Source organism: Amphiprion ocellaris, chromosome 23 (genome assembly GCF_022539595.1).
Source record: "Amphiprion ocellaris isolate individual 3 ecotype Okinawa chromosome 23, ASM2253959v1, whole genome shotgun sequence".
In the NCBI taxonomy this organism is placed as follows: domain Eukaryota; kingdom Metazoa; phylum Chordata; class Actinopteri; family Pomacentridae; genus Amphiprion; species Amphiprion ocellaris.
The window spans coordinates 24401201-24473289 of NC_072788.1; the positions used below are offsets into that span (position 1 = coordinate 24401201).

Consider the following 72089-nt stretch of genomic DNA (forward strand, 5'->3'; position numbering starts at 1 on the left):
TCAGCTCCATCAGGGCTGAAGCTGCTGGATGAAAAGGTTTGACTCATTTCACCTCCACAGTGGGAGTCTGGACCTACAGCAGCTGTGAAAATACAAGCATTTATCATCTCTTAACTCAGTTACAGTGAAAACAAACAGAAACGTCAAATATCGATTCAACACAGAGGGTTTTGAAGTCGTCCTCCATTATTTCTTTGGACTTTACTACATTCATTTACCCTCTACCTTTAGAAGGACCTGCTGCTGAGGAGCATCATGATGCTGCCACCACCGTGCTTCACATCATGATGCTGCCACCACCGTGCTTCACATCATGATGCTGCCACCACCGTGCTTCACATCATGATGCCGCCACCACCGTGCTTCACATCATGATGCCGCCACCACCGTGCTTCACATCATGATGCCGCCACCACCGTGCTTCACATCATGATGCCGCCACCACCGTGCTTCACATCATGATGCCGCCACCACCGTGCTTCACATCATGATGCCGCCACCACCATGCTTCACATCATGATGCTGCCACCACCATGCTTCACATCATGATGCTGCCACCACCGTGCTTCATCATGATGCTGCCACCACCGTGCTTCACATCATGATGCCGCCACCACCATGCTTCACATCATGATACCGCCACCACCATGCTTCACATCATGATGCTGCCACCACCATGCTTCACATCATGATGCCGCCACCACCGTGCTTCACATCATGATGCCACCACCACCATGCTTCACATCATGATGCTGCCACCACCATGCTTCACATCATGATGCTGCCACCACCATGCTTCACATCATGATGCCGCCACCACCATGCTTCACATCATGATGCCGCCACCACCATGCTTCACATCATGATGCTGCCACCACCATGCTTCACATCATGATGCTGCCACCACCGTGCTTCATCATGATGCCGCCACCACCGTGCTTCACATCATGATGCCGCCACCACCATGCTTCACATCATGATACCGCCACCACCATGCTTCACATCATGATGCTGCCACCACCATGCTTCACATCATGATGCTGCCACCACCATGCTTCATCATGATGCTGCCACCACCATGCTTCACATCATGATGCTGCCACCACCATGCTTCACATCATGATGCCGCCACCACCGTGCTTCACATCATGATGCCGCCACCACCATGCTTCACATCATGATGCTGCCACCACCATGCTTCACATCATGATGCCGCCACCACCATGCTTCACATCATGATGCTGCCACCACCGTGCTTCACATCATGATGCCGCCACCACCATGCTTCACATCATGATGCCGCCACCACCATGCTTCACATCATGATGCTGCCACCACCGTGCTTCACATCATTATGCTGCCACCACCATGCTTCACATCATGATGCTGCCACCACCATGCTTCACATCATGATGCTGCCACCACCGTGCTTCATCATGATGCTGCCACCACCATGCTTCACATCATAGTGGAGAAAATTATAATCATGAAACAAACACCACAAAGAGACACAAACTGACTAACAAGAGTCATAGTGTCACAAGATATAAAATGACGACAAACAGATACAAAACAGTTACAAAAAACAACAGAAACAACCACAATTAAAGCAAAGCCAGTTGTTTTGTCCAAGCTATCGGCTGCTGCCGGATGTTACAGTTCTGTATAAATACAATCACATGTTTAATTACTTTTCAGTGCCAGTTGAAATGCTGAGCTTGTTTGCGGCATCCTGCTGACAGCTCAATAAGAGATGCTTCCACCAGCACAAATAATCTCCTCCAGTGTCAGAAAAAATGAAGTTTTCATTTCAAAGTGCTGTTTGTATTCATTCTTCCTCCTCCTCTCGATTCTCAGCAGGTCGGAGTTGACTTTTCTCAGCCAAACTCGACACCCCGCTGCCTCGGCTGAGGAGGATGTCGAGTTTGGGTTTCTGTTTTTGTTGTCTGCTGCGTTCTGAAGAAAGCTCTACAACGACACAAGACTGGTGTGCAAAAATATTTATTAACTTGAGTCAGAGGTGTTTTTTTGAGATGAAAGGCAGTCTCTTATGATGTATAATAAGTAAAATAGGTAATTCAGTCAGTAAAATGTATTTATATAGCCCCTTTTACAGATACAATTGATCAGGAGTCAGTGAAGACAGGACAGGACTGGGGTGATGTGGATGAGGTTAGTTCCACCTTGGATACCTTGGATTTTTACGTAGCTATGTTGTGCAGATGGAAAAAACAAGAACTTGTTAGCTGGCCGACATGGCTGTAAAGAGACAGAGACTGGTCAAAAATCACATCCAAATTTCTAACATAAGGTTTGACAAAGTCTGTTAATGGGCCAATATGCTGCTTAATAGATAGTATCCATTAGTCAGGGGCCAGTATAAGAGCTTCTGTTTTGCTTGTGTCTAACTGAAGACAGCAGTAATGTGAGTGTTGTATCGAACCGTCGTGTGAAGAGGGAGCTGAGCCACAAGGAGAAGCTCTTAATTTACCGTCCATCTACATTCCAACCCTCACCTATGGTCATGAGCTCTGGGTAGTGACTGAAGGAACAAGATCATGGATACAAGTGGCTGAAATGAGGTTCCTCTGTAGGGTGTCTGGGCTCAGCTTTAGAGATAGGGTGAGAAGCTCAGACATCCGGAGGGAGCTCAGAGTAGAGCTGCTGATCCTTCACCTCTAAAGGAACCAGTTGAGGTGGTTTGGACATCTGATTTGGATGCCTCCGGGAGACTTCCTTTGGAGTTTTTCCGAACACGTTCACCTGGGAGGAAACCCCGGGGTAGACCCAGAACTCGCTGGAGGGATTATATATCTCATCTGGTCTGGGAACGCCTCAGGATCCCTCAGGAGGAGCTGGAAAGTGCTGCTGGAAGGAGGGACATCTGGAATGACCTGGATGGATGGATGGATGGATGGCTGAATGGATGGATGGCTGAATGGATGGATGGATGGATGGATGGATAATTGAAGGCAGTTGTCACTCATCCAGATTTTAATAGCCTCCAAACAGTCGTTTAAAATTGATAATTTGTTGCTTTCGTCAGGTCAAGACAAAACGAGACAGAAAATGACACGAAAACAGACTCAAAATGATGCAAAATGGCAAAAAACCACAACAAAACGAGAAAAATAACATCCAAAAACCAGAAAGGAGACAGAAAGAGTGAGGACACATTGAGCATGGTGAACATTTGAAGTGAAAGGTCACTCTGGAATGTTTTCATTTCATGTCACGTCTTCCTCCTCTGCTCTTTTTAACGTCTGTCAACATCCAGCGTTTAGCCTCCAGCCTCTGGATTCAAACCTCCAGCGCTCTGCATTAATGCACCTCATTTACACCACATTTCCTTTTGCTTCTTCTTCTTTTAAACGTCCGGGTCGGCGATGCGCTTTACCGTCAGTCTGTCATGATATCTGGAAACTGAAAAGCTGCTGATGGATGGGAGCTGCTCTGAAAGGTGCTTTTTAAAAAAAAAAAAAAATCCAATTTCTGGACGCAAGTATGCGAGCAGGAAAGAGCGCATGCAGCAGTTTGTTCCATTCTAACAGTGAATATCTGTAATTTATGCCTGAATGAAGCTCCTGTCTGCTCTCTAAACAGCTCCAACTGTTTCTGAATCTCTGAAGTCAGCAGCAGAGGAACCTTCCACTCTACAAGTCAACCAATGCAAGAAGAGGAATCAATATTCATGTCAGGAGGGTCCCAGCAGCTGGACTGTCTTTGAGATGCATAGAAACGCTGCTCCCAGAAGGTCTGACAGATGTTCTGCAGTCCAAGCTGCTCTTCAAATGCATTTATCTGGATGTTTATCTTCTATTTAGAACCACAGTTCCACACTCCAGAGGCCTCTTTCTACCATTTAGGAGATCCGGGAGTTTTAGGAGTTCCAGGTCCTCAAAGGTCCAGATTTATCACTTTTTAATGGACTTTTTCCATCATTTCAGAGCCTCAGAACTTCATCAGTCCAGCAGATAGAACCATGACATTTAGGAGGAGAAACACATCTGAGTTCTGGGAAAAATTACACCTAAAATTGGCAAAAAAAAAAAAGCTGGAAAATGACCACAAAAAGAGACCAAATCGGCCCAAAAAAAGGGCCAAAAATACCACATAGAAGCACAAAATCAGCAAAAAAGACACAAAATCACCACAAAAAGGCCAAAACTACAACAAAATGGCCTGAAATCCCCCCCAAAATAAGTGAATGTATCACAAAAAGACAAAATCTCCACTAAAAGAAGCAAAATCACCAAAAAAAGGGCCAAAATTGCCACAAAGAATCGCAAAATCGGCACAGAAATAGATGAATATACCACAAAAAGACGCAAAATCTCCAATTAAAAAAGTAAAATGACCACGAAGTACCATGTGGTTCTTCATCTCCAGTAACTTTATTAATGATCAGAGTTCTACCTTCAAACTTCCTACCATCATATGGGTTCTGTAAAGTGTCTTGAGACAAGCTGAATTAGAATTGGCACTATATAAATAAAACTGGATTGAATTGAATACTGTGAATATTTTCAGAGCTCCAGGTTCTTGAAGTCCACAGAGGCTGCTCCAGATTTATCACTTTTGAATGGACTTTTTCAGAACTTCATCAGTCCAGCAGACAGACACATGACATTTTGGAGGAGAAACATCTGAGTTGTGGTAAAAACTGACCCCAGACCAGGACAGATGCAGGGATTTATTGAGTCTTCTTACCAGCTAATCAGCAGAAACTCTTTTAGTGGTTATTTTGCATGTTTTTTGTACCAAATTTGAATTTTTGTCGGCATTTCACCTGTTTTGTGGTGATTTCGTGGTTATTTTGGCCATTTTTTAGTGTTTTTCCAGCTTTTTTAGCCATTTTAGTTGCATCTTCTGTATTGAAGTAAATGATGGAAAAAGTCCATTAAAAAGTGGTAAATCTGGAGCCACCTCTCTGTATTTTAACATTACAGTTTTCAGCAGCTGTAGCTCTCCGGCAGCGTGTTCAGGATGATAACTGAGGCTTCAGCAGCGTCAGAGATCCTGTGGTTTGTGATTGGTGTCGTCCTTCCTGGTGGCTGCAGCTGTTTGTGTTTGAGGCGGTGAAGAAGCTGGAAGTGTTTGATCAGAAGTGATGAACGTCAGCAGCAGGCAGGTCTGAGGAGGAAACGTTTTCCTGGGAGGCTCAGCGGTGAAGCAGGATGACAGCTGGATGTGTGCTGGAGCGCAGTGAAGCCGTCTGATTATTCCACTCTGAAAATACAAACACAACACCTGGAAACACCTGGAGGCACAAAACAAGGAGGTTTATCCTCTGTTTTCTGCTGGAACATCCACCACCAGCTCTGGACTGTTCATTCCTTACTGTACTTTCATTATGTCAAACTAAAGTGAAATATTTCATTTTTATCTCATTTATTGGTGCAATATTTAATTTTTATAAAAATTTCAAATGTAATATTTCATTTACATGTCATTTTTTCAGGTATAATTTTACTATTTCATGTCAATGTAATGTGCATTATTTAACTTTTATCAAATTTTTCCTCATCTCAGTTATGTTTTATAGATTTTTTTTGTTCTGTTTTAGTTTTTTATTGTGTTTTATTTTTTGTTTTTGCTTTCTTTGGTTCTGTCTTAGTTTATTTGGTCACATTTTATTTATTTTTTTTGGTTATGTTTTTGGGATTTTTTGGTTACATTTAATGTTTTTTTTTGGCTACGTTTTAGTTTTTTCTTACATTTTAGTTTTTGTTATATTTTCATTTTTTTGTTGGGTTTTAGTTTTTTGGTTTCATTTTGATTTCTTTAGTTATTTTCTAATTTTCTTTGGTGGTATTTTTCTTGGTTCTATTTTAGTTTACTTCTCCTCAGTTACATTTTAGGTTTTAATTTTCTTTGGTTGCGTTTTTTGTCTTTTATGTTTTAGGTTGTTTTTTGGTTTCATTTTTTTTTTTGCTTAACTTTCATGTTTGTTTATGACTTTTTTTTGTTCCACTTTAGTTCTTTGTGTTATGTTTTGGGTTTTTTTTTATTTATTTATTTTTTATTATATTTTAATTTTTTGGGTACCCTTCCAGTTTTTGTTAGGGTTTTGTTTTGACTGTATTTTTCTTAGATCTATTCTAGTTGTCCTCATTTACATTTTAGTGCAGGTTTTCTAGTTAGCATTTTGTTTTTCTTTAGTTACATTTAAGTCATTTTCCCATTTCATTTTAATCACATTTACTCTGATAACTTTTTAGTCACATATTTCAGTTACTTTTTAGTTTTCTTTGGTTACGTTTTCATTTTTTTTGGTTTCATTTCAGGGTTTTTTGGGGTATATGGTTTAGTTTTTCTTTTGATTCCATTTTAATTTTTTAGTTATATTTTAGTTTTATTTTAGTTTTATTTTATTATCCAGGAAACACCTGAAATCAAACCTCTTTTCCTTGTCTTTCTGCCTCTCCTCAGGGTTTTTAATCCCTGTATGATGACTGACAGGTTCATTACCGCCAGGCTTCAGTTAGGAGAAGAATCACAGCAACGAACACAGACCTCCAGAAATAGAACGTTTTTCTGACAAGCGTGGGAAATAAATTCCCCCGAAACCAACGGCTGAACAGTAAAAAGTGTGTTGGAGCTGTTATGTAAGCTTTCAGTCTCCGTCTGACGACAGTAATCTGGCTTCTGATTGGACGCTTCATCAGCAGAAAGACTCAAACTTCCTGCAAAAGTCGCAAACAGCAGATGAAACTCTGCTGCTCTCAAATTCCACATTTTTAACCGTACATTACCGCATTTACAGCCAGAAAATTCATCTGGATTCTTGTTTTTTCACATAAAGAAGCCAAATATTCTCAGATGTGAAGTTTTCTGCCTTTAAATGTTGTGAAAAATGTAAAATTATTGGTGTTTTAACTGTACGTTCTGCTCGTTTTGTTCATTTTTATTAGATCTTTTTAATGATTTTATTGTTTTGAACAGATTAAATATGTCAAATAAACAGGAAATATAAACTTTACCATATTTTAGACGCACTTTTTGCCCTTTTTATTGATCTTTGTCATACATTTTTAGTAATTTTGTTGCTTTGAACAGGTTAAACATGTCACTACTTGAAATTACAAACATAAAATGTCAAGTTTTTGGTGTTTTAACTGTACTTTCTCCTCTTTTTGTGGCTCTTAATTATTATTTTTAAAGATTTTTTAGGTTTTGAACAGGTTAAATATGTTACTAATGTAAATTTCCAAACAAGAATGCAAACTCTTGTATATTTTCAATGTAATTTTTGCCCTTTTTTTTGATCTTTGTTATTCATTCTTAAGAATTTGGAGATTTTGAACAGATTAAACATGTCACTAAATTAACTTTACACACAAAAGTGTACATTTTAGATCTTTTAGACGCACTTTTTGTAGATCTTTACAATTAATTTTGTAAAAAGATGAGGTTTCGAGCAGATGAAACATGTCACTAAAGGAAATTTACAAGCAGGAATGTAAACTTTTACGTATTTTAGACGTAATTTTTGTTACTTTTGCTGTAATTTATTATTCATTTTTAATATTTTAAGGTTCTGAACAGGTTTAATATGTCACTAATGTAAATTCATGAACAAAAATGTAAACTTTTGCATATTTTAGACACTTTTTGTTCTTCTTGTTAATCTTATTCATTTTTGAGAATTTAGAGAATTTTGAACAGATTAAATGTGTCATTCATTTAAATTAACAAGCAAAAAATATAAAGTTTTCAGTGTTTTAACTGTACTTTTTGCTCTTTTTGTTCATTTTTATTTTACCGTTTTAATAATTTTGTTGTTTTGAACAGTTAAATATGTCACTAATGTCAATTTACAAACAAAAATGTAAACTTTTACACATTTTAGATGCACGTTATTCTTTTTATTGATCTTTATCATTCATTTTTAAGAATTTCAAGGTTTTGAAAAGTGTGATTTTTTTAGGTCATTGGGTTAATTTGCATAATTCACACAACTGTAGAGTTTTAACTGAACATTTAATTTATTCTGGTTAATTTTATATCTCCTTTTTTTTGGTTGAATTTTTTCATTGGCGTCTCTTGTAATTGTGGAATATTTTGAATCAACATAATATTTTAAATAACAGCTATTATACATGGAACGTGTCCCACAACTCATTAGATTAACCTGTTGATGTCTTTTTCATTTTCATTTTTGTCATTGTGTGTCTTTTTTTGTCATTTTGTGTCTCGTTTTTGTCGTTGTGTCTCATTTTTGTCATTTGTGTGTCGTTTTTGTCTTTTATGTCTTGCGTTTGTGATTTTCTCTCGTTTTTGTCATTTTGTCTAATTTTTGTCGTTTTTGTCTTGTTTTTGTTGTTTTGTGTCTCGTTTTTGTTGTTGTGTCTTGTTTCTGTCTTTTATGTCGTCTGTCTGATTTTCTCAGGTTTTTGTCGTTTTGTGTCTCGTTTTTGTCATTTTCTGTCTCATTTTTGTCGTTTTGTCTGCTGTTGTCATTTTGTCTCATTTTTTTACTTTTGTGTCTCGTTTTTGTCATTTTCTGTCTCATTTTTGTCGTTTTGTTGCTCGTTTTTGTCATTTTCTGTCTCGTTTTTGTCGTTTTTTTGTCTGGTTTTGTCATTTTCTGTCTCATTTTTGTCATTTTCTGTCTCATTTTTGTCATTTTTGTCTCATTTTTGCCATTTTGTGTCTCATTTTGTGATTTTCTGTCTCGTCATTGTCTTTTTTTGTAGTGTTTGTGATTTTGTGTCTTGTTTTTGTCCTTTTGTGTCTCATTTTGTCATTTTCTGTGTCGTTTTTGACATTTTCTGTCTTGTTTTTGTCATTTTATGTCTCGTTTAAATGAGGTTAATTTACATACTTTACAATATTGTAGATTTTTATCATAGGTTAATTAGTTTGTTATATATAATGTGGTAAGATCCTGTGTTTAATATTTAAATGAGGTGAATTTGCATTAATTAATGCAATTGTAGGGATTCAATTTAGTGATTAAAATGTGTTTAATTAAAATGGAGGGTCTTGTATTAAGTGATGGGGTAAAATACATTGTATTGTAAGGTCTTAATTTGCTTTGACTCAATATTTATTATATTGTGAGGTCCTGACCTTGATATTTAAATTAGCCTACTTCATTTACATATTTTATAATATTGTATGGTCTTACTCTAAGTCATTGTATTAATCTTAATTTTTATTAATTTTTTCAGGTAAATTCATACAATGAATAAAACATTGGTTTAGTTTCTCCACTGGACGTTCCTGTCGATTATATGTGGTTGTTATGGAGGTTTACTGTAGTGTACATTATTAAAGTTTAATGTGACGTGTGCATAAATATCAGCTTTTCTCTGTTTATTCAGGCGTCATGGACACTGTAGGGGAATAAAGACGTCTCTGATCAGCAGCGACGTTTGCATGTCCATTATTATTAATTAAACAGCTTGTCCGACTTAAAGCAGGAGGCCAGCTCACCTAATGAGCCTTTTAACGAGCTCCTCAATAATCCATCGCTGGACAATGAACACGTCGACGTCCTGCACCGGCCAGACACAGAGGATGGAGGATCTCTGCACAGCACAGGGATGAATTATTGAGTAAATCAGATTAATGAGCTGATTTAATCCTGGTCCATCGTTAGCGACCCCCAAGGAGCAACTCGCTAAAGGAATGAAGAGATGATTCATCTGAAATAACACTGCAGCAGAATCAAGATGGAAGACCAGCCTATCTACGTCTGCATGAGGGCTCCACACGGAGAAGAACTGAACACATCAGCTGACCGGGACGACCACAGTGAACGTATAATCCTGACACTGAAGCACGGAGGTGGAAGTGTGATGGTATAGGGATGCATTAGTTAGGAGCTGATGACATTTATAGATGTTAGCAGCATGTGTTAGCGGTAGTCGGGAAGTATAGAAGGAGTCATAGCACCACTAATCAGGAAGTATAGGAGTCATAGTACCACTAATCAGGAGGTATAGGAGGAGTCATAGTACCACTAATCAGGAAGTATAGGAGTCATAGTACCACTAATCAGGAGGTATAGAAGGAGTCATAGCACCACTAATCAGGAAGTATAGGAGGAGTCATAGCAGCACTAATCAGGAAGTATAGGAGGAGTCATAGTACCACTAATCAGGAGGTATAGGAGGAGTCATAGTACCACTAATCAGGAAGTATAGGAGTCATAGTACCACTAATCAGGAGGTATAGAAGGAGTCATAGCACCACTAATCAGGAAGTATAGGAGGAGTCATAGCACCACTAACCAGGAAGTATAGAAGGAATCATAGTAGCACTAATCATGACTGCAGGTATAGAAGGAGTCATAGTAGCACTAATCATGACTGCAGCACAACCACAGTGAGTGAATAGTCCTGACAGTGAAGAACAGAGGTAGCATAAACCAGGTTTGATGAAGCATCTTGTTGCCGTTAATGGGCTCTGATCCATAGGGTGAGGGTTCTACAGGATGTTTTTTCTGTTGGATCATTCTATAGTCATTTTGTGGTCAGTTTGTGTCACATTTTGGTCGTTTTGGATCATTTGTGTCGCATTTTTCCATCCTTCCTGCTCTGACATCTCTTCATCCTCTCTCTCCTCCTCTCCTCTCCTTCGACCCTCCTCCTCTCATCCTCCTCGGTTTTTACGCGCGGTGCGTAAAACGCTTCACTTCGTGTCCGTGTCCAGAACGCACGGACGCACCGAGCAGCGACAGGACGAGCTTCACGGTGCAATAAACCGACCTGCTGCTGTGTCTCGGTCCGACCGGAGCCGAAACTACCGGCGGGTTCCGCTGCTGCGGAGCGGCAGCAGCGAGGATGTGAGGCGGAGAACCGAGCCGGAGGAGAGAGAGACAGCGGCGGGCAGAGGGAGGCTCGAAGGCACCATGATCCGGAGGATTTAAACCCGCAGCGTCTCCTCACCAACCGGATCGCTGTGATTTTCTACGTCTCATTTTTCCTCCATGGCAGCGGGGAGCCGCCAGTCCGTCCCCGGGGTTTGTGTTCGGGCTGCTGGGGACAGAGAGCGGACAGAGCCGGGGACCCAGAGAGTCCCGGAGGTCAGTGTGTCACACGCACACGCACACGCACTCACGCACATCTCTACACTCACACCGACACGCGCACCGACACGCGCACTGCTGGTGTCCGATGAGAAGCACTTATTTCAAGTTTAGTGGTTTATAAAATCTATTTTATTCTGTTATTTACTTTCATTCATAGTTTCCAGATCTTTTATTTAATTCTTTTTAATAATTACCTTTTGAATAAATATATATTATTGTATTTATCCTGATTTAGGCTTGCAATTTAAATTTTATGTATGTTTTCCAAAGAATATGAATAAATATTCTTTAATTTAATTGATCATTTCGAGCTCTTTTCTTTCTTCCTTTTTAATAATTTAATTAATAATTTTATTCCTATTTTTTATATCTCCTCTTTTATGCAAGGTATGAAAATCTAGTGTGTGTAAAAAAACATGAGAAAACTATTAAATAAAAAAAAACAGAAAAAACTTGAATGATAAATGAAAGATTTTTATTAAAGATCTATTCAAGCTCTTTGGTTATCCCTTTTTAAAAATACATTAATTTTTTATTTGCATTTTTTAAATTGTTTTATATTTTCATCATTAATTTTTAAGTTAATTAAATTAAATTAAATGTTATGTACTTTTCCCAAAATATATTATCCAGTATTATTCAGTTGTTTTTTTTAGATCTTTTATTTCTTCTTATTTTTTAATAAAATGTATTTCATTTTTAATTTATTTTTATCTATTTTATATCTGTTTATATAATATTTTCCCAAAAAAAAAATTCTATTCATTGAATAATAATAATAATAATAATAATAATAATAATAATAATAATAATAATAATAATAATAATAATAATAATAATTGAATTAATTATTATTTAATTTCTTATTCAGACTGCTAATTTACATTTTAGACACATTTTGAATAAAATTAATTTTTAAAAAATTAATACAAATATTTGCACAAAATTGCATCCCAGCCGACATACAAAGACTCAACAAGGCAGACAGTCAAATATTTCTGAAAAAAGAATTAATTGCTTTAAAAACAAAAGTGCTTTAGGACATAAAATGAAACTTTGTCAGTCTGGAAGAAAATTCTTTGTTGGAAAAATGAACCTGAGAGTAAAACCAGCAGTGATTTTACTGCTGTTACACATTTAATTATGGTTTGTTTGTTTTTTTTTTTACTGGTTTTCTTGTTGATTCTGCGAACGTTTTGTTCTTTTATGTATTAAATTATAGGAAAGATGCAGAAAAACTGGACTGAAGTTCAAACATTAAACTGTCATTTTGCAGCGAATTTGGGTCATTTTTCTGGTTATTTTATGTCACATGTGGTCATTTTTATCAATTTGTGGTCACATTTTGGTTGTTTTATGTAACATTTAGTTCATTTTGTGTCAAATTTAGATAAATTTGTGTCAAATTCTGGTAATTTAGCCTCATTTTGTGTTCATTTTGTGTCACTTTGTGATTGTTTTTGTCACATTTTGATCATTCTGTGTCAAATTTTGATAAATTTGTCTCACTTTGTAGAAGTTTTGTATCATGTTTTGGTCGTTTGTGCCAAAGCTAAGTATTTTGAGTCTTTTGTGAATGTTTTAGTCATTTTCCATCTGTTGTTGTTTTTCATGTTTCTTTTATGTTACATTTTTGTTGTTTTCTGCCTAATCTTGGTCTTTTTGTATGGTTTTGCTAGTTTTATTTACTGCACTTTTGATCATTTTCAAACATCTGTGGTTGTTTTGGTCATTTTGTGGTTGTTTCACGCCACAGTTGGGTCGTTTTCCAACACTCGGTGGTCATTTTGTTGTTTCTTATGTCACATTTTGGACGATTTGCAAAGTTTTGCTGGGGTTTTACAGTTTTGGTTGATGGTTTGTGCCATTTCCTGTCACATTTTGCTGATGTTGTGTGTCTCCACCCGGCTGGTATGCTCAGGTAGATGAATCAAATGCCTCCTGCTACTGCCTTATGCTCTTCAGGTGTTTTCTGGATGAATCTGGTTGAATCTCAGCAGCAGTTTGTGACTCTGAGGGAGCTTCTTTAACTCTTTTAGATCACTTTTTGTGATAAATGAGGACAGAAGTTGAGACCTGCAGGTGAGTTCAGCTCCAGATTATTTATATATACATTAAGATTTACGTATCAGATGTTTGGTGACACTTTGTGGATCAGTTTTGTCCAATTTTCTGCTGAAGAAGGTGAAATTTCCTCCACTAACTGCTGTTTTAGTGGCAGAACCATTTCTGAGCAGCTGCTGTTGTCATACAGAAGTTTATTTTAACAGCAAAACCTCCAGATTCAACCACAACTAGAAAATCTTTCACTGATATTGTAGCAATTTGAAGATTTTCTATTATTATAGATTAAAAGTGTTTAAAATGTGTTTGCATTGTTAGCTGAAGCTCTGATACAGACTGTACAGATGAAAATTGTCCAAAAATACAAGAATATGTCCAAATTTTGTAGAAAAAAAATGCAGACTGACTTAAAATTAGTTTAAAATGATGCAAAATGATTTAAACATTTTTGTGCTGTTAAGAAATTCCAGTTGAATGAGCCGTTTTATTTAGATTTTCTTTAATTTCTCCAGTAAAACGGTGTTATTTGTGGGATTTAAATGCTTCAGGAAGCTTTTCTGCAGTTATTTTACATTTTAAAGCAACACTTAGAGGAAAGTCAATGATTTCCTCCACAGATGACCCAGTTTCTGTTGTTATTCTGGACATTTGTCTGGTCCAGGATAGATTTTCGGTGTTTAAAACCTCAGTTTCCTGTTATTTTACTGATACAGATTCCAGCGATGAGACGTCTGTAATCATCAGTCCAACTCTAATCCTCCAGAAACACCTGGATATAGATTTATTCTGTCCAATCAGAAGGCGGTTTGTACCTGGACCGAAGGTGAACCAGCGACACCGTTAACGGAGATAATCTGCAGCTTTTAGGTTTCATTTCTCCAAAACATCATCTGTCACTCCAACGTTTCTTCATCCAGGATTTATGCAGTGGTGTGAGAAACAAAAAACACTAATTCCATGTTTGAAAAGACAAAGAAATTAAAAATCCAGTCATTGTGGTCAAAGTTTCAGTGTTTCTGGACTCATTTGAACTGATTTTAGACAAATGTTAAGTCTGTGGATATTTTTCAGTCATCATGGACACATTTTAAAACACCTTGGACAAACCTGAGCCATTTTCTGCACTTTCTAACTAAAATTTAATAAATTTGGACATGATTTTACTTACTTTGGTCAGTTTTCAAATTAATTTAGGCAGAAATTGGGTAACTTCGGTCATTTTGGACAATTTTCAGTCATTGTGGACAAATTTTAAATCACTTGATTCTTGTAATCCTCATTTATTACAAAGATTGACTCATTTTTTATATTCTCTAACAAAATTTGGACGAAAATTGACTAATTTTGGAACCAATTTGAACCATTTTCAAAAGTTTTCAACTTAACTTGGGCATCAATTGAGTTATTTTGTACAATGTTTAACACTTCTGATAATTTAGGACAATTGAGTCATTTTAAGGCACATTTTGTGCAAATCTGAGTCTTCTTTTAAAAACATTTTTCAACAAAATTGGACAATAAGTTTGAGTATTTCCAGACATTTTGTCCTCATTTTGGACACATTGACTCATTTTGATCATTTTCAAGTGACTTTGGACAAATTTAAATTGTTTTTTTGGGTATTTTTCAACTTCATTTTTGCAGAAATTGGGTGATTTTGGACAGATTTTGAGTTATTTTGAACATTCTGGTTTTCATTTTGCTCTTCAGTCGAAACTCTTGAGGGATTTTGTTCTTTGGACATTCTCCTGCTGGAATATTTCTCTTCTTCAATCCTCTTCTCAGTCATGGTTCATCTAGAAATGTTATCATGTTCTGATTAGTGGTTCTATGACTCCTTCTATACCTCCTGGTTACCGCTGACACTGTGGTTTGCTGATTTTTCGTTGATCTTCCTGGATTCTTTTCCATCTTTGTAAAGTCTCAGAGTCAGATTTTTCCATTCAGTTCGTTTCCATGTTGAGCCATGATGTATGCATGTAGATAGACGCAGTCCACTGGTCCAAAACTGAGAAGGTTCTGCTTCATTTTAGAACCATGTTCATGCAGTCTGGCTGACTGGAACCCACAGCTGGACTCAGGTTTAGTTTCAGGTTTGTTTGTTTTTGTTGACTTTCTAGTTTCTGGTCTGAATTCTCAGTGTTCTAAAATGTTTCTTGTTGATTCTTCATCAGAGGAACGGTTCTGTTGCTCCTGATGCTGAAAATAATAGATTGACTGATCGGCTAGTAAACCAGTTAAAACCCAGAATACAGACCTACAGAACAGAACGCCGTCCAGAGCCGGTCTGAGTGGTGTCCACTGAGAGGTTGAACATACAGCTGATAAATCTTCATAAATCATGTCGACATGCAGCAGACTCTCAGAGGAAGGTTTCCAACATCTCATTAACAACTCTGAGCACAGAGATCCAGGGTTAGTCCCAATAAACTGCTCGCTTTGAGTGTTTATCGTCTGCTAATTCTGGTCAAACGAGCCGAAACGCTTCCAACACCTCTGGGAGGATTATTCTGAATTATTCTCTGTTCAATAAGAAGAACGACGGAAAAGAGAAAAAAGACGAGAGCAAACAGGCAGAACGGAAGAGGGAGGGCTGTTTAACCAACGAGACAAAGAATATAAGTTCACAGAGCGGTGAAAAGTGGAGCAGCTTCCCCACCAAATCCCAGCAGCTCATTAAACTTTCAGAAAGCACAGCGCTGATGAAGAATTGATCATAAATGAGGCTTCAGGAACCATGAGGTGAAGCAGCAGCTCAGTTTACAAAACTCTCCGCAGCTCAGAAACTAATTAGCGTTTCTACTAATGTCTGAAGGTTTTGCTCAGAAGCGGCTCATGGATTTTAACATTTACGATCACCTTCTCGGTATCGGTGATTCCAAATGCCAAAATTGTTTAAATGTCAGGATGCACCTGCAGGTGAAATTAAAGTAATTATCTGTGACATTTTCATGTTGGTGAATAAATAACCTTTTAGGACCTCGTTTTTTCCTCCATCCTCATCTTAAAGTTTGTTTGTTTGTCATGCTAATGCGACAGAAAGTGGAATTTTACAGCCATTTGTTTGGACTAAAGAGGAACCCAACATTAGTGGATCAGCAGAGACAGAAAAGAACAGGAAAAAGGAAAGTTAAGTTGTTGATTTTAAAAAGAGATGAGGATATACACACATGTGTAAAATCATTTACATGCGAAGGACAATTTATAACATCAACCTCTTTGGGCAGAGAACAAGAAGAACCACCTTTACTCACTGCTGTTCACAAAACTTATAGAAGAAACTTTGCTGAAGAACATGAATGTTGGGAAGTCATTATTTGGGCAGATGATGAGTATGTGGAGCTCAGATGGAGTCCAGGACGTTTGGAGACGTCCACAGTGAACCCATGGTCCTGACAGTGAAGCACAGAGATAACTACGGGTTACTGTTCAATTCTGAAGCAACACAGTTATTGTAAGGTGGTACAGTTTTACTCATTTGACACTGAAGTGACGCCACACCAGCTTATATTCTGGAAACTACATTTGTTGTTGCGGTATTTGAACTTGTGTGATGTTTTTTTCTTACTTCAGAGCTGCATTCGTTAGATATTGAGTTAAAAAGCCGTGCGTTTTGACAAACAGAAGGAAGAGTAAGAGGCTTCACGGCATCTTGTTTGGCCCCAGAGGATGAACTCCTCCCCGAGTTTTAAATATTTCATCTTGCTTTGTCTCAATAATTAAAACACTGGAGGTGTGGGAGCTGCTGGGAAAAGGCTTCCGTGACGGCGAACACAACAGGAAAGTGTTTTATTTAGTTTCTGTTTTCCAGTTTTTCTCTTGTTGTCTGCCACAAACTGAAGAAACTTCTCGTGTTTCTCCACATCTTCGGGTTCTAGTTTTCCTGCCTTCGGCTCAGCAACACATGGGCCTCGTCTAGTTCTGGCCATGAAAATGTAATTTATGGGCTCCTGGTGTGCCGTCTGCAGGGCTCCCGCTCTGCTCTGTGATTAAATTTACAGCATCTCCAGCCCTCTGCAGCTCACCTCGCTCCCTAATGCACTTCACTTCGCATGTAGGTCACAAAAGATTGACCGAGATTATGATTTATCGACATTTAATACGCAGTGGATGCGGCATTCTGCGGTCCGTCTTGTGATTTAGTGAACCGAAGGGTCAGACATCTTCCATAAGGTGATCGACTGAATTCCCCGCAGATTGATGCAGCATTTACCCTTGAAAGCAACGTCTTTCCTCCGAGAACACCGAGTTCCACGTCTTTGAAAGTCTCCGTTGAACTCACAAGAAAGTGAAAGTGCTTCTTTTTAGAGCACCTTCATTTGTTGATTCTCTACAAAGGCGTTTGAGATTGAGCTAATTTACGGCTCAAACCGATGAAAGGTCGGTGTTTTCATTTGGAAAACGTCATGGACCGTCAAGAATATTAGCTTAGTCATTCTATGTCCCCAGAAGAAGAACTTTATCAGCTTCTTTGATCCTTTGACTTCTCCTAGAGCCACCATCATGGTTAAATTTACACCAGTGAAACCTTTACATCTTATTAATGAACTCGCACAAAGATGACTACAAATACTCTTGGTTTTCAGAGGACGAACCCTACAGACTTTGTTGTTCCTTACATTTCCTGTAGCACTAATTTCTACATTTTTTTTAATTTGAAGTGTTAACAACACTTACATTGTTGAGGAAGAACTTTAATAGCTCCTGATGGGTTGTCACAAACTTTACTACAGATGGTTTCCAGAGGATGAACCCTACGGACTTTGATAAGCTTTTCTGGATAAGAAGATGACTGGTTGGCAATAAACAACTTAAAGAATTCTTGTAGGTGTGTTGGAAAGCTAATCCTTGATTCTTTCTTACTAAACTTTGTTTTTCTAGATGGACATTTTGTCCAAACAGCAAGAAAAAAAAAACTGAACATTTTCGAGCCTTCAGAGAGATTTTCTGCTCTCAGATCTTTGCCATCTTTCATCCCTAATGTGAATCGAAGAGGACGTCTGGCCTCGGGTCCAGCTCATTAAATGCTCTTTTAATGAGCAAACCTCTGGAGTCTCCCAGTCTCACTCTTGTCTCCAGACAGGGATGACGAAAGGCCGATCGCAGGGCCTCAGTGATTCGCCTGGCCGTGGTTTTGACCTTGGACGTGACGTCGACCTGGATTTCCAACGGGCAGTAAAATGAAACGGTGTGACTTCTGTTCTGCCGGGCGACAGATCTGTTGTCGCCTCCATCTGACTCTTTTCTCCTTGTTCCATCAGATCAGGTCTGAGATCAGCTTGTTGTGACTTTAAGGCACGTTTTCATCCCATTGAAGGACAAAGCGAGTGCAGCACAGAAGACATTTCAGGTTATTTCAGCTTTTTTATCTCTACGTTGGATAATCTGTAAATATGGAGGCTCTGGTTACACTTTTACAGCCTCGACACACTTTCTACTGCTCTGCACAATGAATTTCTGGGGAATTATTGTTCATGAGGACAGTTTCGTTCATTTCGGACAAATTTTGCATAATTTTTTGACATTTTATTGCATCATTTTGGACAGTTATTGCATAATTCTGGACAAATTCTGTGTAATTTGGGAAAATTAATTCATTTTAGCCCAGTTCTGGTCATTTTGGACATTTTTTGAGTAATATTAGACGAACATTATGTCATTTTAGACAAGGTTTTGTATAATTTTTTGACATTTGTCCATCATTTCCGACAGTTTTTGAATAATTCTGGACACATTTTGTATAATTTTGGACCCAATTGTGACCGGTTTTGCATCATACTGGACAGTTTTTGAGTTTTTAGGACAAATTTTTTGTCATTTTTACAATTTTGTTATTTTAGAAAAAAATGCATCATTTCAGACAGTTTCTAAATCATTGTGGACACATTTTTTTGTAATTTTGGACAATTATTTTCATTTTAGTGAATATTTTTGTCCTTCTGGACAATTTTTTGTGTCATTTTGTAGTAGTTTATTTATTTTAAAGAAAATTTCTGACTAATTTTGCATTATTTTGGACAAGTTTTAAATAATATCGGACAATCTTGGATTATTCTGGGACACATTTTGTGCATTTTTGGACAATTATTTTCATTTTAGGATTTTTTTTTAGTCATTCTGGCCAATTTTTCTGTCTTTAGGACAGTTGTGTGACAAATTTTGGGTCATTTTAAACACTTTAGTTCTTTTAGAAAAGGTTTGCATCAGGTTGGACCGTTTCTAAATCATTCTGGACACATTTTGGACAATCATTCATTGTAGCCACGTTCTGCATCATTTTGAACAGTTTTAGAGTAAAACTGGACAATGTTTGTTTCATTCAGGACAGCTCAAGTTTAGTTTCGTATAACCGCAGAACTTTCCTCCAGGGAAAAAAAAAAGCATGTTATTCAAACTTTTAATTGATTTAAAAGAGTCATCATGTCAGCTGGTTACTGCAGAGCCTCAGGCCTTTTCCTCATTTTAAACTGAGATTCCACAACAAATCAAAGGCATCCGTCTGACAAACACGAAGAGTCTGACCAGGAAGTGACCTGTAAGTAATTAAAGTCACATTAAAATTCATCCTGAAACATCCCGGAAGCCAACAAAAGAGGATGAAATGCACTCGGTCAAGATCCTGGCAGCAGCGTTCTCTGCACTTTTATTATTCAGTCGTGTAAAAAGGCTGCTACGCTAATCCAGACGTGATGAGATAAGAGCATGTTAAACAGCTTGTGTATCATTAAGGCTCCACATTGATCATTTCTGCCAACGAGCCCCTGATGAAGCTGATAAAACACATGATTATGTAAGTTTTGTAATGATCTGCTGCAAGCTTAAGCTACACTGTCAGCAGATTTAATGTGTTTGGAAGCATTTTCTTCCTTCACAATTAGTTCAAAAATATGTGTTTCAAGTTTCCAAAGACGCCCGTAATCATTGCCAGTTTGGTTCTTTCATAGATTTATTATAGGTCTTCCAGAGGTGTAACAATCAGCTGGATCATAAATATACAAACAGAAATGTTCATATCTGGTTCAATTTATCCATTTCCACCTCAGTTCGGTTCTTCTGGTTTTCATCCACAAGCTTCTCCTCTAGACACTATAACTACCGTCAAGCATGGAGGTGGCGGTATCATTCTACTATCAACTTAACTAACTCAAGTCTGACACAGAAAAGAGACACAAAATGACCACAGAAATAGACAAAACGACCACAAAACACGCAAAATGCCAGAAAACAACAAAAAAGAGACACAAAACAACCATAAAAAGACATGAAGTGACCACAAAAACACAAAAAACAATCAGAAAAACACACAAAATGACAGAAAAGGACCAAAATGAGACAAAAATTACTACAAAGAGACACAAAACGACCAGAACACACACAAAATGACCAGAAAACATACAGAATGACACAGAATGATCAATAAGAGACACAAAACGACCACAAAAATACACAAAATGACTACAAAAATACAAAAGAATCACAAAACCACACGAAATGACAAAAAAACAACAAAAGAGGCACAAAATGCTCACAGAAACACAAAAAACTATCAGAAAAACACACAAAATAACAGAAAAGGACCAAAAAGAGAAACAAATTACCACAGAGAAAATGACCACAAAACACACAAAATTGCAGAAAACTATCAAAAAGAGACACAAAACAACCACAAAAACATAATAAACAATCACAAAAACACACAAAATGACAGAAAAGGACCACAAACAGACACAAAACCACTATAAAGACACACAAAAGATCACAACGACATGCAAAATGACAGAAAAGGACCAAAAACAGACACAAATCCACTACAAAGACACAAAAATATCAAAAATCACACAAAATGACAGGCAACGATCAATAACAGACACAAAACGACTAGAAAAACATATAAAATGATCACAAAAACACACAAAATGACCCCAAAATGACAGAAAAGAATGAAAAATAGACACAAAACCATCCCAGAACCAAACCTAACCCTAGCTGTGTAGTGTCTCATTTTGGTTGTTTTTGTCTCATTTCTGTTGTTTTGTGCCTGATTTTGGTCATTTTCTGCATCATTCTGATTGTTTTCTTTGCCTTGTTTTAATCATTTTGTGCCTCTTTTTGGTTGTTTTTTGTGTAAAGCTCCACAGCATGATACTGCCACCTCCATGCTTGATGCTAGGTTTGGTGTTCTTGGAGTTAAAAGCCTCATCTTCTCTCCTCCAAACAGATTTCTGCTCAGTTTTTGTTCCATCCTAATGCAGCTGCCTTCTTCTATAAATCAGCGGATGTGTTTGTCGTTGCTTCGGTAAAATGAAACCTCCACCTAGAATCCTCACACGTCTGGTAATTTGTGCCCGTTAATGAAATTAATGAAGATGTATGAGGCGTAAAACTCTGTCATCTGGGATTTATTAGCCGCTGTGAACATGTGTCGGGCCAATGAGTCAGTTAATTAGGCGGTCAGTTAATGACTGAATTAATGACTCTGTCGGCCGGTTAATTAGTCATCAAACGTCTCATCAGAGAGCCGAGCTTTCAAACACTCACCTCTTCACAGGAAACGGTAGTTACACTGATACAGGCCCTGCAGCAGGAACTTCAAACCTTCTACTGTTCAACGGCTTTTCATTGTAGTTTCCTTCAGAAACGCTCATATTTCTCAATAAATATTTCTCTTTATAATCCAACAAAGACGTTCTGCTGTATTCAAGTCAGACCACATGCTTGAACAGGTCATATTTTGCACAATTAAAACTAATTTTGGGGAAATTTTGCAAAATTGACAACAATTTTTAGTCTTTTTACGACACATTTTGTGCAAATCTGAGTTTTGTTTGTTTTTTGGGGTTTTTTTTTGTAAAATTTTTTAACAAAATTGGACAAAAGTTCTGAGTATTTTTGGACATTAACTCGTCATTTTGGAAGATTTGAGCCATTTAAAAATGTTCAACTTAATTTGGGCATAAATTGAGTTCTTTTGGAAAATGTTTTGGAAAATGAATAATTAAAAAAATTCAACTAAATTTGGTCAAAAATTGAGTAAGTTTGGACATTATTTTCAGCTAATTTAGGTATAAATTGTGTAACTTCAAGTTATCGCGGATACATTTTTAAAATCCTTCGGGTCTATCTGGTTTAATACAAAGGTTTTCTATTTTCTAATTAAATTTGGACATTTTTTGTTGTAATTGTGGAGATGTTTAGAGTTAATTTGGTCAATTTCAAGTAATTCTGGATTATTTGAACCATTTTGAAATATTTTGGACCATGTTTTATATTTTGGGACAATTCTGGTAATTTATTACAATTATGAGTCATTTTAAGAAACATTTGTACAAATCTGAGAAATTTAAAAAAAATCAACTAAATTTGGTCAACATTTTTGTAAGTTTGGACATTATTTTATCTATTTTGATCATTTTTCAAGTTAATTTAGGAGGAAATTGTATAACTTTGAGTCATTTTGGATAATTTTGAGTCATCGTGGACACATTTTAAAATATTTTGGATCTGTCAGATTTAGTACAAATGTTGACTAATTTTTTAGATTTTCTAACAAAATTTGGACAATTTCTTTGTAGTAATTTTGGAGATGTTTAGAGTTCATTTGGTCAGTTTCAAGTGATTCTGGATGATTTGAGCCATTTTGAAACATTTTCAACTTAATATGGGCTTAAATTGAGTTATTTTGAATCCTTTTTTGAAAAATTTTCAACAAAATTGGATGAAGATTTGAAGTATTTTGGACATTTTGTCATCATTTTGGATACATTGTGACCCATTTTGATCAATTTCACCTTATTTTGGACAAATTTAAGTTATTTTTTTGTATTTTTCAACTTCATTTTGGCAGAAATTGAGTGATTTTGGACAAATTTTGAGTTATTTTGAACATTCTGATTTTCATTTTGTTCTTCTGTAGAAACTCTTTGCTAGCAAGTTATTTTTGGACACATTTTGAGTTATTTGGAACAAATTTGGACTAATTTTGGACAATCTTTGAGTAACCATTGACAAGTTTTTGTAATTTCAACAATTTCTGAGTGCTTTTGGAGAATGTTTAGCTAATTATGGACCAATTTTGAGTAATTTTGGCCAAATTTTAAGTCATTTTGGACACATTTCAACTTACTTTCAAACAGATTTTGTGAACTTTTAAGCAATTTTTAATTTATTTTCATCTTTATTTTATGAATCCACTTTGTATTTTTAATATATTCTTTGTAAAGGATTAGTATTTGATTGTTCACGAAAGGAAAAACGCTCAGTGCTCAACTTCACAGTTGTTGGGAGGTGATAGGGTTATGACAAATTCTGCTGGATCATAAGTATTCACACAAAAATGCTAATATCTGGTAAAATTTGTCCATTTTCACCTCAGTTCGGTTCTTCTGGTTTCCGTCCACAAGCTTTTATTCTGTACACTATACCTACCTTCAAGCATGGAGGTGGCAGTATCATTATACGATCAATTTAAACGGGTCAAGTGTGAGGCCAAAAGGCAACAAATTTAGTGGAACAGCACAACTTCTGATGCCGTTCCACTAAATTTGTTGAACTCCTGACTTGTTTCTTCAGGTTCTTGATGGGTTTAAGTCAGGACTTTGGGGAGACCAGTCTAAGACTAATTAATGAAAGGAAAAATATTCAATGCTCAACTTCACAGTTATTGGGAGGTGATAGTTTAGAATCATTTCACATTTATGTAATATTCAGTCTTGTTGTTACTGCATCTTACATCATTACAATTTAATGTCTGTAGATCTGCTGTTTATTTTAGTTTGCTTCTTTTTTAAAGTCATTCAGTTCTAGTGGTCTGTATGTTTGTGGATACACCACAAACAGGGGCTGTTAATAGAGAATTTGGCTGCTTTTAGGTCTTAATTTTCCACCTACAGGCTGTAAAAACGTCAGCACTGACTTTGAAATCTACCGAGGAAAGTCCTCATTAATCAGAAACTGCAGGATGTTCTGGAGTACAAGAGGATTCCCTTCACATCCGCTTTGTTCTGGGAAACGTTGAAGCTCCGGAGATGAGCTTTATTAACCTCGGCTTCGCTTTGGGTCAATTTGTTTTACCCTCGAGGAACCCCGGCGTGATTGAAGTTAAAGAGTTTACCGCACTTTGTGGGCTCTGGAGTGCCCCCTTGATGTTTCTCTTTGATTCGACCCTTGTACAAATAAATAAAGAACAGAGCGATCCAGCGAGATTAGAGGCGTCCACCGAATGCCAATGAACTTCAATTAAATCAAAGTGTTGGACTCTGTCTGGGCATTCACTTTGTGGGAATTAGCAAATCCGTTGATTCTTTAAAAAAGCTGTTTTTTCTGGATTTTTTTTTTCAGAGATAACAGAATGTATGTAAAAGGCGATGTCTGTAAACAAAGTGTAGGGAGAAGATTAGCAGGAGAACCCACGCTAAGAGGATTTGTTCTGTTTCCGCCGTCGCAGCCAAGAAAACAATGGAAATATTAAAGGAAGAAGAAGCCGGGCCGCCACAGAAGCGAGAACATGTTGGATTCTATTAAAGCCACCTGCTTCAAACAACCACAAACGTCGGCATTAATGTGTTTGACAGAGAAACAGCCAAGCATTTGTTGAGATAAAAAGCATTTAGAAAACACATTTGTCCTTCTGCACACTGTAAGATTTAAAGATAAATGGATCAAACTGCAGAATACATAAACCAGTCCAAAAAATGTTCAGAACCAGTCAGAATACAGTCTGAAACCAGTCCAGAAGCACTTCTACAAAGCTCCAGAGCATGATACTGCCACCACCATGCTTGATGATAAGTTTGGTGTTTGTGGGGTTAAAAAAAGACCCGCCCAAGACAGTCCTGAACCAGTCCTAAAAAGGTCTAAAACCAGAACCAAAATCAAATAAAAGTCAGTCTAAAATAATGTTCAGAACCAGTCAGAATACAGTCTGAAACCAGTCCTAGAAAAAGTCAGCAACCAGTACAAAATCAGGACCTAAACCAAACCTAATCTACTCCTAGAAAAAGTCCAAGATCCACTCAAGATAGTCTGAAACCAGTCCTCATCCAGGACCAGATCCAGAGTAAAATAAATCCTGAACCAACTTTAAAACCCATTGAAAACCAAAAGAATCAAGACTGAAATCAAACATAAACCAGTCCCAAGAAAGTCCAGAACCAGTCCAACATAGAGTCTGAAACCAGTCCAGAATCTCTTCTAGAAAGCCCCAGAGCATGATACTGCCACCACCATGCTGGATGGTAGGTTTGATGTTCTTGGGGTTAAAGGCCTCATCTTCTCAAACAAATTTCTGCTCAGGTTTTGTTCCCTTCAGAAGGCCTTTTCTTTGGGCTCAACTGAAGTTCCAATATGCAGGATTGTTTTTTTTGTGTGACAAAGATGAATGTGTTTCAATGATGCCATTATTGAAATAAAAAGGTGTTCTAGGAATAAATGGAAACTCGAGACAATCAAACATGGCGGTGGCAGTATTATGCTCCATAGAACACAAAACTCTAAAAAGAGACACAAAACAACCAAAAAGCTGACGGAAAACAACAACAAAACCATACAAAACAACCACAAAAACACAAAACAACCACAAAAGCACAAAACAATCACAGAAATGCACAAAATTACCCCAAAATGACAGAAAAGGACAGAAAAGAGATGCAAAATTACAAAGAGACACAGAATTACCACAAAAACACACAAAACAACCACAAAACACACAAAATGATCACAAAAACACACAAAATAACAGAGAACCATGATAAAGACACAAAATGACCAAAAACACACAGAAACTGACAACAAAAACATACAAAATGACCACAAAAACATATAAAATGACCCCAAAATGACCAAAAAGGACCAAAAAGGGACACAAAAGCACCACAAAAACACACAAAATGACCCCAAAGTGACAGAAAAAGCCCAAACGGAGGTACAAAACAACCACAAAAAGCTGACTACACAGCTTGACATCAGAACTCTGTCATGTGTCGAACACATTCTGGACTATTTCAGGAGTGTGTGTTGCTTTGAGGCTCTAATTGGACAGTTTGTGGTTATTTTTAGGGCAGCAGCTGTTTTAAAGACGGAGGTCTGACGCTGCAACACTTGTCTCATTAGAGCTTCACGTCTTTGATGCTACATCCTTCAGCGTCGGCTCTTTTTGAAGTCACACTCTGGATCTGACCTCCATGTCGAGCAGAAACAACTGAATGTGAACAAAAGCAGAGGAACATAAATAACTGAATATCGTGTAAAACTGATTTTATTCAGCTTGTTGCTGCCGGCTGCTGCGTTCCGTCTGACTTTAGGAGCTGAAAGATTTTAGTTTTAATCGTATTTTGCCATTTTCATGTCAGTTTCTACACATGTTCCTGAAAAAAAACACAAAACAACACACAAACACATGCAACGTTACTACAAAGAGACACAAAAGCATAAAAGAAGTGCAACACAACATTACAGAAGTCTACTGCAAAGAAGAGACAGTAAACGAGCACAAAAAGACAGAACGACTAAAAAGTGACACAACGCATCTAAATGATCAACATGAGACAGAAACAACCACAAAGACACTCAGCATGACTATAAAAAGACAAAACGATGACAAAGTGGCACAAGATGACCACCAATAGACACAAAACAACCACAAGGAGACACAAAATCAGCACAAAAAAACACAAAATGACTACAAAAAGACAAAAAGCCACCAAAAAGAGACATGAAATGATTTGAAAAAAGACACAAAACAACTAAAAAGAGAGGGAATATGACAACAAAAGACACAAAACGACAACAAAGAGACACAACACCACTAAACAGACACAAAACAACAGCAACGACACACAAAACAGGATACAAAACAACACAAAACAACTAAAAAGAGAGGGAATATGACAACAAAAAGACACAAAACAACAACAGAGACAAAACACCACTAAAAAGACACAAAACAACCACAATGATGCACAAAACAGGATGCAAAACAACACAAAACAACTAAAAAGAGACAGAAAATTACAAAAATACACAAAACTAATAAAAGGAGACAGAAAATGATAGCAAAGAGACACTAAACAATTAAAAATGCACACAAAACAACCAAAAACAGACAGAAAATGACCACAAGAAAACACAAAATGAACACGACATGCAAAATGACTATGAAAAGATACAACTACAAAATGACACAAATCAACAAAAAGACAAAACAACCACAAATAACTGTGTTGTCATAGTTTTGCGTCATCATTGGTCTGAGTTGATTTACGATCCGTCCACCAACAACAAATGAAACTCCTCCAGTCATCCGTCTCTCCACAGTTGTGTTACTTTTGTGTTGATGGGCAGACTGAGGTGTGAACTCCCTCAGACCTTTGTGAGTCTGCCTGGCTGCATTGTGCGACGCTGTCGGCCAGGATCAGTGCTGAGCTGAACGCCCCGAGGCAGCGCACTGGACTGTGACCGCATGTCGTTGTGTGTCTGTGCTTGCATTGATTGTGTTTGTGTGTCTGTGGTTGTGTTGTTTGTGCGTCTGTATTTGTGTTGTTTGCGTGTCTCCCCGCGGCGCTTGACCCACATCACACAGCTGTGAAAGACAGAAGGTCACAGCTGGATGTGACACAGCTGGTGATGCTTCCTCCCACCTGTGAACTACACAACACGACAACACGACAACGCAACAACACAACAACACAACGTCTGCTTGACTCTATTAAAGGTGACAAGCAAGTGGCAAGAAGGAGTACAAAGACACACAAAGCAACTCAAAGTATACAAAAAACAACCACAAAGACACACAAAACAACCTCAAAGAAACACAAAACGACCACAGACACACAAGACAACTGCAAAGACACACAAAACAACCACAAAGAGACACAAAACGACCACAAATACATAAAAAGACAACAACCACAATGACACACAAAAGAACTACAAAATGACACAAAGCTACTATAAAGACACACAAGACAACCACAAGACACACAAAACAACCACAGACACAAAACAACCACAAATACACAAAAAGACACACAACAGCCACGACACACAAAACGACCACAAAAAGACACGACAACCACAAAGACACACAAAACAACCACAAAGACACACAAAACAACCACAAAGACACACAAAACAACTGCAAAGACACACAAAATGACTGCAAAAAGACACAAAACATGCACAGAGACACACAAAACAAGCACAGAGACACACAAACCAACCACAAAAAGACACACGACAGACACTCAAACCATCCACAAAAACACACAAAACGGCCATAGAAAACCACAAAACAACCACGAGATGCAAAACTACCACAAAGAAACATAAAACAACCACAAAAAGACACAAAACAACCACAGAGACACAAAATGACCACAAAAACACAAAAAAACCCACAAAGACACATAAAGCTACCACAAAAGACACAAAACAAGCACAAAAAGACACAAACAACCAGAATCTCTTGTATTTCTACAGACTCTGTTTTGATCAGACTGCCTCTTCCAGAGCTGCAAATAACAACAGTTTGGTCTCTGAAATGTCAGAAAACATGGAAAAAATGCCACATTATCGTCATGCAGGAGGAAATAAACCAGGAAATATTTGTGTTTAAGCAGCTGCAGTGTCTGGATTTAGTGTGAATATTGACAAAGCTCCGATAAATGGCCAGAAATGTGACGTTTTGAGGTCTAACTTTGCAGCTTCTTTGCTCAGAAAGTCCAGGAATAATTTGCTGGAACTTTGCCGGATCTCAGACCTTTACTTCGCCCACGTCTCTGAATCAGCAGCAGCCTCACACTGATTGTTTATTTTTAGCGTCTTTATGAATATTGGCAGAAACAATGGCTAAAACTGCAGCTTCCACTCTACTACAGCTGCTTCATTCTTCTTTTGTATTATTTAGCTGGATTTTATTTGATTTTTACACAAGTAAATTCAGGGTTTTGAAAACACTTTATGTAATTAATCCACAGCCAGAGATCTTTTTCAGAAATAATACTTTATTACCTGAACAGAGGACGGTTTTCTGGTGAAATGTGACATCCAGTGTTTTACTTTCTAATCTGGCCTCGTTGTTTTGTAGGTTAAAGGATTAACGGTTACTTAGGAGGTGGATTTCTGACCCGGTTTAGTGTAAAAAATAACCAGAAAGAGCCTCATATCCTGTTTCTAGGAGGTTTAATGAAAACTTATGAAAGACTAAAAAGAAAAAAAACAACAAAACATTATGAGAGGAATGTTTTGAAGACCATTTTTATACATTTCCCCTGATGAATCGCTACGGGTGATTGGTAGGAACGGCCTGATCTGAACTCGAGTGGTGTTTTGTTATTGGACTTCTGTGCTAGTCATAGACTGACCATAACACACACCATGTTCAAGCATTAGGTTGCTCATAAGTGTACTTGGTACCAGAACATCTTAGATCAAAGGTCCATGATCGACTTCATAGTCGTATCATCAGACCTGTGGCTGTATGTCTTGGACACTCGGGTGAAGAGAGGAGCAGAGCTGTCAGCTGATCACCACCTGGTGGTGAGTTGGATCTGATGGTGGGGAAGACTGCTGGACAGACCTGGTAAACCCAAACGTGTAGTGAGGGTGAACTGGGAACGTCTGGTGGAGGTTCCTGTCCATGGGATTTTCAACTCCCACCTGCAGAAGAGTTTCTCCTGCATCCCGCCTCCTTTGCAGAAACCTGCTGGTGGACACCGGCGGTGAGGGAAGCCGTCAGGCTGAAGAAAGAGGCCTTTTGGGCTTGACTTGCTCTGGGGTCTCCTGAAGGATCTGACGAGTGTCGGTCGGCCAAAAGGGCTCTAGTCGCAGAAGCAAAAACTCAGGTGTGGGAGGAGTTTGGAGGGGCTATGGAGAAGGACTTTTGGTTGGCCTTGAGGAAGTTCTGTCAAACCGTTCAACGCCTCAGGAAGGAAAGGCTCTGGCTTCTGAATGTGTGAACATGTATAGATCTTTAATTCCATTGATTTCCAATATTTACTTGTGTTTGTGTTTCTTTGTCATCTTACAGGCCGTGCGACTGTAAATGTGAGTTTGTAGAATGGCGCTGCCGGCTGGACACGTTTGATCAAACATGGAGGCCTTCAGCGCAGTCAACGCCACACAGGAAGTGGTTCACCTCCCGCCGCCTGACAATGACTATGACCCGAACGCCAGTGTCATCCGTCCGGTTCTACCCACGCCGGTGTTCGAGGGAGTGAATTTTCCAGAGGACCCCATTAAGCTACTGAGTGTTCAGGTACGAGCCTTGTTTCCATTACTTTTAGAGCATTTCAGGGTGGATCAATGGGAACCGACATGGATGGATTCTGTTATGTAACCTAACACAAGATCTATGTTTGCTGCTCTTTCCACCCATTATTAAGACTCAAATCAATCTGATTGGTTCTACTTTTACTTCATTACTCCCTTGAAACTGAAACACATCCATTTCTGCATTTTGTTTCATGCTAATTAACACAGTAAACTAACATAAAACGACAGCAATAAATACTTACCGGGTCCATAAAATGAAAAAAATGCCACTATTAGCACGTAATGTAGGCAGTTTTAACTAGAAGTACCTTCTACTGAAGAAATAATCCTCATTTCTGCTGGTTCTGGGTTCTTGCTTCTTACAAATCCCAATTTAAACTTTGGGTAGAATTGCTAACAATGCAGACTTTTCATAGATAATTCATAGTTGCGAGCTAGACTCCTCCTTTGTTTACTTTTGTTTGTTTGTTTGTTTTTAGGTGGTGCTGATCCTGGCCTACAGCACCATCATCGTGCTGGGGGTTCTGGGTAATTCTCTGGTCATCTACGTCATCTACCGCTTCAGGACGCTTCGCACCGTCACCAACTTCTTCATCGCCAACCTGGCCGTCGGTACGTTGACTCTGGTGGAGGTGTTTGTTCCTTGGCCTCGTTGTGGTCTGAGTTCTGTTCTGTACATGAATTTCTGTGATGTTAGAGCCTGAAAAGCTGGTGAAATATCGACTAAAAACTGTATTTTAGTAGAAACATGAATCCATCCATAAAGATGTGTGTGTGTGTCTATATATATATATATATATATATTTATATATATATGGAACTTTATAAAATGATGCGTTTTTTTGAAGTTTTTTTTAGACCATCTTTGTCTGATTTTGTACAAACCTGAAAATGGCTTCATGGCTGAGAATTTCTCTAAATTCACCAAAAAGTGTTGTGTAGACCTTATTTTTTGGCCACAGTGCACATATTTCTGAGAAACCTCAGCCTGGCAGTGACTTCAGTTCACATCAAGGGTTTCCAGTGCTGCTGCTGTGGTTTTATCCCTTTAATGGTTAATTAATGACAACATTTGCAGAGAACAAAACCCCCATCATTATAAAAGACCAAGCTGTGTGTTTTTAATGAGCTGCAGAACGTGTCGACCCCAAACATTTACCAGGATTTGGATAATAAGTGCAACAGAAGCCGACGTTTAACTGTCATCAGCTGCGACACATGGCAGGCGATCTCACCTCGGCTTTATTTATTGCTGCTGAATGAAAGTGTGAACAGATTCCTCCGTCTGTGCAGCGACGCTGATGATTCAGATGTTCAGAGACGCTGCAAGTGTTCAGAGCAACAGACTGGTCCAGAATCTGGTCTCTAGGAGGCAAAGACGGGCAGAAAACAATCAAACTAGCAGGATTCTCCCGTTTTAATTCCACAAAAAACACAACTGTGCCTCAATAAATGGTACAAAACACATTTCAATTCATTAAGCAGTGAAACAAATAGAGATGCAAATGAGCTCTTTTTGGGTGTTTCTTGCTGCTGTTTTATTTTCCCCTCACACAAAAGATGCAAAAATAACACAAAAACCTCAGAAAAGGACCCAACAGTCACACATAATGAAACAAAAAGACACATAAATGACAGAAAAGTCAAAAATAACAAACAAAAATCAAAATAATGAAAACAAATTACTCAAAAATGTCAGGAAAAAGTCTAAAAATTACACAAATACTCCACTAAAGTAATGCATTATGACACAAAAAGATGCAGAAAAGATGGTAAAGTCACAAATCACTGACCACAATCAATAAAGGTGCAAGAAATGACACAAAAGATAAAAAAAAATGACACAAAAATGTCAAAAAAGGTTTAAAAAATGAACAAATATTGTACAAAAGATGCAAAAATAGCACATATTGACACAATAAGATGCAGAAATGAGACCAAAGTCAAAAATGACTGAAAGGAATCACATAAAACATGAAAAAATGACACAAAATATGAAAACAATAATGCAGAAATGTCAGAAAACAATCTCAAAATTACACAAATAACAGACGGAAGATGCAAACAAACCCTAAAAATGACAGAAAAAGGTTTTAAAAAGTTACACAAAAATGACACACAGATGCAGAAATGACAGTAAAGTAACAAATGACTGGAAACAATCACAAAAAATGCAAAGAATGACACAAAAATGTCAGAAAACTATTTCATACTACACAAAAAGATGCAGATGCTTTTAGCTGGTTTCTGATGAGCAGTTTTCTATTTATTCTATTTATTCTCAGCCTGTCCTGGTTTGCTGCTCAACATCTTTCCGTTGTTTCAGACATAAAGCGTTTTCTGAGGATCACAGAAGCAGAAATTTGAGGTTTTTGTTGTTCTGTCGAGGCCTGAAAGCTTTTTTTCTCAGACGGAGGATCAGCCGAGCGAATCTGAGGAGCGACTGGTGGGATTGATGTGATGTGAAATGTTCAGGAAGGTAGAAGGACGACCAGCAGAACGTCGTCCGTTCAACTCCCTGAATCCAAACGGATCCAGCAGCAGCTCCGAGATCAGCAGAGACAAACAAAACCACAGCAAAACACACAGAAATAACATGCAGAGGCCAGAAAAGACAGAAAGGATGGAAAAAATGATGGAAAGACATCAAAATGACACATGATGACAAAAAAAGGCATTAAATGACACAAAAATGTCAGGAAAAGGTTGAAGAATAAAACAAAAACACAAAAATTACACAAAAGATGTATAAACAACACGCTACAACAATAAAAGATGCACTAAATGACACTAAAATGCAAAAATAATGCAAAAAATACACAAGAAGATTTTTTAAAAAACTACAAATGAAAGAAAAGTCAAAAATGACAGACACCAATCACAAGATGAAAAACTGACAGAAAAAGATGCAGAAACGACACAAAACTGACAGAGTACGGTCTAAAAAACCCAGAAAAACCCAGAAAACACACAAAAACAACACAAAAATGACAGAAAAGAGTATTGACGGAAAAACTTAAAACACAAAAAGATGCAAAACCGACAGAAAAATGCCAGAAAAAAGGTCTAAAAATGAAACAAAAACACCAAAATTACACAAAAGATGCAAAAAATACCCAAAAAATTGAAAAAAATAATAGAAAAACAAAAATGACACAAAATTATGATAAAATGACACAAAAGATGCAAAAAAATGACACAAAACAGTGAAATTAAATTAATCATAGGTGCAAAAACTGATACAAAAATTACACAAAAATGCAAAAAATAACACAAAAATTACACTGAAAGAGTTAAAAAAAAAATAGTAAATAAAATGACGGCACACATAAAAATGACACAAAAAGATACAAAAACCGACAAGAATGTCAGAAAAAAGTTTTAAAAATAAAACAAAAACACAAAAATTACCCAAAAGATGCAAAAAATAGTACATGATGACAAAAAGATGCATTAAATGACATAAAATGACACAAAACAATGAAGAAATGAGACACACAAACGTCACAGAAACACAAAAATGTCCAAAAAATATGAAAAAAACAGAGCACTCAAAAGAAATGTCTTAAAAGTCAACATGAAAAAACATAAAAATGAAAAAAAACATGAAAAAGTTACACAAGAAGACTTAAAGTTGACACAAAGATACAATGACGGTGAGAAAAGATGAAAAAACAACACAAAAACCTACTAAAATTAAAAATCACATTGAAAAAAGTCACAAAAGATGACAAACTGAATCATTTTGTGTCTCATATTGTTAATTTTCCATCACTTTTCTTCTCTTTATGCTGGTTTTGTTCCCTTGTGGTGGTTTTGTGTTTAAACTTGTTTATCTTTTTGTCTCTGTCTGGCTGTTTTTGTTCATTTTGTGTCACATTTGAGACATTCTATGTCTGATTTTCATCATTTAGTCTCTTTGTCTTTCATTTTTGTCCATATTTACATCTCATATTATCAGTTTTGTGTCTTCTGGGGGTCATTTTGCTTTTTTTGTTACAATTCTGGCCATTTTGTGTCAGATTTAGGACATTTTATTTCAGATTTTAGTCATTTGAATCTTTTTCCTCATTTTATCTGCTTGTGGTTGTTTCTTGTCTCTTTTGATCATTTTTTTTTGCCTCATACTGTTGATTTTCTTTCCCTTTGCTTCTCTTTATTCTTGTTTTTGTTCACTTCTGCTGGTTTTGTGTTCATTTTGTGTCTCTTCCTGGTTGTTTTTGGTCACATTTGGGACATTTAGTTTGATTTTGATGGTTTTTCTTGAAGATCTCTGGCAGGTTTTTGGTATTTCGAGGGTGTAGTTTTGATGAAAACATGTGATCTCATCCTTTTAAGGTTTCGAACTCCTTTTACAAATAAAAGGGAAGCAGTGAAATGAAACCAGACCTTCTCAGACCTGGTTGTGGATCCATCAGCGTCTGTAATGATTCTCCTCCAGCCTCCTCCCTCGATGCCTCGACTCTTCTCATGTGTTCGTCTCAAATTCTCTCTTTGGTTTTTCCATTTCTGCCTCATTTCATGCGGCTGATTCATATTTCTGTCTTTTCCCGTTGACTTTTTTTTGGCCTGAAGCTCCTCAGGAGGCAGGAAGCCAAAGTCTGGAGGCAACATGAGGCTGCTTGAGACACCGAGCAGCTTTTATTTCTGACGTGACGTGGCTCCGTGCCCCGACTGTAGGCTGAATCATCATGAAGCGACGGTTCGATGACCGCCGGGATGTTCAGGATGTCTGATGGAGGATTCCATCAAAACTAAAGCAGAACTGCAGGAATAAAGACGACAGGTCTTCCTTTTATGAATGTTCGTTAGGAAAAACAGTCGTGTGTTTTGGTTCTTTTATAGATTTATTCCAGGAAGATCAACTAAAAAATCAGTTAACCACAGAATCAGCAGTAATCAGGAGGTATAGAAGGAGTCATAGTAGCACTAATCAGGAGGTCTAGAAGGAGTCATAGTAGCACTAATCAGGAGGTATAGAAGGAGTCATAGTACCACTAATCAGGAGGTATAGAAGGAGTCATAGTACCACTAATCAGGAGGTATAGAAGGAGTCATAGTAGCACTAATCAAGAGGTCTAGAAGGAGTCATAGTACCACTAATCAGGAGGTATAGAAGGAGTCATAGTACCACTAATCAGGAGGTATAGAAGGAGTCATAGTAGCACTAATCAGGAGGTATAGAAGGAGTCATAGTAGCACTAATCAGGAGGTATAGAAGGAGTCATAGTACCACTAATCAGGAGGTATAGAAGGAGTCATAGTACCACTAATCAGGAGGTATAGAAGGAGTCATAGTACCACTAATCAGGAGGTATAGAAGGAGTCATAGTAGCACTAATCAGAACATCAACCTCTGTGGACGGAGGACAAGAACTAAACCTGGTTGCTGCTCAGAACTAAACTTCCAGATGAAAGTTTGCTGAAGAACATGAGAAGAAGCCTGATGGATGTTGGAGAACATTGTTTGGTCAGATGAAGATGAATTTACTTCTTTGGTGTGAACCTGACCAGGACTACCACAGTCTGCTCTTATTGGATACTCATTTGACCTATATTTTACCTATATTGCACATTTTGAGCTGTATTTGAACCATATTCCACAGATTATACATATTTATCATAGATTTTATCTATATTTTGTCTATATTGCATTAATTCCATCAATATTTCATAGATTTTAACTATATTTTTAACTATAATGTACAGATTTTACCTGTGTTTTTACCTTTATTGCAGATATTTTATGTATATGTATATTGCTCTTATTGTGCAGATTTTACATACATTTCACAATTTTTATCTATATTTTTTCCTATATTGCACATATTTTACCAATATTCTGTCTATATTGCATACATTCCAGCTATATTGTACAGATTTTATCAAGGTTTTTACCCTTATTGAATACTGATTTCACCAATATTTCGCATTTTATATCTATGTTTTTATCTATTTTGCACATATTTGATCTATATCGCACAGGTTTCATGTATATTTTTACCCTTGTTGCATAAACTGTATTTTTTTCACAGGGTTTCTATACATATTTTACCCATATTGCACATTTTTGAGCTATAATTTATCTATATTTCAGATTTTATGTGTATTTGCACAGATTGTAACTTTATTCTACATATTTGATCTGATTTTACCATTTATTGCACTAATTTTACCTATATAGCACAGATCTAATCTATATTTTATCTATATTGCACCGATTTTTATCTATATTTTTCAACTATAGTGCACAGATTTTACATATATTTTTGCTCTTATAGTACAGATTTTACATACATTTTACAGTTTTCATCTATTTTCCCCCTATATTGCACATATTTTACCAATATATTGTCTATATTGCATAAACTCTACCTACATTTCACAGATTTTGTCGATATTTTTTATCTATATTGCAAAAATGTATGTATAGTGCACACATTTTGCATATAATTTGACATTTTTTGCACAGATTTTACCAATATATCACAGATCTTACCTATATTTTATCAATTTTTCACATATTTTCTATATATTTTTACTCTTGTTGCACTTATTTTGTCTGTATTTCACATATTTTATGTATATTTCACATATGTTGTCTATTTTTTTTATCTATATTTCACATATTTAATGTTTTTTAACCTTATTGCACTGATTTTATCCATATTTCATGTTTTATATCTATATTTTGTCTATTTTGCACAGATTTGATCTGTATTTCACATTTTATATACATATTTTTCTATATTTCAAATATTTTATCTATATTTTTATCTATATTTCACCTTTTTTATGTATATTTTTATTTATATTGCACGTTTTATCTATATTTCACATTTAATATTTAGATTTGTATATATTTTGCACATATTCTACCTATATTTCATACATTTTCTGAATATTTCTACCTATATTAGACACGTTCTTCCTATTTTGCACAGATTCTTGTACTTGTAGAAGGATTTCTGTGTTTTGAAGAGTATAAATTGTGTCTAGATTGTATATTTTTGCATCTTTTGTCTATAAGTTGTGTATTAATTGTGTATGTTTTGTGTATAAATTGTGCGTTTAGTGTATTTAATGTGTTTTTCTGTGTCTAAATTGTATTTTTTGTGTGTTTTCTGTGTGTTTTCCAGCCGACCTGCTGGTCAACACGCTGTGCCTCCCCTTCACGCTGGTCTACACTCTGCAGGGCGAGTGGAAGTTTGGACGGACGCTGTGCTTCCTGCTTCCGTACGCTCAGGGCCTCGCCGTGCACGTTTCCACGGTGACGCTCAACGTCATTGCATTGGACCGCCACAGGTGGGCGGAGCTTGTTCTCCACCAATAGCAGCCATTTCAGATTTTTGGATTTAAATACTGTAAAAATGAAATAAAATCAAATACAAATCCTGGAAAATTAGTAAAATACTAATAATTATTCAGCATTTTTATTTCTTAACATTCACATTTTCTTTTTGAAATACCGGCAAATATCTGTAAAATTACATCTTTCTCATTAAAAATAGTAAAAACAGTCTCACAATATTACAAAACAATACATAGGATTTTTTTGTGAACTTCGTCTTTTTTCATCCTTTATTTTCAGTTTCTGGAGCCCAGCTGGATTACGACGCATTAAAAGTTCACTGTGACAAATCAGCTCCAAAAACAAAACAAAAAGTTGAACATCAGCGGTATGATGTGACCTGTTTACATGATTTCAACTCATGCTGGCGGATTATAAAGACCTGCAGGCTACTGTTCATCCCAAAAATAACAGAGTCAAACTTGAAGCGTCTTTAATTTACATATTCAGCTTCTGTTGTCATTATTTCTGTCTTTCGTCTCCGTCCGTCCGGGGACGTCGAATATTTCTGGCAGATGGTTCCTGACAAATTAAAAACATTTAAATATATTTAAAGATCTGAACATCTGCCTTCTTTGTTGTGTTGTGGAATAAACAGCAGGACATTAAAAAAAACGCACTTTCTATTTTTGTCACACAAACTCAAGACCAGGAAAGAACTAAAGCTTCTGTCTGCCTGTGAAGTTATAGATTTATTAAAGGTCTTCTGGAAACAAGACAAGATCTTCCAGGTCATAAATATACACACAGTAACATGAATCATTACTTTTGTTGATGTAGAAAGTTGTGTTCATCAAGTTTTCTTAGTTTTGTGGCTTCTTAACTTCTCCTGAGTGATTCCAGTCGACTACAGCTGCTGACTCTTCTGAGCCAGTTTAAATAGAACCCATTAGATCCACTCATATATCGCTTGTGGACAGAAACCAGAAGAACTGAACTGAGGTGAAAATGGACAAATTTAACCAAATATTAACATTGCTGTATGTATATCTTTGACCCAACAGAGTCAGCAGCTGTACTCGATTGCAATCACTCATGAGAAGTTAAGAGGCCACTAAGAAAATCTGATTAATACAACTTTCTACGTCATCAAAACTGGTAATTCAAGTTGCTGTATGTATGTAAACTGGATCAGAGGAGTCAGCAGCTGTAGTCGATTGTAGTCACTTGGAAGAAGTTAAGAGGTCATGAAACTAAGAAAACTTGATAATCACAACTTTCTACTTTGACAAAACTGATCATTCGAGTTGCGGTTTGTACATTTGTGATCCAACAGATGACCTTTAATAAATTGATCTGGACATATTTTAAAGGTAGCAGAACTCAAACTGTACAAAGATTCTCTTACCTACAATGTCCACTGCAGTAAATATGCAAAAATACATTTAGGAATCGCAGAAAAAAAATGCTCTTTATACCCTCAGAAGCTACATCCAAGGTTGCATCACAAACAGAACAGATAATTCAAGTCTTTTAATGAAGAAATTTAGCTCAACACAGTACTTCACCAGACTGAAATGAAGCAATTAAAGGCCGCAAAACCTCACAAGCGACGACTTTCCTGTCAGATTCTTGGACTGATGTGGTGATACGACGCTCTGGATGTAATGTGGCATTAATGAGTCAACACATTTAGCATGATGAGCTGCTTCATTAAGGAATCATTATTCTGGATGCTGAAAAACTGCAGCAGTTATGACAGCAGACAGAATTAAATCTGTCAAGAATGAAAATGACTCGCTGTGTAAAATGATGAAAACCGTCAATCAGGATGTTTAAGTGTTTGTGTCGTTGCTTCTTCGAGTTGAATTAATGTGTTTTTTCTGTGAACTGCAGATGGAGCTTTAATGTAGGATCCAGGAGTTTATTTCAAACACACCGACCAGAACCGTCCAGATACTTTCTTGTGAACATTCAGTCCGGCTTCCTCTCAGGTTTCTGCATCAGCGGCGACTGTCAGAGCTAAAAGCTTCTTTTTCATTTCGTCTGAACAACAGCAAACAGGCAGAAAACCACAGAGACCCATTTGGCTCGACCAGATCCACTCTGAAGCAGCTTCTGATTTCATAAAAACAAGCTAGAGAGGAAGTCAGAGCTGTTCCCAGGGATGTTTGTGAATCTAGACAGCCTATTGATGTTCAGGACATTTGAAAGGAAGGAAACAATGTGAAGAAAATGGTTGTTTCCACAGAAAACAAATTAGAGAGGAAATTAAAACAAACTGGATCAATGAAACACAAAAAAATACATAAATATGACAAATAAGAGCCACAAAACAACAAAAAAACAAGACAAGACAGGTGCAAAATGACCCAAATGACACACAAAATGATAAAAACAAGGCAAAAAAATTTAACAAAACAGCAAAAAACAAGACAAACTGACAGAAAATGACCCAAACTAAACACAAAATGATGAAACAGAGAAAAAAAGCGAGACAAAGCAACACAAATGACACATTAAAATGACAAGAAAGAGACAAAAAACAACAAAAAACTGAACAGTTGCATGACAATACAAGACAGACAGCAAAAAACAGACACAAAACAACCCAAATGAGACACAAAATGATGAAAACAACGCAACAAAATCAACAAACTAGCAAAAAACAAGGCAAATTGACAGAAATGAGACAGAAAACAACAATAAACCGGCGCAAAACAACTCAAATTAGACACAAAATGATAAAAATAAGACTAAACATCACAAATGTGACACAAAGCAAGAGGAGGCCAAAAACAGACTGAGAAGAAAGTCTCAGAATATGTCAGAATGATAGAAACCTGGAAATTTGCTCAAAATGATTGAAAACAATGTCTAAAACGTCTTCAAAATTGGTCAAAATAGCTAAAATGTCTGTAATTGTTTTTTTTTTAAACAAATGTCTTAAATGATTTTAACTTGTTTGAAAAACTGTCCTAAATGTCTCAGAATTTATCAGAATGACTGAAACCTGGAAATGTGTACAAAATGACTGAGAAAATTGTCTAAAATGGCTCAGATTTTTCCAGTGTAATTAAAAAAAATATCCTGAATGCCTGAAAATTTGTCAAAAGTGACTTAAACTTGTCAAAATAATTGAAAGAAATTGTCCAAAATGATTAAAAATTTGTTAGAATGACTGAAACCTGGAAACTTGCCCAAATTAGTGATAAAATTGTCTAAGAATGGCTCAAATTTCTCCAATGTAACTGAAAAATTGTCGAAAATGACTGAATTTCTTAAAACATGGCGGAAACCCAGAAAGGTGTCCAAAATGATTGAAAAAAATGTCCAACATGACTCAAAACTTAAAACTTTAAAATAAAACTAAATTAAATTGTGATATTTCATCAAAACCACTTCATTGTCTCATTGAAAAAACTCTGCAATAACTGAACTTTTTTCACCAGATTATATATAAAAAAGGAAAGAATTCTAAGCTCCAATGTGCCACTATGAATCAGTTGTCATGTGATCAAAGGAAACAAGCGTGAAAGCAAATCAAAAACATACGTAGTTAAATATACACCTCAAGAAACTTTGGAAAAAGTTGGATATGCTGGTTCTAAAGCAAAAATAATACCTAGAAAACTGCTGCTTGGGGTTTAAAAGACGCTTCGTCAGTGATCCACTACAAGGTGTGTTGGTCTTGTACATACATGCGGCTGACGTCAGGCGTGTTGTGTTGTCATGTGTTTCAGGTGCATCGTGTATCACCTGGACACCCGGATGCGTAAAGACGTTTGTTTCGGGGTGATCGCGTGGACCTGGGTGTTGAGCGCCGTCCTCGCCAGCCCTCTGGCCATCTTCAGAGAGTACGGTTCCTTCACATTGGAGCCCGGATACACCATACAAGTATTTATATTTACTATTATTAACGTGAAAAAATATTTGCCCCCCCCCAACAGAAATCTTCTGTTTTTGCATATTTGTCACATCAAAATGTTCCAGATAATCAAACTAATATTTATATTTATTGAATATTATACAGATACAACTCCGAACCCATGATGATTTATTGAAGGTTTGTTGAAAACCTACTGTGGTGCTTTTGTATGGCAGCCTAAAGTTTCTAATGACTCTTGTAACTTGTAATTTAATCTTTGTCATAAAAAAACAAGTGTTTTAGTTCTTTCATTGATTTATTAAATGTCTTCTGGAAATATGACACGATCTGTTGAATTTTTTTTCCTGTATCGTGTGTGACATTCGTTAGTACCTTAGTATAACTGCCAGCACTACTTTTTACTGTTGTTGTTCTAACCTCATTTTAGCTCATTTATTTCAGTAACTGCAGTGATAGACTTAGATTTGATTGCTTTTTACTTTCACGCAATGCAATTATTATGTTTTGTTATTGTTTTTTTCTGATTAATTTCTGGCACAAGAATTTCTGTTGGGGTTAATAAAATCAACATGAAATTATCCTGAAAATGTCTAAGCTAACTGCCCCTTTCCGTTTGGTTGCAGGTGTGCACGGAGAAGTGGCCCGGTAAAAGCACCGACGGCACTGTCTACAGCATCTCCATGTTGATCCTGCAGTACTTCCTGCCGCTGTCCATCATCTCCTTCGCCTACGCCCGGATCTGGTCCAAACTTCGTGGCCACGTCAGCCCAGCGGAGAGCGGTGGCGGCAGCAGCAGCGCCGGCTCCGAGCGCCACCGCCGCCGGCGCAAAACCACCAAGATGCTGGTGACCATGGTGGTGGTGTTCGCCGTGAGCTGGCTGCCGTTCCACGCCTTCCAGCTGGCCACCGACATCGACAGCACGGTGCTGGACATGCGCGACTTCCGCCTGCTCTACACCATCTTCCACGTGATCGCCATGTGCTCCACCTTCGCCAACCCGCTGCTGTACGGCTGGATGAACCGCAACTACCGCGCAGCCTTCCTCGCCGTCTTCAAGTGCGGCAGTGGGGAGCGGGGGAGGGGCAGCCGGCTGGACAGCATCCACCCGGTTGGCGGTGTTAGGGCAGGAGGAGGAGGATGTGGTGGAGGAGGAGGAGGAGGAGGGAGGGCGAAGAAGATCGTCTTGGAAACGCAGGATGTGTTGTCCGCACACCTGAACGCCACCGACGTTTGAGGAATGTGAGGCCGATGTGACAAAGATGGAGGAGCTGAAGCGTCTTTGTCGGGAAATCTTTTGTCCCAAAGACGACAAAAGAGTCAGGAAGAAGAATTTCATCACGGTGACAGAAAATAGGAAGTGAGAGGGAGCCGGCGTTGGAGATGAAAGAGTTTTTTGGGAGCCAACTTGGGGATTAGAAGAAGAAGAAGAGCTGCTGAATGACTCAAAGTCCGACCTCATCGAGGCGAAGGAGGACGTTTTATCAGCATGAAGGATTCGATCTGGTCGATTCAATTTTCCGAGACGCTTGATGGCGATGGAAAAAAAAAACTGGATGAGAAACCTCCCAATCTTGTCAAAATAGGGCTTTTACTCTGTCTTCATTTCATACGTGAAGCATTTAGCTCATACATTTAACCCAGAGTGGCTTATAAAGGATTGCTGGTTGTGTTGTCGGAGGCCGCTGTTAAAGGAATGAAGGAGTAGCCAAAAAATATATACGTACATGGAAATATATATATATAAGAAAAACGGGATTGTCGGAGGGTGCATGATGTAAGCTTTGTGAAATCTCAGACGGAATGAAAATGTGTGTTTAACATTGATTATGTTGAGAACAGAAAAAACAAGACATTAAGACGGGGAAGTGGGTGAAAGTGAGACGATTCAGATTCCTTTTGTCGGTAGATGAAGGACGGAACGGAGAGCGAAGGGATGAAAGACGAGGGCAGGAGGAAACTGCGACGAAGGGGTCGGTGGGAGGACGGAAAAGAGGGAAATGTGGGATAATGAGGCGGCATGTGAAAGCAAAAGAACTGCAACAGAGGGAAGATCCTCAACCAACACATGAATGTTGATCAGGATTTTTTATTTAATTCATTTTGACCCCTCTTTTTTTTAACACAAAGTCTCGCCGTGACTTCAGTTCTGCTCGTCTTCGTTATTTTAAACTCCTTGTGCTGAAGAAGTGCTTTGTTTCATGTGTCGCCCTTTGATTCAAGCGTCATTACTGAAGCTAACCGGCGGTAAAATGGCATTAAAGCGTCATCGGTTGCTGCAATTCATAAAGCTTATTACGGGGACAGGAAATTCCAATCTGATTCTGAAAGTGAAAACCTTTTATTCACCATTAAATATTTGGTGAACGAAGGGAATCCTGAATTCAACACCTTGTAAGACTTTTTTCAGATCTTAAAACCACTGAAAGCTCTAAACGGTTGCACGTCTTTGTCTAATTTTACTCCGATTTTGAAACTGTTTGCATCTTGTGAAGGTTTTGTGACGGAAGGCAAAGCTCTCAATCAGTTGACATTTCAGCCCAAACCCATAGTCTGGAGATCTTGGTCATTACTAAAACAGCGAGCTTCCAAAATGTTCAGTTCAAGGAGCTCAGACATCCAAAAAGTCACTGCTCCTTCGCCTCGTAAAAATCCAACTCGAGGTGGTTCGGGCATCTGATTTGTGTCTCCAGTGGTGTTTAGTTTATTCATTTATTTTCTGAAGGGACAATTAAACATAATGGCATCAGAGCTAGCTAGCTGCTAAATTGCATCTGTTGTCCCTGCAATCACACAATAAACACACTTCATAAAACAATGCAGCACTAAAGAGTAAAAACAATAAATAAAAGATCTGAATTAGTGCAAACTTCTGCCAGATCTTGAAGCTAGTTTCAAACATTGCAAAGGGAATGGAATTTGATCGAAACATCAACTGGGTTGGAGGGTTATATATCTCATCTGACCAGAAACGCCTCAAGCACTGCTGAGTGGAGGGACGCCTGGAAAACAGATGTTATAAAGGAGAGAGTTAGCATTAAAAGAAGCTAAAATAGAAATCTATGGGAGAATTCAGTGATGGAAAAATTGGTGATTGTGTGTGATAAACATCAAGTATAAAAAACACTTTTCAAACTTTATTTTGAGGCAAATGTTCATAGCTGTTATGACTCTTTCTGCATTCATTTAAACAGGAGTCTGGTCACTAAAGTAACTACCAAGTGGCGAGATTTGCCTTCAAGGACTTTGTTTCCGTCAACTTTACATTTATTGTTTTGTCCAACACTTGTCCAAGAAGCATCAGTTCCCTGTTTGAGTTTATAAACCGTAAAAGCTCGCTAAATGTTTCACTCAACAACACGACTGCCTTAAAGCTGCATTCTCTCCAACAGCCAGCAGGGAGCGACTCCTCTAGGAGAATTCTTCTTCTTTTTGTTTGATCTGTAAGTTCAGTTTTTCTAATAAGTTTGTGGTCTCAGTTGCTTGTTTCAAGTCTGCTTCAACGCAACTTAGTGTCATTTTAGTAAATTACGGCTCCATTTAAAGAAAAATAAATGATACAGTGAAACTGCGATGTTAGCAAATTACAAACTCCACAAAACCAATGTCAAGGAAGCTGCTTTATTTTATTTTTTTAGTTTTTTGCAGGTTCTGGTCAAAAAAATGGTTAATTTTAATTGAATTTTGGTACTTTTCATTCGAATGGATGCAAAGAGCGAGACTGAGTAATGCGTTGAATTAAATCTGTGTGGCATATTTCATAATCCTGAATCAAAAGAGGACAATAAAATAATATAGAGCAGTTGTGAAACAAGTGAAATCAAAGCAGAGCATTATTTGGGTTTGGACTATTGTACCCAATATATGGAGGTTCCTAAAACTTAAAGAGTGATAATAAAACATAATGTCTTTAAAACTAAGCGGCACTGAGACGATGTTTGCTGTACCTTCACCTTTTTTAGTTTTCCTGGACAAATGTTTAAAACGGCATCTGATCCATCAGTGTTCAGGTATGTTTGTTTATAAAAAAAAGAAAACACGCAACCATTTTTAAAGTTTTGTTTGAAAGACATTTGACATCCAAAAGTGTCAAAGACTTCCCTGGAAAGAGTTTCTAAGGGGGTGGACTGGCAGATGGTTTGAGATTATTCAAATTCAGGTAAATAAATTAGTTTTGCTCTTTTGTTTGGCAGTGGCATAATTATAGTTATGACTGAACTAATACAACAGTGACGAGGAAATGGGAAGCATCAGGGTGGACAGTTGGGGTCTGTGGTTAATGCTGCCAAATGAATTCAGGATTTTAAGCTTATATTTGGTTGAGTTGGTTGAATTCTTTCTGTTTTTGCAGCTTCTGGCTGTAATTTTAGCAGGTCTTTGTAGGTGTTGAGGTGGCGTTTTGGCTTCGGATGGCTAATCAGTTGAAATAAACCAGAATTATCCTATTAGAAAGTGTTCACAGACTTGGTTGCTGGACTTGAAATGGACATTTTAAAAGAAAAGGTGCTGCAGAAGGAGCCGCTTACGTTTTCACAACAGTTTCGTGGTGTTGCGCTGGCTTCTCTCTAACTCCACACCGACTGATTGACTTTTTGAGGCGTCTTTTGGAGCTCTGGTCATCACACTGATGTAGCCGTGACAACGTGAGTCTGCAGCCCGAAGGCATAAAACACATTTGAGGAGTTAAATGGGCGGCAATGATTGAGTGCTTTTATGCAAATGCCAGCGAGCTCCGAGCGGGTTGCTGCCAACGCTTCATCCCACTCTGCAGATCCAGTGAGCTGCCAATAAAATGAAAAAAAGCCTGTTTACTGCTTGTAAAGTCCAGTGTTGGTGCAGTTTTGGCGATAGAGATCAGCGCAGAACACATAGCTGTCGGCGTTAGATTGGCTGTGGATATTTCACAATCTGGCAAGCCAAAAGCTGCTCATTAATGGCTTATCTGTTCTAACTAGTGCCTTAAGGGCTTCTCCTCTGCTTTTTTCTTGAGTTTCTGAATTTCAATTGGGCTCCAAGTTCAGATATTTCCATGCAACTGGTTCCAATCTGGGTTCCTTTTGTATTAATTCATAGTGAATCATCAAATTCTCCAAAATGAACCACTGAAACAACCCAGAATGTCATTATGAAGGAATCTGAAATGAGTCTTTATTGAAATATCACATCCATTGCCATTGAATAAATTTCTAACCTTTATCAAATCCAATGTTCTTCTCACACGAGGACCTTTTTTGAAAGCTCGGATGTTGCAAGAGTTTGTGATGACTTTTCATGTGTTCCAACTGGTAGCACGTCCTGATCTTTTCACTCTGCCTCTATATTTCCTACATTACCTGCTCGATATCATGCTAAACGGTTAGCCTTGGTGGCTTCTAGACTGAAGGAAGCGTTTGAGGATTCATGTAGCTCATTATTTAGTCAGAAGTAAGTCAAAACATGTTTTATATTTTAGATTCTTTGCTTTGATTCCTGCTTTGCACACTCTTGGCATTCTCTGGATGAGCTTCATGAGGTAGTCACCTGAAATTGTTTTCCAACAGTCTTGAAGGAGTTCCAGAGATGCTGAGCACTTGTTGGCCCAAACAAATCTCCTCTGCTTGTTGCTTTTTTCTTAGTAGTGGTTTCGTAGCAGCTACTTGACCATAAAGACCGGATTGGCCTGATGGTCCCAACCCCATCAAGAAGACAAGAAATGCCACAAATTAGCGCTGACAAGGCACACCTGTGAAGTGAAAACCATTTCAGGAGACTACCTCATGAAGCTCACTGAGAGAATGCCAAGAGTGTTCAAAGCTGTCATCAAAGCAAAGGGTAGCTATTTTGAAGAATCTAAAATATAAACATGTTCAGAGTAATTTCACAATTGTTTGTTTGCTACATAATTCCATATATCTTGCTTCATAGCTTTGATGTATTCAATGAGAATCTACAATGTAAAAAGTAGTAAAAATGAAGACAAAGCATTGAATGAGAAGGTCTGTCCAAACTTTTGACAGCCACTAGTTGGTTTCATAAGTGCTACACCAACAGCTCCACTTTCCATTGCGAGACTATTGGGTTTTCCATTTTTTACAAAAAAAACATTCTTAACTTCTGCCCAGCAAATTAATTCTTCAGTCGCCAAAAGTTGTTTCATTATGAGTTTCGACTTTATTTGCCTAATTGTAATTACAACTCTCAGTTCCCCCCCAGGCAGGAGCTGCATAATAGTAATATTAATCTGTTCCTTCACACAATGTCCTGAATGAACAACAGAGATATGAGCAAGAAAAAATGAATAAAACTATGTTGTAAGAGGGGATCAGGCACCCTGCAGATAAAATCCTTCTTTTTCAGGGCTTAGATTCAGTGTCCCTCATGTCTTTCATTCTTCAAATCCCTCAATAAGTGGATTCTCGCTCTGTTTGAGCTGCATCAATCACCGTCTCTTTCAATCCCACAATCCCTCTGTTCCCACCCACTGGACCCGTTTAGCCTCGTTTCAGCTCCTCGTCTGCCTCCTCTGTCCTCGTTGTCTACGAATGCATGCCTACAAAAAATAAATATATGAGGTTTTTTTTAAAAAAGCAAGAAATGGATGACGAGAAGAAAAAACTCACGAGAAACGCCTGCTTTATTTTGCTCTGAATAAGTGCTGAGTCACAAAATAGCACCGACACAAACTATGCCTCTGAAACCACGTTTTCACAGATCTGTTGAGGGATTTCATTTCAAAAGAGCCGAGATATTTTTGTAAGAAAAAAAAGGAACATAAAATTCCACCACAGTGTGCTTTAGTTCAGTGACAGGAGTTAAAATCAGTTCACTTGATTTCATTTCGATGTTTTTGTAGCCGAGTTTTGAACAGCGTTACATTCAGATGGAGGTTCAGGAAGACGCTTGTTCTGGATCCCCAAAGCAAAGTTGAACTATGTCATCGTCCAGCCTTAAGAGTAAATTTGGGAATAGAAAACAACATATATTTTGAAGACCACAGTTCTGGACTACTTTGAGGCTTGGATGGACATGAAATAGTCCTGGTTGATTCATGAGTACAAAGGGCACGGATATTTAAGAAATAATGAAGCCAGCTACAACTTCCTAAGTTCATGTCAAGTCAGAAGTTTTAACACAAGACTCACTACTTTCACTAGTTTTCAACTCACAAGCAGCGTCTGCATCAACACTGCATGATCACCTAAGAGTTTAAGATCCACAAATAGAGACCTCACGTCAGCCAAAGTCCTTCGTTGAATAAAAATGACAAATAAATTGAATGTATAATGCTTTGAGGTGGAAGAAAGAGAAGGAGTTTTCTATTATTCTGAGTTATGAGGAAGAAATGCGTCGTTTCTTTATGTAGTGATGATTCAACCAGGAGAGTTTCGTCCTGATTCAAGCTGTAAAAGTGATCCAACTCCTTGGGATTTTCAACCAACAGTGAACTGGTTCAAATGCGCTTTTCAACCTAAAATACGTTAGTCTGGATTTGGTTTGCTGAAAACATTAGATCACTGTGAGAACCAGGCTGAAGAGGAATGACACTCATTAAAACAAAAAAAACCAAACTGATGAAGAAGTGCATTGTCTGATCTGCAACTTTTTGAGTCAATATGGAAAATATGACTTTCAGCAGAAGCTCAAGTAGCTTCACTTTAAAAGGCACACTGTAGAACTTGTTGAAGAGTTGATATAAAAAATAGTTCTGTGGGCCACAAGTGTAACTGTAACTGAGCCGGTTCTTTGTTGGTCAAAAAAATCTCACAAAACAGTGGCATCATAAAAATTAACAGGGCTTTTACTCACAGAATAACCATAAACAAAGGAACAAGCTGATTTATTTGCTAGCATGATTGCTAACCTGCTAGTTAGCTATAGGGTCAGGGTTTAAACTAGCACTCGGGGACCAAACAAGGTGATGTCAAACTATTTATGAACTGCCGCTTTAAATGCTCCAGGTGTCTGTTTTAATGATTTAAATCCATCTTTTTCTCTGATGTTCTTTTGGAAAAAGAATTATCTCCTCGCAGATCATGTTGTGACGTATTCTGACGAGGGTTGTGATAGGAGGCCACAGATGCTGCTCGACCTTTCTCAAAGATGAATGTAAACCGCTTTGTAACGTGGCTGTGATGTTGTATATTGTATAATTGTGTGTAGATATAACTGTAACCAAGCACAAACTGTTGGGCTTTACCTGTGTCCAACTACAGATGTACTATTCTCAAGCACAAACGAGCCTCTGGCCTCTTTCTTACTGCATGAATGTTCATGGATGTGTGTACAGTACAGACTGCATAACCGAAAACTGAAACCTGTGATTATAAAGTAGATGTTTTTTTAGTTATACAGCAACCAGCAACAAAACAGACTGTTGTATAAGATAAGAAGAATTTAAAAATCCGAGAAACTACTCAATATGATCTATATTAGACATGTACACTACAGTTCAAAAGTTTGGGGTCACTTAGAAATGTCCTTATTTTTGAAAGAAAAGCATTTTTTTTCAATGAAGATACCATTAAATGAATGATAAATCCAGTGTAGACATTGTTAATGTGGTAAATGACTATTTTAGCTGGAAACAGCTGATTTTTAATGGAATATCTCCATAGAGGTACAGAGGAACATTTCCAGCAACCATCACTCCTGTGTTCTAATGCTACATTGTGTTAGCTAATGGTGATGAAAGGCTCATTGATGATTAGAAAACCCTTATGCAGTTATGTTAGCACATGGATAAAAGTGTGAGTTTTCATGGAAAACATGAAATTGTCTGGGTGACCCTAAACTTTTGAACAATAGTGTACATTCAGGAAGACAAACGGCAACAGAAATGCAAACAAATGTCAATAAATCCATTAAATTGAAAAATAAACTTAAATTGATAAAAATAAGAATTAGAATTAACATTTTTATTAACTGAATTAAATAGAAAATGAATAAAACAGTTTCTGTCTCATCACCAAATGTAAGATCAGAGAAGAAACTCTTACAACTCTTAAACTTATGAAGAAATATTTAAACATAATGTTAAATGTTAACCCAGGTCACATTGTTAAGGTGTTTGAATGTTCAAGAAATAAATAAGTTCAAGGACCTTTCCGACTTTGTATGCATCTTGCACACAGACTGAGCTCTCAAGTTTGGTTTGTCTTCCAACTGAAGCACAAGATAAATACAGATTTAACAGCTTATTTATCTCTAAGTCCCCAAGACGCCAGACTTAACGTACGTTTTGTTTCATTACCATCTTATCATTTGAATATCTCGAAAACAAAACATTTATCCTGTTTAGTAGTTTCAACACAGATGTTCTACTGTCTCTCTTTGTTCAGTTAAACATGCCCCCGTGGTTTTAATTGACTCATTTTTACAATTACTTTGCATAATTTTGACACCAAACAACATCAGTGATACATCAAAACTACAGTTCTCTTGAATTTGATGTCGCCTTGTTGTGTTTTTGTAGATAAATGTATTCAAAATGTGTTCAGTGATGCATTAAACTCTCATTTATCATCAACACAAGGTCATAATTTAAAGTTTTGGGTGCATCCTATTCTGTCTTTGGCATCACTGAGCAGTTAAAAATCATAATTTAACATAAGCCAATGCCATGTGACTCAACACAAATCTAGTTTTCTAAGACTAGAATGAACCAAAGCCCAGAGTCATGCTATTTAGTTTGAATCATAACATTAAAATTTCAATTCCCGTATGTGAGAATACAATCAGCAGTAAAAATATAACCATACAATTTTTAGAATTTTCTGTTTGAGGACACATTTTTTCAAATTAAAATTAAAATATACCCCAGCCACACAGATTTTCAGAAATCACAAATATATCGTTTTCTGCGTTTGTGCATTTTTAGTGCAATAGATATGGTAGAAATTGTCTTTATTAGATAATATGGAAAAACACATTTAGACTTAACGTACAGATCATAGTCGAATTCCATAACAAACTAGTTTGTCATCAAAAACATTGGCTTCTGTTATGTGATTACGCTTAAAAAAACAAACACCAGAAAAATGCACAGACAGATGACATATAAATGAGACAAAAAGACAAAAGTGCATTTTCTATTATTTTTTTTACCTCTGAAAGCCACAAATGAGAATTACAAAACAACAGTGGAGGTGTATTCTGGAGTCAGTTTCTGCAAAGATATTCACGTTTGTAGCATCTTATTTCTTTACTTTTTTTCCATCAGTCAGTTTGTCCTCTTGGTCAGCAGTAACAGCAGCTAAATATCTAGCTTCTACTGCTGAGAAAAAGATCACATTAGCATGGATTAGCAACCCTGTTACTGTGATTAGAGTAGGGTTAGCAAACAACACAGAAAACATGGAATAAAAATGGTACCACTGATGTGGAAGCTGAGCCAATCAAGCCTTTGATAGTTTATTACCTATTATTGATGGATATGAAGCAGAAAACTGTAAAGGAGAAGGTTTATTTTTCAAATTTATAGAAGCCCAAATATCCTCCAATTCCGGAATGGCACATGTAGTAAATGTCAGATTTGCATTATGAAGTTGTCATTATTCGACAACAGCTGAAACCTGCTCTGGTTTGTACGAGTCAGACGCTGGTGAAACAGTAAAAGTGAAGGTTGCTGTAGAGCTGAAGCCGAAGATGCTGATGAAGCAGCTTCATCTGTGACGTCAGGACTCACTTCAATGTCGTCTAAACTGAGCGGTGACTCATCCACTCGACACTTTTCCCCCCACAAGAGCGTTGGAGTGACGGACGGCAAACCTGAGCGTCTTCCTCGTATCCGCAGAGGTACGCCGCTGAATTAATTGAAGGAGCGTTCAGGCATGACGCAAGAAATGAAACTGGCTTAGCGGCTTGTCGTGTCGCAGCCTCACAGAGCAGGATTACCTCTTCTGAGGTTTGGGTATTTGAAGAAGGAGGGAAAACGTGAACAGAAATGTTGATCCAGTAAGGCGACATCTGCAGTACACAACAGAGGCCAGTTCACCGCTGTGTAGTGTTTCATTTTTCAGTGATTCAAAATTGAACTCGCATTAACAAGATTCCTTTAAAGTTGTACAGCAGAATATGTGCTCTGATGTAAAATTAAAGACTAACAGTTTACATTTACTCTATTAAAAATACAGGCCCCACAGTAGGAGCTGTCATTCTTTTACAGACACTTTTATTTTTCAGTTGCTTTTTGCTGGAGGGGTTATGTTGGACTACCTTGGTCTTCAAAATTCAGGAGACAAACTTGTCCAGGTGGTAGTTTTCACTTTTCTTCAGTAGAAACTCTTCTGTGATTCGGTTTTTTGGATGGTTCTCCTGCTTTAGTATTCCTCTTCTTCAAGGTTCTTGTTAGCCAGTATTTTGCTTTATCCTCAGACGTTCATGCTGCTTCTATAAACATCATCATGCTTCCACCTCCGTTCTTCACTGTCAGGACTATACATCCACTGTGGTAGTCCTGGTCAGGTTCACACCAAACATGCTGGACTCCATCTGAACTCATTTATCTTCATCTGATCAAAGAATGTTCTCCATCATCCATCAGGCTTCTTCTCATGTTCTTCAGCAAGCTTTCTTCTATACCTGCAGCCATAATTAGTGGTACTATAATTCCTTCTATACCTCCTGATTACTGCTGACACGATAATTCACTGATTTTTAGTTGATCTTTTGGATTCTTTTCCATCTTTGTGAAGTCTTACAGTCAGATTTTTCACTTCTTCGGTTCAATTCTTTTACATGTGAAGCCATGATGGAGTCCATAGGTCCAGAACTGAGAAAGTTCTGCTGTTCACAGCTTATTTTAGAATCATGTTCATGGAGTTTGGCTGACTGGAAATCATAGATGGACTCAGATGAGCTTTACATCATCTTGGACAATTTTTGAGTCATTTTGAACAGTTTTTGACCCATTTTAATCAAATTTGGACCATTTTTGGGTAATTGTAGATAGGTTTTTATTTATTTTTTGACAATTTCACAAGTCCTTTCAGACAATTTTAAGCAATTATGGCCTAGTTTGGAGTTATTGGACAAGTTTTGAGTCATTTCAGACTAATTCTAGCAAGTATTGAAATAAAATTTGATGTATTTTAAACAAATTGAGACAATTTACCCACATTTTAAGACGACGTAGACAGAAACAGCCCCTAGTTCCAGAAGTGAGAAGGTTGTGCTGTTAACAGATCAGATTAAAAGCATTTTCATGCCATTAAGCTGATTGGAAATCACAGTTTAGTTTCAGTGATCACAGCTGGATTCCCTTTTGTTGTATTAAGTTTCTACTTTGGGGCTTGAATTTTTATTGGAATCTGTGTAAAGTGAATGTTATTGATTGTTCGTGAGAGAAAACACTCAAGTGTTCAACGCAGAAATAATAGAAGTGCCGAGAGGTGATTAAGTGATATATGTCAGAGGTGTACAGCAGTAAGTAGGTTTGATAGAACAACACAACAGTATTTTTAGAGTCAGTTATGCAGAAAATATAGAGAAAATATCCAAAGATGAGGAACCCAGGTGTGACCAGTGATTGTTTTGCCATTAAATCAGGTTGAGAGCTGCAAAGGAGCCTAATTTGACTTCATCTTGGCTCAACGTGGTTATTGACTGCTGTAAGAGAGACGAGGAGATGAAAACAATAGTTAAGAGGAAAATAAAGGCTGATGGAGTGTTATTGATCGAAAACTGTGGGGAGCGAAGAGGAGGATTTAGACAGCAACAACAAAAGAGGTGGATGGAGAGAGATAGCAGTAAATAAAAGCTTATTTTTCAGTCCATGTAGCCTCAGTTTTGTTGAGTCGATGGGATAATAGCTGGTATTCGGGGATGGAGCCGGTGCTGTTGACCTTTGTAACTAAACGCTGGATTGCAATTTCATTCTGAACAGTAACGACTGAGCTCGGCAGCCGGCGAATTACAGGCTGCAGAGCTGGACTGGCAGGTCGGATTCACACGTATTAAGGGGTATTTTATGACGGCGCAAAGCAATTTTCTGTAAGTACGTCATTAACCGCGGGGCAAGGAAGTAAATAGTACAAGCCTGCCTGTCGACAGAAGTGGCCATTATGCTGTTGAAAAGGAATTCATGAAATCTGGTCTGATCAGGTTTAATTTGCTGGAATAAAGAGCAAAACAGCAGACGGGAGGTGATTATCAAATCTCCGGACGCACAGTCAATACTTCAGCTCTTTGCAAGTTGTCTACGGCTGAATCCATCTTCAACCTCGCATCACTGGCCAGAAAATCCTCTTCTAAACCCTGTTTGAATCCAAACAAACAGTGAAGTTCTATAGTTTGTCATGCAGTGTAAGACCACAATACTGTGACATTTTGGAGAGACAAAAGCAAAAAGTCTTGAACAGATGTCTCAAAAACTACTAAAGGCCTACAAAAAGACTTTTTCAAAAACGTAGCAATAGGACACTCCAATTTAGTTTCCACTTCAGGATGTCATGAAACCAGGAACTTGGTTCTTGGTACCAATACAACTGAAAATCTACCATTTTTTGACACCATTGTCAATACCGTAGCCAAAGATTAATTGATGAAATTAACGTATTTCTACATCAAATCACCAAAATCTATAAACTTTTTAATGGCGGCTTAACATTTCTACTGCAGCTGACTGAAATATGATATTATTACATAGCTTAGGTATAATAAATATATGACAAATATTAACATTACACAAAATAGTGGCATCCGGATGTCTTGACTTTAAGCTGCTTAGATCTGTTTGAGGTGCTCTTTGTTCCACTTCAGCCACTATCACATTTTCTGTATTTTAGCATGTATGTGTTGTGAAACTATCAGGTGAGGGGTGAGTCCAGATGTTAAAGGTGGTAAAACTGTCTAGGTGGGACTACAAACTGCATGATAAGTACCTGATAAGTGTTTATGAGCGTTAGTAAGTGTAAGCTCCCCTATATAGAGGTAGTGTTGGGCTGTTTTATCCTCAGGTTGAACCAGTTTTTGAGTTTTTGCTGCATCTAGGTGATATATTGTCCCCTGTGTTGTCAATGGACCATTCATGTGATGATGTGTATCTAAGACTCCAAAGTTTTCCAGAAACTGTGAAGTGCAGGTGTCTTCTATAGAAGCACTTAGGAGAATTTGGTACCAAATTATTGGTTTCTGATGACATCCCTCCATGCAGCCTTAACAGCATCCTCAAGGGGGCGGTGTAGAGATGATTGTCAAGCTTAAAACTCCTACATCTATAAATGTCATCAACACTTTTTACGCTCATGCAGCCCCATATATCACACTCCCTCCTCCGTGCTTCACTGTCAGGACTATTCACTGTGGTAATAATAGTCAGGTTCATGCCAAACATGCTGGACTCCAAGTTTATCTTGTCCTCATCTTGCCCAAAGGTGTTGGATTCAAGTCAGGCACCTACTCGGGGACATGAAGTTTGCACATATTTAAGTAATTTATGATAGTTTTGAGTCACTGTGGACTTATTTAAAGTGATTTTAGACAAATTTTGAGTAATTTTGCACAAATTGTGAGTAATTTTGCACAAATTTTGAGTAATTTTGAACAATTGCAAGTCATTTTAGATGTGGTTTCAGTCATTTTGAACATTTAGAGTCGTTTTGGACAATTTAAGGGTCATTTTGGACATCTTGATTTCTGCTTCTTCAGTAAAAACTTGTGTGATTTTGTATTTTTTATGGTTTTCATACTTGAATATTTCTCTTTTGCAAGCTCACTGTTACCCAGTATTTTGGTTTATAATCACACATTCATGGTGATTATGATTATGATTATGATTATATCATCACACTCCCACCTCCATGCTTCACTGTCAGGACTATGCGTTCACTGTGGTAAACCTGGTCAGGTTCACACCAGACATGCTGGACTCCACATTTATATTGGTCTCATCTGATCAAAGAATGTTCTCCCACCATTCATCAGGCATCTTTTCATGTTCTTTAGCAACATTTTAGCCATGAAGCGGTTGCTAACCTGCACAACAAACTTTTACATATGCGAATGCTTTGAGATGTTGTGTTTTTCTCCTTTTGAGTTGTGGGTGCAATTAAATAATTTGGGTTTTCTGGGCACCAAAGTGGTTGGAACTGAAGCCATGGATGTTGTTTTCCTCTCAACCAATGATGCCCTTCGTTCTAGTTAAAAGTTGCCTCGACTGCATTGCTTAACTCCGAGCATCATCGCTAAATGTCAGCGAACATCAGCACCAGTTCTCGGCCTATGGACACCACATCGCTGCCGGTGCCTTCCTGTATTTACACCCTTTAAGATGAAGGTAAATACTACAGAAGAATCTTAAATACTGTGAATGATGGCCCTCATCTTTAATGTGCATTGTTGGGTTCTTTAAAGGACATTGTCAAATTCAGTCATTTAACAAACTGTCTGGTCCATTTTACCCATCTGCTACTTCTAAATTTTATCCTAACTGTCCAAAAATTAACTTGTATTTGGCTGTACATTGCCATGAATGTTCCATGAAAGTACTGTGCAATTCTTTTTTTTAATTGTAGGAAAGTTTTAACAATTATGTTTGCATTGCTAAATAAGCATTTGAACGTCTCAGCAGGTTCAACACTTGTCTTGAAGTCCATATTTGTCAAATTAAGAGGAACAAGAGTGCAACACCTTGAAGATACTGTTTGGTATCCGAGCAGAACAACAAGAACCAACGTGTCAGTGGTATGTTGAAGTGAACAGTGTTTTTACGAACACACTGCAGCTGTCTCAGTGGATTATTATTAGTCCCTGTGCAGAGTGAAATCTCTGCTCTTCAGGGCTTCGACCTGCACTGCTGTTCATGTTGCATCAGGGTTAAAAGGAGACGAAACCTTGAGAAGTGTGAAAAAAAGAGCAGAAACTATAAATAATCAGCAGCAGAGTAAAACTGCTTTTGCTGTAGCACTCAGATCGCTCATCTTTCAACAACACATGCTAGTGAGTTTGGAGCCTGAATTTTTTTATTTAATTAATGAAGTGATTAAGCAGAGTTAATTAAACAGCTGCTAATGATTTAAAAGAAATGTTTGTACAGCTAAGAAAACAGGATAGAGAGGAGAAAAAAGCCTCTTCTAAGCAGCATAATTAACAAATGAAAGGATTAATGATGGATTTGTGATTTAAAGCGGCCGATTGTTTGCTTTGGAAGCAGATAAATGTGGCAGGCTTCAGCGCTTCACTGTCAGGACTATTCATCCACTGTGGTAGTCCTGGTCAGGTTCACACCAAACATGCTGGACTCCATCTGAGCCCAACTTATTTATCTCCATCTGATCAAAGAATGTTCTCCAACATCCACGAGGCTTCATTTCAAGTCCTGCAGCCATGATTAGTGGCACTATAACTCCTTCTATACCTCCTGATTACTGCTGACGCTGTGGTTTACTGATTTTTAGTTGATCTTCTTGGATTCTTTTCCATCTTTATGAAGTCTCATAGTCAGATTATTTTTAGTTCCTCTGTTCGGTTCTTTTCCATGTGGAGCTATGATGTAGGCATGCAGACAGAGACAGTCCTTTGGTCCAGAACTGAGAAAGTTCTGCTGTTCACAGCTCATTTTAGAACCATGTTCATGCAGTTTGGCTGATAGGAAATCACAGGTATACTTCCACAGCAGTCTTTTTGAACAGCTTTCCACCCATTTTAAACAAATTTAGAGTAATTTTGGGCAATTTTTTGAGTAATTGTGGACAAGTTTTTGTTCATTCCTACAATTTCACAAAACCTATCGGACAATTTGAAGTAAATATGGACCAATTTGGAGTTATTTTGGACAAATTTTGAGTCATTTGAGACTAATTCTAACCAGTTTTGGAATAAAATTTGTTATGATTCTGCTCCTGTCCCTGTTCCTTGTCCCTCTTTCTCCCTCTTTCTTTCTCCCTCCTTGTTTTTCTGCATCTATTTTGACCTGTCTGTCTTCCTCTGTATCTGTCTCTCTCTCTCCCTGTCGCTCTTGCCTCTGTCTCTCTTTCTGTCTCTCTCTCTGTCTCTCACTGCCTGAACTGCTGATTGCTGGGATGAAAGTCAGCTGTAACAATCAGCTCACCTGTTCTCCATCTCACCTCCAGCTATTTAAGCTCTGTGCTGTCATTCACTCCCTGCTGCATCATAATAACCCACATGCCTTCATGGACTCTGTTTCCCTTCCACTGGATTTCCCTCACTTGGACTCATCAGTTCTTCTTCTGGATTCTCACTAGCCCTGCTTTTGTCTCCAGCCAGTAGCTCCAGTCTTGTCTACGTTTGTCCCAGATTTCCTGCTTCCCTGCTCCTTCTGTTGTCACTCCCCCCATTATGTAAGTACCCCTCCTTAGCTTAGTTTTGTTATTTCAGTTAATTTTGCGATCTTCCGTTTTTGAATTTATAGTGTCTGTTAGTAGTAGTTCAGTTTAGTTTAGTTTCCTCCCAGTTCAGTTCTCCATTTGTGTGTTGTTTTAGTTTTCTGGTTGAATAAAATTCCTTCCTTAATTCACCTGTCTGCCAGTCTCCCTGTGTCTGCACCTGGGTTCTCCAACTTCCCCCCGTTACAAAATTTGATGCATTTCATGTTCAATTCTTCTCCATGTGAAGCCATGATGTAAGCATGCAGAAGGACACATCAAAAATGTGGCAGGCTGGATGTGAAGTGTTCGTTTGTTGTTTGCAAAATAATTTCACTGCCTTTACGTTGGAGCTCTTATTTTGGTCATTTTGAGGGATTCCCATTCACACCGTCTCTTGTTTTTAGTCTAGATTATCCAAATCTTAATTCATGTGATATATTACCTGCAGATTTTTCATATTGTAAAACCACATTAAATAGGTATCGAGGCCCCCTGATAATGGGCTGGCTTTATGCTGCTTCCTTTGCCTGAATCTAGACAAAAATACGTCTTCACTTTGTAATAACTTCCAAAATACATTCTGACTTTCCAAGAAATGCTCTTGCTTTACCTGATTTGAAATGGGTCCTCCTAAAGATAGCAGAGCACAAACGCCAAACTGAATGATTGGCCTGACTTTGGCTGACAAATCGCTTGCAAACAACTGACTGACTGACCTGCTGCCAAGTCCAACAGCCTGGAAACAAATGGACAGAACCAGCAAACAAAACGCAGACAAAAGTCAACAGGAGCTGAAATAAATGGAAAATATCAGAAAAAGTCAAAGCGTGAAAACACAACAATGAGGTGGACGTCCTGAATGAGACCCAAAAGACAGAGAAGACGTCACGGTGGGCTCAGCAGGAAACCTCGGACTGTCAAAGCAACCAGGAGATATCTGCGTTTGTTTTATTGTCGGATCTTTTCACATCACGGTTTTCTCTGTTGTTTCAGCAGCTCTGGGTCTGAATGTAGAACAATCCCCTGCAGCGGTGGCCTGAATCCAGAACCTTTAGCCTTCCACCATCACCCATCTGGGTCTTGCTATTCATCACCAACGAGCAACACCTGCCTCCCACGACTGCACATGTTCATGAGAGCTTTGACTCGGCGACCTCCACATCTCTGCAGCTTCTCTCACCTCCAACGTAAATGCAAAGGAACGAGAACCCACAACATGTACTGTTACTGCAATCCAGAGCACAACAGACTTCTGCAGCGTCACCTAAATGCCAAATGACTGAAACTGGCATCGTCTGAACTATAGTTTTTCAATATTTCATGTCCACTTTTATTTTTGTTAGCAGACTCAATACTCTGAAACGCTTCTACTGGGTTCAAATCAAGCCACATACTTGTCCAGGTTATAGTTTTCACTTTGTTCTCTGGTGGGATTTGGTTCTTTGGATGGTTCTCCTGCTGGAATATTCCTCTGCTTCAATCTTCTTGTCAGCCAGTGTCTTGGTTTTTCCTCAGAAATTCATGCTGTATCTACAAATATCACCTCTTTAACACCTTTTGCTCTCATTCAGCCCCACATCATCATGCTTCCACCTCGGTTCTTCACTGTCAGGACCATGCATCCACTGTGGTAGTCCTGCTCAGGTTCACACCAAACATCTGGACTCCATCTGAACTCATTTATCTTCATCTGACCAAAGAATGTTCTCCAACGTCCATCAGGCTTCTTCTCATGTTCTTCAGCAAATTTTCATCTGGAAGTTTAGTTCTGAGCAGCAACCAGGTTTAGTTCTGGTCCTCCGTCCATAGAGGTTGATGTTCTGAAGGTTCCTTCACACTGTCTGAGCTTCACACTAACTCCGGTTTCCACTGAGAACCCCTGATCCAAGGCTGAAGCAGCTGAAATGTGTTTTTACAGCGAGATTGTGGAAGTAGTTCACTGTCTGGAGTGATTTTAGGAGCTCTGATTAGTGGAACTATGGCTCCTTCTATACGTCCCGATTACTGCTGAACTGTGGTTCACTGATTTTTTTAATTGATCTTCTTGGATCCTTTTCCATCTTTGTGAAGTCTGTCAGATTTTTCAGTTCTTCTTAAATTCTTTTCCATGTGGAGCCATGATGTAAGCTGCGGATTGATACCACCTCTAACTGTGCTGTCCACAGATAATAACAGAACCATGTTCATGTAGTTGGGCTCAATGGAAATCCCAGCTGGACTCAGATGAGTTTCACAGCTATGCTAATGAGTCATTCTGGAAATTTTTTTTTGAGCAATTCTAAGCAAATTTGGAGTAATTATACACCAATTTCAGGTTCTTTGGACAAATTTTGAGTAATTTTAGATACATTCTGATCTTATTTATAACCAACATTGAGGAATTCTGAACAAATTAATTAACAGTTTTGTTTTATCTTATTGTATTTTATGTACAGCGTCTTTGAGTTTTTGGAAAAGCGCTTTATAAATAAAATTTATTATTATATTATTAAATTTCAAGTCATTAGTAAAAAATAAATTCCTAATTCAATTCATTTTCCATCTTTGTGAAGTGTCACAGTCAGATTTTTCCAGTTCTTCTGTTCCATTGTTTTCCATGCAGAACCATGATGAAGACGAAGACAGTCTATAGATCCAAAACTGAGAAAGTTCTGCTGATCACATGAAGTTTAGCTGATGGGACATCACAGGCAGATTCAAACACGTTTCACAGCATTTTGAACAATTTCTGACCCATTCTGAACAAAATTGGGCAAATTGTTGAGTAACAGTAGGCAGAGTTTTATTATTTTTGACAATTTCTGAGTCCTTTTGGACAATTTTTAGTAATTATGGACCAACTTTGAGGTTTTTTTTGTCAAACGCTGTCCAGGACAGTTGATCACAGCTCATTTTAGAACCATGTTGATGTCGTTAGACTGATTGGAAATCAGAGTTTAGTTTCAGTGATCACAGCTGGATTCCCTTTAGTTGCTGTACTTTCTACTTCTGGGCATAGCTTTTGTAAATTATTTGTTTTTGACCGTTTATAAAAGGAAACTGTTCAAAGCAGTAATGATGGCATTTTACACTGTTTGTCCTCAGACACACTGCTGCTACCACTACATCAAAAACACCACGTTACAGCCGCTGAAGTGGTTTTCCTTTGTGTGATGTTTACATGCCAATAAAATCAGTTTTCTGTTTGGTTCCTGCAGCGAGTGTTTTTCTGCTGGTGTGAATCTGTCGGCTTTTAAGTCCAACATCCGTCCCTTCAGGCTCAGCTTCTTGTGCTGTGACAACTTGTCAGTTAGTCCCACGCTGGGCGTCATGACAGCATCAATAATTTTTCAATACACACACACACACACACACACACACACACACACACACACACACACACTAGCAGCTTGTACACTCCGAGCATCGGTCGATACACACTGAACTGTGTCGCTGATCAGTTTAGTTCTGACTTATTACAGTGCACGTTCATCTGATGGCTTTTCTCTTTTTTCACTTTGGAAGTGTGTCTGATGTGCAGTTTGTATCTCACCAATAGATCAAGAACTGTGTGTGTGTGTGTGTGTGTGTGTGTGTGTGTGTGTGTGTGTGTGTGTGTGTGTGTGTGTGTGTGTGTGTGTGTGTGTGTGTGTGTGTGTGTGTGTGTGTGTGTGTGTGTGTGTGTGTGTGTGTGTGTGTGTGTGTGTGTGTGTGTGTGTCTTTTAATAATGTATCTCAACAACCCTTTGTCCAATCTACTCCAAACTCGCTGTACATATCGTTGGGGAAGTGCCGTACTGAGTTTGGAGTTATTTGGATGAGTGGTTGTTGAGAAACCTAAAGATATGTGCATTAAGCCATGGTTAGCAACTTAACAGTGCCATCCGTGGTATGTTGTAATCATGGCTGGATTCGCTGCCAGTCAAAAACCAGTCTGAAACCACTTCAAAACCAGTCCAAAACCAGTCTGAAACCACTTCAAAACCAGTCCAAAACCAGTCTATCACCAGTCTGAGACCAGTCAAAAACCAGTCTAAAACTAGACTAAATCCAGTTCAGAACCAATCTACAACCAGTGTGAAACCAGTTCAAAAGCAGACTAAAACTAGTCTGAAACCAGACTAAATCCAGTAAAAAAAACAAAAACAAAAAAAACAGTCTATCACCAGTCTGAAACCAGTCTAAAGCCTAAAACCAGTCTGGAACCAGCCTACGCCAGTCTGAAAGCAGTCTAAAGCTAATCTAAAACCAGTTTACACCCAGTCTACCACCAGACCAAAACCAGTCTGAAAGCAATCTAAAGCCAGTCTAAAACCAGTCCAAATCAGGCAGGATATAATAATAAATGAAAACAAAATATAATCCACTTGTGTCTTGGGGGATTCATTGCATCAAACATGGCAGCTGCAGCTTCATGACGTGAATCTGGTCCGTCTCCAAGGTTACCGGTGGTTTGTTTAATTAGCAACCAGTCTAAAACCAGTCTAAAACTAGTCTGAAGCCAGTCTAAAGCCTAAAACCAGTCTGGAACCAGCCTACAGCCAGTCTGAAACCAGTCTAAAGGCACTTTAAAGCCTAAAACCAGTCTAAAACCAGTCTAATACTAGTCTAAAGCCTAAACCAGTCTAAAATCCAGTCTAAAGCCTAAAACCAGTCTAAAATTAGCCTAAAACCAGTCTGAAACCAGCATAAAACCAGTCTTAAACCAGTCTAAATCCAGTCCAAATCAGGCAGGATATAATAATAAATGAAAACAACAACATGTAGTCCACTTGTGTCTTGGGTAATTCGTTGCACCAAACATGGCGGCTGCAGCTCCGTAAGGTGAATCTGATCCGTCTCCAAGGTTACCGGTGGTTTGTTTAATTAGCAACCAGCAGGTAGGGGCGTTTAATTGGTCGAGCTGTGCCGGTAACCGCCGTGGAGCTCGGCTGGAAGCACTTCATCAGAATGTGGGACTCCAGAGGGGGTTAATGTGGAGTTGTTTGCTCTCCTCGTCCTCCCAGACGGAGAGCAAATCCTCCTGTCCTGACAACAAAGAGGCTTTTCAGCAGCAGCTCATTCCACATTCAGATGAGAAGATAGTCGACGTAAACAACACCGCCTGCTCTTATTGTTATTCATGAGTTGTGCTTCTGCAGGCGGTTCGTCCGGTTATCCATTAGCACTGTTATTAATAACCGCAGCTCTTTCTTTGATTGTCCTTCTTCACCATGAATTCCCTTCGGTTACGCCGCAGCCGTGCTCATCTCTGATTGGCTGGAAAGCAACTAAACGAAATGAAAACACATTTATAGATGTTTCAGGTTTGTTGGAGTCATCAGAAATCCACCAACAAGCTGCAGCCGGCGTTCCTCATGTTCCTGTGTTCTAAACCAGTCGAAAACTAGTTCAAAACCAGTTTAAAACCAGTCAAAAAGTAGTTCAAAACCAGTCTAAAACCAGTCTAAAACTAGTTCAAACCAGTCTAAAACTAGTTCAAACCAGTCTAAAACCAGTCTAAAACTAGTTCAAACCAGTATAAATTCCTTTTTGACCAGTTTTAAATCAGTTCAACCTTTTTTTATTCATTATTAAACCATGTTTGATTCATTTTGGACAATTTGGGGTCATTTTGCAACAAGTTTTATAAATGTTTGACCAGTTTTCAAGACAACTCAGACTTTTATTTAATATTAAACAATGCTTGATTCATTCATCAAGTATCGAGGAAATCGTGGACCATTTTAGAGCATTTTAAATAATTTCCAACCCATTTTGAAATTAGATTCTGTCATTTTTAACACATTTTGAGTCATTTTGAACCATCACGTTGAAGAATTTCCAACTTTGGACAATTTTAGCTCGCTTTGAACAATTTCCAACCCATTTTGGAAATATATTCTGTCATTTTTAGGACATTTTGGAAGATTTTATATCGTTTTGAACAATTTCCAACTTATTTTGGAAACATATTATGCCTGACCAATTTTGAGTACATTTGGACAAATTGTAAGCAATTTTGAAATAATTTTGAGTCATTTTGCACCATTTTAAATCGATTTGTACAATTTCCAACTGACAAATTTTGAGTCATTTTGTAGCATTTTAAGTTGTTTATGACCAGTTTTAAGCCAGTTCAGACTTTATTTTACTACTATTAAGCAATATTGTGATCATTTTTAGCTCATTTTACAGAACACTAATAAGCCTTCTGTTTCTGGATGCCTCACACCTCGAGGATTGAATCTTGTTTCATTGCGATGTATAAAACATGCAGCTCAGTGGCAGTTAATCCTCGATAAAATGATCTCGTGTCACAGTGGGAATCTCCGTCGTCCACTCGGCTAATTCCTCATCTAATATGGATGTCAACCTTCTGCTCTCGAGGTGGAAATAATTACCTCCCAGAGGCTGAAACAATCTTCAGAACTTCAGGGTCCAGACGAAGCCGTCGGCCAGACACCCGCCTTCCCTCAGCCAATTAGAGAGATCCTCCTTAACGAGCAGAAAACACACACATGGGCACATTTTCATGGTCAAGAGGTCTCAGCTGTCAGTAAAGACAAACTGAAAGCCTGGATTTGTCCAGGGAACCTGTTTCTGTCTAGCTTCACTGTTTTTGATGCTAAAACTAACAAATGATTAGCCTAGCTTAGTATAAAAACTGTAAGTAAACAGTAACTGCAGCCTGGATTTGTACAGGTTAGCTGTTTGTGTTCTAGGTTTGAAATTTTTGATGCTAAAGCTAGTCACTTGTTAGCCTGGCTTACAATAAAGATTGTATGCAAACAGAAATAGCAAACCTGGATTTGTCTAGATTAGCTGTTTCTGTCCTGGTTTGATGTTTTTGATGCTGAAACTAACAAACGATTAGCCTAGCTTAGCATAAGGATTCTAAATAAAGAGAAAATTAAAGTCTGGATTTGTGTAGATTAGCTGTTCCTGTCCTAGCTGCAATGTTTTTGATGCAGAAATTAACAAATGATTAGCCTAGCTTAGCATAAAAACTGTAAGTAGAGATAATCTGAAACCCTGTATTTGTCCAGGTTAGCTGTTTCTGTCCTAGCATTGATGTATTTGTAGCTAAAACTAGCCACTTTTTAGTCAAGCTTATCATAAAGATTGTAAGTAAAGAGAAACTGCAAGCCTGGATTTGTCTAGGTTAGCTGTTTCTGTCCTAGCTTCACTGTTTTTGATGCTAAAACTACCAAATGATTAGCCTAGCTTAGCATAAAAACTGTAAGTAAAAAGAAACTGCAAGCAGTATTTGTCCAGGTTAGCTGTTTCTGTCCTAGCTTCACTGTTTTTGATGCTAAAACTAACGAATAATTAGCCTAGCTTAGCATAAAAACTGTAAATAAAGAGTAACTGAGACAAGTTAGCTATTTCTGTTCTAGGTTTCTAGGTAGGAAGTTTTCTGATGCTAAAGCCAGCCACTTGTTAGCCTAGCTTAGCATAAACACTGTAAGTGAATGTCAACACTGGCTTGGATCTTTTCAGGTTGGCTATTACTGTCCTGGCTTTGAAATTAATATTTTTTGAAGGAAAACTGGCCAATTTTTAGCCTAGCTTAGCATAAAGATTGTAAGTAAAGAGAATCTACAACCCTGGGTTTGTCTAATTTAGCTGTTTCTGTCCTGCCTTTGCTACTTTTTCTCCTCAGGTTGTATTTTTTTGCAGTGTTACCCTCCCGTATCCCTCCATATGAATTATTAGCTTTGCATTTTCCCTCTTGCCTCCTAATTAGTTGCATTAAACAGTCGCAGTTCAAAGCGGACTGCGAGCTGCAACGTTTTCACCGAGTTTAAATGCAATTAATCAGCGTTAATCCTGACAGGAGGCGATGTGTTTACACTGGGGGCTCTCAAGAGCGACTTCCATTAACGGATCAGGATGATTTTATTCTATATTTGTCTTGTTGTCAACAAAGCCTGCTTCCCTGCTCTCAGCTAAAACATCAAATGCCATAGAACCTCCGCAGAACCTCCACAGGATCAAACCAACGACAAATAATTTAATGTATAAAAATAATGTAGTACTTACTACTTATGTGCTTTTAACATGAAATACTTGGTCACGAAAATAAACAGAATCTGCTAAATGTGATGGTGAAACTAGCAATTTATTAGCTTAGCTTAGCATAAATTCTGTAAGTGAGGGTGAAACTGCTGACCTACATCTGTTTACATTAACTATTTCAATCCCTACTCTGATACTTCTTTTGCAAAAACTAGCTGCTTTTTAGCTTAGCTTTGCATAAAATCTGCAACTGATTTGAAATCACTGGCCTGGATCTGGCTGGGTTAGCTGCTTTGGTCCTGGCCTTGATATCTTTAATGCTAAAGCTAGCTAGCTTAGCATCAAGACTGCAAGAGATGAAAAAACACTGGCTTAGATTTGTTCTGGTTAGCTATTTCTGTCCTGGCTTTGATATTTTCTTAAGTTAAAACTAGCTAATGATTAGCCTAGCCTTAGCCTTGTTGAATTAAACGATTTCCTAAAAGCCAGTGCATGAAAAAAACACAAAAAAGCCAAAAGTGGGTAAAGAAGGTAACACAAAGAAACTGCTCTTACAAAATATGGGATCAACAAGTTTGAATAATTTAATTATTATTTGTAATCAACTTAAAGACTTGTGTTTATGCTACTGATCATGGTTGAACAAGATTTCACGAGAAGTTATCATAACTTATATAAAGATTGATGCGTTAATTAGTTTTTTTGAGCACATTTATTTTTAGAAAGAGTCAAACTGCTCATTATATTGCAGCAATTTTCTTTCCTGTGGGTCTGAGAGGAGATTTCAGGGACCTGCAGGCACTGTTCCCTCTAAGCTGCACGTGTGTGCAATTGCGCACTGCTGACACGGTCTCCGCGCACAGAAAATCTACGCTGCGCACAAAAAAAAATCCAACCTAAATTGGAAATAAAATAAACATGTAACAATTCATTCTGTGCTATTTTTCAATGTGAGTCAGTGAGTGACCGGTGACTGGCTGCTGCAGCCAATGATGCGATTCACATACGTATTTACCATAGACTGTATATAATGGTATTTACGCAGCTAATCAACGTCAGGCGTCCTTATGTGCAGCCACTGTTGTTCTCATAGATATGAATGAGTAGATAGGACACGCCCCTTTGAGCTGCGTGCTACAGCGAGGCTAAGCTAGTGGGGGCAAAGTTTCAGTGCATTCTGTTGATGTAGACGGCGTGATAACGTAAACAACAAGTATGCCGGCTCACTGTGCTGCATACAGTTACACACTACATCGTATGATTGAGACAAGGAAACTTGGAATGACTTTTCATAGGGAAGAATAGTTTTTGGCTCTTTTTTCATTATGAAATCTTGTTGAGAGCTTCCAGTCTATGAGAGCTAACTAGTTAGCCACTAGCAAAACGCTAAGGCGAGCTAGCAGCTTGACAACCAAATACCAGACGATTAATAGTAGCTGTAGTATAGTTGTACAAGCAGTAGTAGTAATACTAAAAGTACAAGCAGCAGTAGTAGTATAAAGAGCTGTTAGTCGTAGAAGTAGTATCAGCATTTGTAATAGTATTACAAGTTGTAGTAGCAGTGCCAGTATCAGCAGCAGTAGTTACTGTTCTACCACTACTACTAGTAGTAGTCACATTGCTATTACTACCACCAATACTACCAATAGTAGTTATGAATCCTAACTCATGTATATCCAGATTACCATCTATGTTCTTCCTCCAAACCCATTTTATGATTGGGATTACAGGCAGTTCTTTAGGACTGCTCTCAAATAATCGAAATGTTACTAAACAAGGTTATACTTATCAAATTAAATAGCTCTGGTCTCCAGTATATTGGCGAATTCAATTCTTTGTACTTAATTTATTAGCATGATTTATTTTTTAATATGTTGTGTACAGACTTAATTACTTCTCTGTCTACTTTTCTTACTCCATGTAGGTTTCCCAGAGACTATGGGTTGAGGAGGAATTGGAAGTTTGTTGGCTTAGACCTGGTGTCATTCCATCAGTGTTAAACTTCCCGGCTCATCTTGGAAGAGTACGTGCCAGAAAGACCACAACCAAGCTGCCTTGAGATCTTAGACAGCGTCTCCCTGAGGTGGGTGTCAACGGTGTTCACAGTCAGGCCTGTGGTAATCCCGTCAAAAAACAAAACAGAAAAAAATCTAGATTATAAATCAACATGTAACCAAAGCACTCTGTGTATAACGCCATAGTATAGGATGTAGTTCAGAAAATGTCAAAGTATAGTATACTTTACTCAAGAATAACATAGTATGGCCTGTAGTTCATAGTACAGCATGTTGGCAAGAAAAAAAAACAAAACATAGATTAAATGTGGTTCAAAAAGCGCAAAATGATAGGATGTTGTCTAAAATTGTCATGTATGATATGTGGTTCAAAAAATGTCATAGTGCAGTATATTGTCAAAATAGTATGTAATTCAAGAAAACATCAGAGTATAATATGTCATCTAAAAAATACCATAGAATAATAATTTCATTGCACAAGTAAAAGTATAGTAACTTTTAAAACTGTTCGAATTCTTATATGTTGCTAAAAAAACAAAAAAAAATGAAACAAAAAAAAGTCACAGTAATATGTCAATTAAAAAAGCCTATAGTATAGCGTGTCACCCAACAAACATCATAGTATAGCATGTCACTCTAAAAACGTCACAGTATAGCCTTTAGTCCACAGCTGTCAGTAGGTGAGGAGCAACACAAAAACAGTCCAAACGCTGGTTTCCAGAGGGTTAGACACGTATTTATTTGAAAGAGGAAGTTTACAACAACACAACATGTGAGGGGGTTAAAAACAAATGGGTGTTAGTAAAATAAAAATAAATAAACAGAACTAAAAGTGAACTTCATGTTGACATTGATGGGCATTCCAACCAGGAACAAAGTAAAAGATAATCAATACAAAAAAAACTCTTCATGTTCACCTCTTAAAACCCAAAAACACACTGCAGTAGCACCCTAAACTAAAACTACCAATGGGTTCCCTGTTTTCCTTTGTGAACAATTCAAAGGTCCCTCTCTATCTCCCCACACATCCACCAACCACTGGAACACATCTCCAAAGTTCTGCTGGACCAGCTCAGCTTCCCCTCAGAAGAAGTGCTGCCACCTGCCAGATGAAGGAGCCTTTTGAGAGGCAGCTGGCATCGTGATTGGACTGTACTTTGGTCTGTTCCAATCCAGCTTCAGCTCCAGAGACGGCAGGCGGGACGAGTCAACGGAGGCCGGATGGACGAAGGCATGCAGCTGAGTACAATCCAGAAAACAACAGAGGAGGAGTGCAGCAGCCCAGAGCCAGAACAACCAGAGTAGCATGGTATGTCTCTTAGAAAACATCATAGTAGAGCCTTTGTTATGAAAAAACACCATCATATACATCATAGATTGTACAAATAACAAGTCAAAGCAAAGAGACATACATTGTAGAATTGTAGTAATTGTGGGCTGACTGATTTACTGATTATCAGTATTTTATTTTTTATTGATTTACGGTAATAAATACATTTAAAAATGGCGCTACTTTGGCTCTGAACCTTTATCTACCTGTGGTCGCTCTGTCTTCTGGAGTGATTTAATTGGTTAAACGTCATGAATAAAACTCCTTTATCTTAACATCTGTAAACAAAACAAGAACATATCAACAACATTTTCTGTTAGTTTGTGTTCTTCTAAGTTTAACTCCAAGATTTTGAATGCTTTCATTTACTGCAAATGAATATCTACTCCAAATGTCTCACTAATAATCATTATCAGCCTTAAAAACCCACAAAACACCCCTCTATACTGGACCACACTTAGTACAGTCCGGTTCCCCCTTCTATAAATCTGCTTGGAATCTTCTACTTCCTGTTTGTCAAAGTGGCCTTCTACCTGGTCAGGTTTTGTTGGAGCTCATGCAACAAACATTTTGGGTAACTGCACTTTAATATGGATGGATGACACTGAATTAGAGTCTGTTTTAACGAGACTGAGTTAAGATGTGTAGCTCTGTCATTAAATAGGAAATTATTTCTCAGAATTCACAGAGAAAAGTCTGAAATGTTTGCTAGGTTAGCGTCCCACATGTTCTTTGGCTCAGCTAAAGCTAACTCTCTCCAACTTCTGGATCTCTTGAGTTGCTTGTTGTTAAAATATCTTGCTAGAGGTGCTGAAGCTCAGAAAGTCTGAGATGTTTGTTCAAAATAAGCTCATTCTCAAGTCTTATCTGAACTGTCCTCTTTTGTTTGAACTTTCCCTAAACTTAGGAGTTAATGACAGAGCAGCACATCCAGACTCAGTCTCATTTATGTAGAGATTAAACTTCAGTGTCATTCATTGATGTTAAAGTGCAGTTTTTCAAATGTTTGTTGCACATGCTCTCGACCAAACCAGTCCAGGTGGAAGACGATGTGAAGAGAAAGCTCCAGAGGAAGAATATCACACATTTACGTTGGAAATAAATGTCCTTTAATTAGACATTGTCATGCAAACGTTGGATTTCCCTTGAATGATGTTCAAATCTTTGTTGAGTGTTTTGTTGATGGTGGTTTCTAAATGTTTTCTGACACTCGGCCCCAAAGATTAAAACCTTTTACGGCTCACAAGCTGCAACAATTCACACATTATCAACTATCTTTCTGACTAAACTAAGATAAAAAGTGAAAAACTGCCTGATTCCTGCATCATGAATGTAAATCTTTTTGTTTTTATGAAAGTAAACTGAATAAATTTGTGTTTGACATTTTATAAACCAAAACAAGAAATGAATTAGTGGAGAAAACAACCAACAAATTAATGGTCAAAGAAAATGTGTTTTCCAACATATGTGGCTGAATTACTCCAACATTACAAGATACATACAATTTTAATTCTATTTTATTTATATAATGCCAATTACAGCTCAGATTGTCTCAAGACACTTTATTTTTATATTTTTTGTCATATTAAAATATGACAACGTAAGAAATTTAAACCTCTTGACTAATCCAATTTATTATTTGGTTTTTAAGAGACTAATCGACAACTAAAATAACTTTCTCCACTAAAACTAATAAACATGAGGTCAAATAGAAGGAACAGTTTTAAATACTGCAGTCCCACGATGACAAGAATAAAGTTTGTCAACAAAAACTAAATCTGCTGGTGGATTCCATTAAAGTCCTAACAAATGATAATAAAGTGTGATACTAAAGGTTTGTGGTGCTAAAAATGTCACAGTAAATATATCAAGTTGAACATCTGGATGGAGGTTGATAAAAGTTGACCTCC

At 37.8% G+C, this 72089-nt stretch overlaps 1 protein-coding gene and 1 long non-coding RNA gene across 2 annotated transcripts in view; both read left to right on the top strand.

The window, feature by feature from the left end:
* Nucleotides 1-10558: 10558 nt before the first annotated feature.
* On the top strand, nucleotides 10559-51919 carry npy2rl (neuropeptide Y receptor Y2, like). The gene is made up of 6 exons (XM_023262475.3): nucleotides 10559-11035; nucleotides 30129-30356; nucleotides 30853-30985; nucleotides 37513-37678; nucleotides 41408-41561; nucleotides 42177-51919. Exons 2-6 carry the CDS (start codon nucleotides 30192-30194, stop codon nucleotides 42786-42788), a joined length of 1230 nt encoding a protein of 409 aa, XP_023118243.2. The 5' UTR covers nucleotides 10559-11035; nucleotides 30129-30191; the 3' UTR covers nucleotides 42789-51919.
* A 16777-nt stretch (nucleotides 51920-68696) lies between these two features.
* The window catches only part of LOC129348161 (uncharacterized), a 10042-nt gene continuing 6649 nt past the window's right edge, over nucleotides 68697-72089 (top strand). Inside the window, exons 1-2 of the long non-coding RNA XR_008600640.1 lie at nucleotides 68697-68917; nucleotides 69854-70158. This is a non-coding gene — a long non-coding RNA (uncharacterized LOC129348161). The remainder of the gene's footprint in view (nucleotides 68918-69853; nucleotides 70159-72089) is intronic.

Bases quoted from the DNA above. Each gene is read 5' to 3' on its own strand.
- npy2rl (XM_023262475.3), top strand. From the start codon at position 30,192: ATGGAGGCCTTCAGCGCAGTCAACGCCACACAGGAAGTGGTTCACCTC. The intron at 30,986-37,512 runs GTACGTTGACTC...TGTGTTTTCCAG, and splicing joins CATCGCCAACCTGGCCGTCG to CCGACCTGCTGGTCAACACG. The intron at 41,562-42,176 runs GTATTTATATTT...GTTTGGTTGCAG, and splicing joins AGCCCGGATACACCATACAA to GTGTGCACGGAGAAGTGGCC.